General features: G+C 45.8%; 1 protein-coding gene and 1 long non-coding RNA gene across 4 annotated transcripts; one reads left to right on the top strand and one right to left on the bottom strand.

The window, feature by feature from the left end:
- The first annotated feature begins 40,077 nt into the window (after positions 1-40,077).
- On the top strand, positions 40,078-42,339 carry LOC139076007 (uncharacterized). Its single transcript, XR_011527182.1, has 4 exons — positions 40,078-40,189; positions 40,890-41,062; positions 41,139-41,242; positions 42,090-42,339. It is a non-coding gene; the product is annotated as an uncharacterized lncRNA (long non-coding RNA).
- Positions 42,340-42,971: 632 nt separating this feature from the next.
- Positions 42,972-71,147, bottom strand: IL20RB (interleukin 20 receptor subunit beta). 3 transcript variants are annotated; one of them, XM_008506525.2, is made up of 7 exons: positions 70,862-71,147; positions 60,321-60,447; positions 58,543-58,733; positions 54,818-54,942; positions 52,619-52,769; positions 49,432-49,574; positions 42,972-44,161 (listed from the first exon to the last, which is right to left on the bottom strand). In XM_008506525.2, exons 1-7 carry the CDS (start codon positions 70,971-70,973, stop codon positions 44,054-44,056), a joined length of 957 nt encoding a protein of 318 aa, XP_008504747.2. In that variant the 5' UTR covers positions 70,974-71,147; the 3' UTR covers positions 42,972-44,053. The 3 variants fall into 3 exon arrangements, with proteins under 3 accessions (XP_008504747.2, XP_008504749.2, XP_008504748.2); XM_008506526.2 differs by lacking the exon at positions 42,972-44,161 and adding an exon at positions 46,739-48,573 and having other exon boundaries at positions 70,862-71,145; XM_008506527.2 differs by lacking the exon at positions 49,432-49,574 and having other exon boundaries at positions 70,862-71,120.
- Between the last annotated feature and the right edge of the window lie 592 nt (positions 71,148-71,739).

The raw sequence follows: 71,739 nt of genomic DNA, 5'->3' as shown, positions 1-71,739 counted from the left end.
AACGTTGTCTTCCAACTCATTTATTGAATATATCACTTTTACCATATTTTATATTCCCAGGGCACTTCTGTGTTAGATCACCTCTTATCTCTCTAAGGACACCTCATATAAAATTACCTCTTATGTCTCTGCAGATATTTAATTATAAAAAAGGTTTTTTTTAAGCTTTCTCCTCCCTTTCTCATGTGTGTTTCTTCACAGTGCTTTTTCCTGCTTGCTTGTTTTGGTCATTATCTTTTCTATAAGAAGCTGTTTACAGGTGTCTGATGATCTTTGGTTGTCCATCGAAAAGTAAAGTCCTAAAAAGCTGGTCGGAAGCTGCATGTGCTTGAGTGGAGCTCGTTGGTTTCCTGGCTTTACAGCAGGGGATCAGGCGGTGACCCAGCCATTCGGTGTGGGGGCTTCCAGATATCGATGTCTGGACATCTGTTCTCAATTATATTCTTTGTCCTTGGGAGTTTATATCTTTTTTATTCCTTCTCTCATGTCAGTGAGATTTGAGAAGGGAAAAAAAATAAACACATAGATTCAATCTATCACCTCGAGCTGAAAATGCTCCATTATATTTCAGACAATTAATATTCGTTTCTGGGAAACTGGGAGCTCACATGCCTCCTCTGTCTCCAATACTTTTTCTGCCTGCTGGTGAATCAGCCCTCAGTGGTCATGAATGTCTCCTTATCATTTCCTCCTTTGTCTCTGCAGCCATCTCACTGGATAGAACCCACCTGGCGGGTCTCTCTGGTGTCTCGGATTCCTTGAGTGCAGAGAACAGTGAGCATACTTGTACTTTACTCACCGCCTCTCCCTCCTTCCTGCTTTAGCTGAAGCAGCAGGGGCCCGTTTGCCAGAACCTCCCTATTGCCCATATATTTAACATGGTGCTCACAGCCCCACCTAGCAGAGCCAGTCTTCCCGTGATGACTCTTGTCTCTGTTGCACCTCAAGACCAACAACTCCAGTGCGACTCTTGGCTCCTCACGCTTTGTGGGGCCCTTCCTTGAACCCACCCAGAACCTGCCAAGGGGCATGGGCTTCCTCTGGGAGGTGGTATGATTGGCAGGGGAGGGGGAGGCTACATCTGCTTTAAGACAACTCTAGGTTTTGGCCCAGCTTGGACACCAGCTTGGTCAAATACTCAACCTCTCTGAGACTTAATTTCTTCATGTTGAAGTGGAGGTAACACTAGTGCTGGGAAATAACATTTCAAAGCATTAGTTGATATGCTGCTGTATAACTGCCGTCCCACCCATGCTCTACAGCTAAAGGGAGGGACATTCACTGATGTAGCAACCGTTACCTTGGGGAACAAATGTGCTGCATTCTTTATCTTTTAAGGTCGAAGCACAATTTCTGGGTGTGAGACAGAAAAATTTTGAAATGGGGATGCCAATAGAGAAAGCAGGTTTGTCCGCAGCAAATGGAAGAACTCAAGATGGAGGAGAAGGAAAAGAGAAGAAAGACGGAGACACCCTGTGGGAACCCAACTCCCTGCCTCTCATCCCTGGAGCAGGCCCAGGCTGGATCTGAGAGAGGGTCTGAGAGTGGAGGCAGCTGTACCCTGCCCATCCTAGCTCTCAGACAGTCAGCCAGCAGCCTTGCAGAAATGACAGTGAGAGATTATGGGCTTGGCTATAGGTGACCCAGGGTTTCCATGGGCATGGATGGAAAACAGAAGGTCGTTGAGAATGAGCACTCGTGAGCCAGCCTGGAAGTAACTGTAGCGTAAGACAAGTGGACTTCATAACTAAGGTGGGGAGGATGGCCCAGGCAGATCAGAGGAGCTCTCTGCAGCTGAGCTCAGGGTGTCAGCAGCAAGGCAAGGGCAGAGTGGGGCCACATCAACAGAGGAAGACACCCCTGCTCCCAGACTAAGCACAAACTGAGATGGGAAAAGAGACGAGGAGGAGCATCTGTAGCAGATGCCTCATCAGTGAGGCCACCACAGGCCAGACGCTCACCAACCCAATGCCCCCAGGTCCTGAAGGCTCCCATGAACAGAATGCATGAGATCGGAGCGGGGGAACCACAGACCTTGAAATGGTTAGGTTTTAAACCAGAAGTGACAAAAAAATTAATATGTTGGCTTGAAAAGTCTTGAAACCTTGCTAGATCACATTTTCTTCTAGCAGCAGGAATAGGGATTTACAAACTGGGTTCATTGTTAGAGAAATTTGAAAAGTTTCATTTCTTCCCATCAGAGTCTGAGAGGCTATTATGACTGTAAAAGTCATGGCCACTGCACTTGGTTCATACATTTCTTATTGTGATCAAATGAGGCTCTATCTATGAAGTCCCTAACACTGGGCTTGACACATACTAAGAACTCAAAAATGTTAGCAACCCCTGTCTGCCTTTGCCTACTTCGTCCAGAATTAACACCTGTGGGCCTCAAGCAGGAAAATGTGAATAACGCAGGGAGCAAATGCTCCCAGCCTGGAGCAGTGCTTAACCCTGCTCACCAGCATCTCCCAGGCAGGTGAAGCCTCCCAGACACTGGCATCCTTGTCCTTGTATGTCTTTTCTGCTGAGCAGGCCAAGCTGGGCTCTGGCTCCAGCCCCTAGGGACTAATGCTTTCCCTTTGCCAACCACCCTCTGGGTTCTTACTTTGTCCAAAACACCAACATTTAGGACCACTGAATCACGCTCTCTTTTTCCCACGTCAAGGTGAAGCCGGAGGTACACCCACTGTCACTCTGCTAAGAATGGCAGATAAATAATGCAGTCTGCTCAGATGCTTCATGTGCAATTCAGCTTGCTTTAAAGAGAGATGATGTGGAAAGGCTTCAACGAGGAGATAAAGATCTCTAGATCAACTACAGAAGGACAAATTCAAAACATCTTTGGCCAGCACGAGACAGTCCTGTCAAGAAGCTCTTTCCACCATCAGGAGGGCCCTAATTTCGTACCCATGTAATGTGCTGCTTCCCTCATTTTATAGGCTTTCAACTGGGTCTGTAAGGTGATGCATCAATTTCTTTCTCTAGGAAAAGATGAGCGACTAGACAGCAGAAGATGAGATTTTCGGGAGAAAGTTAAAGGAATTTTATATCCTGTTTGTGTCGTCCATACCACCCAATGACAGCTAGCCTCCATAAATACTTATTAAAATTAATATTGTTTGAACAAGTCAAAAGAGAAGAAAACACTTCTGCAAGTCTATGCATAACATAACTCTGCCCTGCACGGAGCCTGGGAGCACACGGGATGGCATTACACGACAGGCTGCACTGCCACTGTGATGGAAAGAATGTTGTGCAGGGAATGAATAAACGCTGTCCAAAGGGCATTTTGGAATCACTCTTCCAGAGGTGGATAGGCCTGGGTTTAGGAGTCTGACTGTGCATTCACCCCATCTCCATAAGTTACCAGAAGCTTCCACACACATAATGTTACCATCTGGTTATTGTGCCACTGATTTGGTAAAATCTCAAGTCAAATGGCGCCCTGCCCAAGACACAGTGACAAGCCTGCAGTCAGCATCTGCTATGACACATTGAACCTCCATCAAAGGTTTTGGCCCTCTCTCCAGAACTACCAAGAAACCTTGTCCAAATCGACAGTTGTCTCCAGTCAGTGAGAGGGGCCTCTTACATGCTTGTGCAATTACAACAGTAATGCACACATATACGGTACCTTATAATTTACAAAGGAATTTTTACCAACTCTGTTCCAATTGATCCTCATAGCATTCTAAGAATAGGTATCATTGTCCCTATTCTATAGGGGAGGAAACTGAGGCTCATAGAAAATCAGTGACTTGCCCAAAGTTACAAAGCTAGTAAGTGGCAGAGCCAGGACTGGCACCCAGGCCCCTGGCGGCGCATCCACACTCATTGTGGCAGAGCCCACGCATTGCAGCAGGCACAGCGATGTTATGCCCTGTGGTTTGCTTTTACCCAGGACCTTTCCACACTTTTCGGGCAGTAGTTAGGGCAGTCTGGGCATACTGCACTGGAAAGGGAGGACATAAAAAACAAAGAATGAAAAACTGAGTTTCGATCTTTTGAGTTTAAAATAGAATTTTGAAACTCTGACGGAGAAAATAACTTAAGATCTCAAAATCCTGGCTTCTGAGTACACAAAGGCAACATTCTCTAAACAGTAGAATTAAGAAGACGTGTCTGAAGAAGAGCAAGCCAGTTCCCTTGCCCAAGATTCCACAGGCCAGAAAGAGACAGAGGGGAGGGAGAGTCAGAGATTAATGCAGACGTGGGGGCCCTGCACCCCCAGGTGGGTGTTCCAGGGCCAGGAGCTAGACCCCACAGTGGACAGACTCCGAGGTGGTCCTCCATGAACTCCACCTCCTGCTACACGTGCTCTTGCATAATCCCCTCCCCTAAGTGTGTGTGGGACCTGTGACTTGCTTCCAACCAACAGAATATGGCTAAGGGGACAGGACATACATGATCATGTGTACCTGATCATTACATACAATTTCAGTGCTCATCTTGCAAGAAAATACTCTCTCATGCTGACTGTGAAAAGCCAGCTGCCCTGCTGTGAGCTTCCCTATGGAGAGGACCACGTGACAAGGAACTGAGAGCACCCTCCACCCAACAGCCAGCAAGAAACTGAGACCCTCGGTCTGCATGCCTACAGGAAACTGAATGCTGCCGACAACCCTGTGAGCCTGGAGCAGATCTTTCCCAAGGTGAGCCTCAGATGAGAACTCAGTCCTCGCGGCACCGTGATCGCAGCCTGGCAAAGGACCCAGCTAAGCTGTGGTCAGGCTCCAGACCCAAAGAAACCATGAGATAACACACGTGTCTTGTTTTATGCCTCTAAGTTTGTGGTAACATTGTTGTGCAGTAACAGAAAACGAATACAGATTAGTTCAGGGATCTGTGGGGGAAGGGATGTATGTCACTCCAAGGTAAGTCCCAGCAGGGTATGTGAGGATCTTGAGAGTTTCACAGCCCCAGTATGATACAGACACAGTGGAAGAAAACAGTGGAGGGCATGTCTGAGCAAATAGGGCCTGGCACAGCCTCCCCTGAGGCTTCCACAGCCGTGGAGAGGCATAGGAGTTCATCCAAGGGGCTCAAGGACATGGCTGAAGAGGGACGACAGATAAGGAAGGGCCTTTGTGGCCAGGACAAAGAAGACACAGACCAATGACACAGATATCTCAGCAAGTGTTGGTAGTTCAGGATGCCAAAAACCAAATCAGAGGGGTAGAGTTACATGTCCCAGATGCTGCCAGCATGGACTCTTGCCATGACCAGAGACCAGGAACTCTTCACGAAGTGGAGGCATTTCCAACTCCCTGGACTTGATGCCAGCCCAAGGAAAGGGTGAAAGCTGGGGCGAGAACCCTGAACAATTGTGTTCAACCTGGAAATGACTAAGGGTGCATGTTCTGCCATCAGTGGAGACGAGGACAAGTAAACAACCTGATTCTACAGGCTGATGAGCACTGGGGTTGTGGGAGAGAGGTCAATAAAGGCTTCCTGGAGGACGTGGCACCTGAGTTGAGTTTTAGAGGATGAATTAAAATGAGATTCTATGAATATAAGATTCTAAACTTTTATGGTTCTATGAGTTTAAGTTTTCAAGGTTCTAAGATTCTTTTTCTCTCCAGTCTGAAGATCAAAGGCCCCCTGCTGGCCCTGTTATCCACTGGGGCCCTGCTTGGGAGTGGGGGACACGTAAACTAGTATATCTGAAATATACCTGAGTCAAGACTCCTACTTCTCCTACTTTCCCACATCTCTGTCATCTCTGCCTATAGGGCTTTCCTCCTTTTTTAACTTACTCTTTTATTTTAATAAAAGTTTCACATGCACACAGTTTCGAGTCAAACTGCTTTATAAGACTTGTATGAAAAATAGCAGCTGCGCACACTGCCCCATCCCACCCCCATTTCTCACCACCCAGAAGAAACCACTTTCAACTTTTAGAAGATTGTTTTGGATTTTTTCCTCCCTATCTGTAAGTAACATGCCGATATTACTACTTCCTGATTTTTCCGTTGCGCTATCCACTGGCTTCCCAGGATGGAAGGTGAGACTATTTTGCCACTCTCTCCAACCTCACCACACACATCTACTTCCTACCCTCATTCTCCCAATGGAATTGATTTATCATTTTAGTTAAATCCAATACATTCAGTGTTTACATTATTATGATCGTGTAATGCTATTCACAACTGAGTCATGAGGCTTATGAAATATGATTACTTTACTTTCTAATACATTTTGTTTTCCCTGGAGTTTATGATTGTCTTGGTCTTTCATTTGCTAAGTTTTCTGTATTCTTATCATTAATTCAGCTGTGAACTCTTCCTCTTATATGTAAATTTCTTCTCAATATGTTCAAACTCATTAGGCATTTTATCATTTTTATGTTCTTGAATATTTCTCTCCCAGTCTTCTCATCCACTCCAGCAATCTAAACTGTTTGCATGACTGTCATCTAGGGATTTTCCTTTACCGTCATCCTGGGGATTCCTTTGTTTCTCTCCTGTGTTGGGTTCACTGTTTTTTGTGTACACACACACACACACACACACACTTCCTGGTTTCAGCGTGCTTTTGCTTCCAACAGCAGCACCTGCGGCTCTTCTTGGGAGGACTGTCCTTGGGCTACTGGAGGTGCTTTGCCTAAAGCCAGAGACCCAAGTGCCACAGAATTTTCATCCCCTACCTCCTACCCCCCAGGACCGCTCTTAACTATTGATGGACTAGTGTGGGTGTATGAAAGCCAGATCCTTTGTTTCAGGTTGGGACAACTCTAACTTACACGCCTCCAGAATTCTCCTGCAGGATCAGACTGAAGTCACTTCCCCTGGAACTTGGCCTGGAACCACACTTTACTTGGCTTCCTCTATTTCCTTGTGCTGCTTCCTTCACTCCCTTACAGGTCTCCTTAAGAAACCACTTGCACAAGAATCCACATCTCCAAGTCTTCATGGGAGCCCAACGTGAGGCACACATCTTTTTGGCTTGGTTTAACTGGATTGTTGGGTTACATCCTCCAGTAGCTTCCTGAGAGAGTGTGTGTGGTATATAAACATTTTGAGATTGAGGAAGAGGCAACCAGCTGGAAGAAACTTGAGAAGAGAAGGGAAAAAATTACAGTACATGTCCAAAACATGATTTAAAAAAAGAAAAAATGTAAGAGGATTGAGAAAAAGGAAGGCCAGGGGAAACACGTAAATTTGGATTCTGGAGAAGAAAAATAGAACTTAACAGTAGCATTATGGGATTAAAAGGCTATAACATTAGGCTAGGTGAGTGAGGTTCCCCTTATGCTGACTGTCATTTTGGTTTTGCCCAAAACCTTCCCTTCCAGGTAACTGCTCCCACTCCCCACTCCATCCGTGTGGTTTCCTCAATTGCTGCCATTTTCCTCCATGAATCTATCTTCCCATTCCTGCCACAGTTGACTGAGCTAGGGGTAGGCATCCAACACAGTCCGGGCCAATCAGAGCCCTTCTTCAGAACTCTTCTGATTAGTGTAGACTTAAAGGAACAAAACACAGGCACTCTCAGAAGCTGTTTCTCGCCATGTGGAGAAAGCCCATCTGCAGAGGAGCACTGGGCATGTCCAAGACCATGGCTCAAAGTGTTGCTGCAACCCTCTGCACCCCCTCCCTCTTCACAGTACAACAGTTCAACCTTAATTGAAGTCCATGAGCCACTAAATTCCTCCTTTTGCTTAGTCTACTCAAGATAAGTTCCTGTCACTTGCAACCAAACTGGTCCTAGTTAACATGACACACGTAAAGAAAGGCTGCAACAAAAGAATGCATGGTTCACGCACCTAGAAACATTTTTATAGGCGCCAAATAGCTTTAAGCTTACTAAATCATTAGAGCAGACCTAGGAGGAAAATGTTACTTACCTGTGTTTGTTACCAGTGACTCTTGGGAAATTTAACATAGCAAAATCTTTTTTCTAAAAGTCCATAGTTTCAATCTCAGACTGCCCTTCTTTCCCATTAATTCCAACTTTGGTCTCCTGCACCAACAGCTCAAACCTTAGAGAGATATTTTTTCTTTCCTCTTCTTAGACATCATGTCCAAAATATCATCACTTCCACACTCCACAAGTTTTAAAAAGGATACATTTCCAGTTGCGGTCAAGATCAAGTAAGCACACTCCAGCATCTCTCTCCCACTGCGTAATCGTGGACAGAACGCTTGGAGCAGCTAGTTGAAGACTGAACAGTAAACAGGGAGAGGTAGATTAGGGAAGAAAACCAGAACTCAAAAACCACAAAAAAATAATGAGTTTCCACGTTTTATCCTTCCATAACTCTGAGCCTAGATTCAAAAGTAGTCTGAAACCTGGAACTGTGCACCAGGTGAGGACAAATCCTCACCCATCCAAGCCTGTGCTCACTCTATATTGTTTCAGGTCCATTCTTGGAACCCTCGGATGGAGCATTACTTAAATCTTCCTCAAGGTTCAAAGGACGTATTAACTTCAAGGAAAAGTAAGAAGACCATATGTGGAACAGGGAGGGAAGGGGCACTCCCCCTCTTCCAGGCCATCCACAGATATTTGCAGCATCCTTATAACGGCTTCCCAGGCAGGCAGCAGGCCCTACCACAGGTGATAATCCAACCACAGTAATAGCAACAGTACAGAAACAGGGAGGTCAACTCTCCAAGGGAAGCTAGAAACACCCTACGTGTTAGAAAAGAATTTACTACATGGATTACACTATAATGAAGTTTTAACTACCATTTCACTGTTCTGTTAAATAGTAGATTTTTGACAAATGTTCAAATAAATAGTTTTATAGGAAAAATATCCCATGAATTTAAACCCCCAGCTATTGACATCTACCTACATTTTTTCCAGACTTATCAGAGCACAGACACCATTTACATGATGTTGTCAGAGCATTGTAAGAGTTGTATTCTGGTCTGCAGTCTGCTTTGCTTGCACTTAGCATTGTGATGTACGCACATTTTCACATATGAACCCAGTTCAGAGGCTTTTCAGCATTAGTGGTCACAGAGAATTCTGATACACCACCATTCTCTTAACCATTCCCACTCACTGTGCATTTTGGTCACTCTTCATCTTTCTCTGTTATGAACATGCTGCTATAAATATCTTTGTATAAATGGCTTTTTTTTATCTGAATTATTACCTTAGAGTATATTCCCAAAAGCTGGATTACCAAGGCAAAGGTATAAATGCTTTTGTATGTCTTACTACAACTCGCCAGCATGCATTTCAGAAAAATAGGAACAAATTACAGAGTGGCCAGCAATGTGTGTGGAGTTTCTATGCAGAATCTAATGTAATAGGTTTTATCATCTTTTTTATTTTTATTAATTTAATGTTGGCACTCCACAAAGCAATCTTGATAAAGAATAACAAAGCTGGAAGTACCATACTCCCCCATTTCAAACTATATTACAAAGCTATCGTAATCAAAACAGTATGGTACTGGCACAAAAACAAACACACAGATCAATGGAACAGAATAGAGAGCTCACAAATAAACCCACACTTATATGGTGAATTAATCTACAACAAAGAGGGCAAGAATATACAATGGGGAGCGTTTTCTTCAAGAAACGCTGTGGGGAAACCAGACAGCTACATGCAAAAGAATGAATCTGGACCACTTGCTGACATCATGTACAAAAATCAACTCAAAATGGATTAAAGACTAAATGTAAGACCTGAAACCATAATACTCCTAGAAGAAAACATAGTAAACTCTCTGACATGGGTCTTCGCAGTATATTTTTGGATATGCCTCCTCAGGCAAGGGGAACAAAAGCGAAAATAAATAAGTGGGACTACATCAAACGAAAAAGCTTTTGCACAACTAAAGTAACCACCAACAAAATAAAAAGGCAACCTACTGAATGGGAGAAGATATTTGCAAATGATACAGCTGATAAAGGGTTAATATCCAAAAGATATAAAGAACTCATACAACTCAATATCAAAAAAATTTTTGATTAAAAAATAGAAGATCGGAATAGACATTTTTCCAGAAAAGACATACAGGTAGGCAACAGACACGTGCAAAAGTGCTCAACATCACTAATCATCAGGGAAACGCAAATCAAACCACCTCACACCTGTCAGAGTGGCTACTATCAAAAAGACAACAAATAAGTGTCGGCAAGAATGTAGAGAAAAGGGAAGCTTCACGCACTGTTGGTGGGAATGTAAATTAGTGAAACCACTATGGAAAACAGTATGGAGTTTCCGCAAAAATTTAAAATAGAACTGCTGTAGGACTCAGCAATACCATTGCTGTGTATTCATCTGAAGAAAATGAAAATCTTAATTCAAAAAGATATATGCACCCCTATGTTCACTGCAGCATTTACAATAGCCAAGACATGGAAAAAGCCTAAGTGTCCATTGGTAGATGAATGGATAAAGAAGATGTGGTGTATATACACAATGGAATATTACTCAGCCACAAAAATGAATGATATCCTCCCCTTTGTGACAAGCTGGATGGATCTAGAGGGGATTACACTAAATGAAATAATCCAGACAAAAAAGAATACTACATGATTTCATTTATATGTGCAATCTAAAAAAAAACAAAACAAATGAACAAACAAAACAAAACAGAAACAGACTCATAGATACAGAGAACAAATTGGTGGCTGTCAGAGGGGAGGGGGTCGGGGAATGGGTGTAGTAGGTGAACAGGATAAGAGGTGCAAATTTCTAGTCATAGATAAGCCATGGGGATGTAAGGTACAGCACAGAGAATATAGTCAACAATTTGTAATAACTTTGTATGATGACAGGTGGTAATTAGTCTTATCAGGGTGATCATTTTGTGATGTAAATAAATGTTGAATCACGTGCTGTACACCTAAAACTAATACAATATTGTATGTCAGCTATACCTCAACATAAATAAATAAATAAAAATGATTTTTAATGTAATGTTGGCACGCCATAGCTATTTGAATCTGTATTTCCTTAATTATTATTCAGCTGAACATTTTTTCACGTTAGTTTACTATTTGTAAAAAAACAAAAACAAAAGCATTTTGAGAGAGCAACTCTATTCACCATGACGATATGGCAACATCAAATTGTAAAGGCAATGCTAATGAAAGATGTTACCGTCATTCTTCATATGTAAACATCTTCATATCTTCTGATAAATTGTCAAGCAGAGTCCAAGTCTTAACCATAAATTTGCATAATTCTGTATCTATTTTGGAACTTAAGCCTTATTCATAATAATTAAAATAATTTTCTAATTTTTTCACTTAGTATTTTCTTTTGCTACCAAAAGTTAAAATTCTTTTATAATTGATTTGATTCACTTTGTTTCTGATGATATCTTCTATTGCTTTAAATATCACAAATATATTTCTCCTCTATTGTAGAAATAAATATGTTATTTCATCCTCTTTTGATTGTTTTATGGCTTGTTTCATGGTCATTTGTAGGGTGCAAACCTGAGGTAAATTTCATTACCGCCTGGACTTCTTTCATACGTGGCCAAATTCTTCCCTTATAACATTAACTGAGGATAAGAACACACAGCCATTTAGCTCTGTGTGTGGTGGGTTGGTACAGAACAACACAGAGCTCAGGATGCTACAGTACCATATGCGCCACTGCCCTGCATGATTCCTTACTAACCAGAAGGACCAAGTAGAAGAGTGTTCATAAGCATCATGAGATGAAGAAAACGCATGCACTCACACACACAAATTTTAGTGCATGTCTTTCTGTATTATTTCCTGCAACTGCATGTGAATCTACAAATATCTCAAAACAAAAGTTTAATCAGAAGAACTTTTAAAATGCATGGAAATTTAGTATGATATTTTCTTTTAAATATGTAAATTTCCAAATTCACATCCTGACTCTCAACAAAGTCCAGAAGCTTGGAGCATGGCTATTCCTTATCATCAATTCCAGTACTCAGGGCAAGAGCCACCAGGTGGTGAAGTCTTTTATCCTTAACCTCCCATTATTTGAGGAATCAGCTTTCAAATACTGCCATGTTAAGGCCAAACACAGGTTTAGAAGTTGGTTTTTAACCAAATTGCCAAATATTTACTAAGGGCCACAAGCAATCTCACTTGAAAGCAGGGCACCAACTGTCAAGTAAACAACTTGTAGCAGAGAAAATTAATATTTTAAACCTGCCAACAGCTTCTCCCCATTGCTACAGGTAAGGTTTAATCTTTGAAGCTGGGGAACTGTTATTTTGGTAACCAAGTAGATTTTGCATCCTAGAGTTTAAACCAGAATTTGTCCTTGGGCTGGTCTTCCTTTTCTTCTGGAAGGGCCTCCGTGGTGACCTTTTTAGTCATGCAGACAGAGAGAAAGCAATTTTTTACCCCTTTTTCTGCAGACAGCCCGGAACCAGTCAGGGCTTAGATATTAAATATTCTATTCACTAATGAAAATTTGGTTTATATTTTACCACGACTGTGCCCTTGCAAATAAATTATTTTAAAATGTGAATTTAAACTGTCCAGTCCCTGAAAATGATTGCTTGTTCATGAGAGATATTTCCTTTTTATCTCTCTCCAGGGTTTATTCCCAGTAGATTGTCAGACCAGCCCATGCTAGGAGACACTCTGGGCCTGACATCTCCTCACAGTGAGGAAAGAGGACCTCAGCTGGGCTTGGCGGGTACTCCCTGGTCTGGCCAGTTGGGACCCTGCACAGGGCGCTCTGCCTCTGCTGCCATTGCTGCCTCTATCCCAGCAGCCCCCAGGCCCTGAAACAATCCAGCCATTAGGAGCACAGGTGTGAGTTTGAACCCCAATTCTATCACTGTATCCCTGAGTGACCTTGGACAACTCATTTTACCTCTCCTGACTAGTTTCCTCACTTTCAAAACAGGGAAAGGAATACCTGCGAGAGGGGTGCTAACAAAATGCTAGTCTCCTCTCCCTGCCCTTGCCCTGGGTTGGAGGGCTTTGCCACCCTGTACCTACAAAATGACCTCCAGTCTGCCAAAGGGGCTAATGAACAATAGAGACAATCCCACCCACCTCCTCGCCCCCCACTGGCTACACCAGCAGAACCGGTTCTTTGCAGCAGCCATCCAGAAGCTACTAAGTATGGGGAGGGCCTGGGACTATGCTGTAGGATACGCAGTGTGCCTGGAACCTCAGCTTAACTGCTGTCCCGCAGATGACAGAGGAGATCTTCCCTGGGATCAGCCTCTCTCCCAGGGGCAGAGTTGCAGCTGGTGCCAAAGCTGACCTTGGTCTTCCTCACATCTTGGCCAAAGAAGCATGAAGACCCCTGGAGGGCAAACAGTCTCTGCCCAATGGGCCACCCTCACAGAGCCACCTGTTCCAGCCCTGCTCTGTTGGCCTTCTTGGCCCAGGACCAACACCCACAGGCTCTGCTCCTCCCCACATGCCTGCATCATCCTTCTTGAAAGAAGTTCCTTGAAAGAAATCTCCCCACACCCAGAGCCCCCAGCACTCTCCTCACACACACACTCACACACACCCACATACACACACACACACTGTACCCTACCCAGAGCCCCTCGGATCCTTTGCCAGCGCTGGGTGCCAGTCCCCAGATTCCTTCTCCAAGCGCTTTATTTCTAAGGGCTGTCACTCTGCAGTCTCCAGAGGATGACCCCTGGGCTGCTGGAGATTTCACTGAGGCACAGTGATAGACAGAAGTGCCTGGGCGTTTATGCTCCTGGGCTTCCCGCAGCCAATGCGTGATGGTGCAGGAGTATGAAAGCCAGCCTCCTTGCCTTGAGGAGAGATAGATGAGGGGCAATTTGTGCTCCCAGAGCACCCGAAAGGATCAGGCTGAGGCTGCAAGTTCACCTAAAATCACATTCTTGTCTGGCTTCTTCCTCTTCCCTCTCCTGCTTGTCCTACCCCCTTACAGGTGTCCCCCCGCAGCACTTCCTTAATAAATCACTCACACACTCTCTCTCATCCCAGGGTCTGCTTCTGGGCACCCTGACCTCAGGTACAACCCTAGCTCATCACACACTCTGATGGGACACAGGGCCACTGGTCTGAGCCCACTTAACTATGTGTGTGTTCTCAGGTGTGTGTGTATGCACGCACACATGCACATTCACGTGGAAGGGGATGTGAAAACAGGCATGTTGGTGTGTAAGTATGTAAGTGTACAGGTGTGTCGCTTGAAAATGAGTATATGCATATTCTGGAAGACAAGTGTGTTTGCCTGTATTTGTACATGTGTCCAGATGCGTGTGTGTGTGTTTCTGTTTGCAAATGTGGGCGTAGGTGAGGAAAGTGTGTGTACTCATATTGTGCATGCAAGAAGTGGTAAGTGAGTGTATACGCATGCACACACTTGTGTCTAGCCCTCCTACCTGGGGTTAAAGGCAGAAGTAACCTGAAGCCTCTGAACATCTCCACATCTCCACAGCCAGGAGAGCCCACATCCTCTTTCAGGCCAGCCAACAGCTGGGTCCTGGGCCACCCTGACACGTGCATAGGCCGAGCCCCATTTCTCAGTTAGGCAAACATCAGGTCCACCTCCACACAAAGCCTACTGACACTTCAGTGAAAGATGTGGGGAAGAGGGAAATCCAGTGGTAAATGCAACCTGGGGCCCCAGGACTGCAGACACCCACTCCATTTGATGACTTTCAGCACCTTTGGGTGCCTGGGAAGCTAGAGCCACTCCCACCCAAAGGGCTTAGCATATGATCTTCCACTTAGTTTTGTTAACTTGGGCAAGCTGCTCATCTTCTCTGTGCCTCAGCTCCCTCATCTGAAAACGACGATAATGACATCGTCATTAAGTAACAATAGTATACTTACTGGATTAGTTCGCTGGGGCTACCAGAACAACATCCCACGAACTGGGCGCTTCAACAATAGAAACTTATTGTATCACAGTTCTGGAGGGTGGAAGTCTGAAGTCACCGTGTTGGCAGGGTTGGTTCCTCTGAGGCCTCTCTCCTTGGCTTGTAGATAGTTGTCTTCTCCCTATGATCTTTGCATCATCTTCCCTGTATGCAAATGTGTGTGTCCAAATTTTCCCCTTTTATCAGGAAACCAGTCACACTGGATTAGGGTCACCCTAATGACCTCACTTTAACCTGATTACTTCTGCAAAGATCCTTTCTCCAAATAAGGTCACATTCTGAGGTACTGGCAGTAGGACTGGGGACACAATCCAACCCCTAATACTTCCCTTACAGGGTTGTTATGAGGATTAACTTTAGTTCGTTTTTGTGAAGTGCATAGATCAGTGCCCGGCATGTAGGAAGCCCTCTATACATTTTGCTATATTGCTGAGGAGGAAGAGGACGATGGTAATTAATTATATCAACTTCAGACCTTTAGTGCCCTGCGATAATAAGATGTAAAAGCGGTTGCAAAATGCTTGTAAGACAAAATATAAAAAGCTTTATAACACGTGAAAGGTGAAAGAAAAGACAAAATCCATCCAAAAGTGTTTACTATCTGGTTGCCATGAGAGCAGTGTCCACCATTTTATGAATATTTGAGCCTAGTTTGTGTGCCGCAAAACTGAGCGTGCCAGGTGGCAAAACAAACCGACTGTTAAGCAGCTCCTATAACAAATGCTCATACCATCGCATCTACAAGGTACGCTTTCCCACTGCTGCTCATGATAAACAAGCAAAACTAAGTCCAGGCTGAAAATCCTCAGTAAAGAGACAGAAAATGGGGCCTTGCCTCAAGGAATCTCTTTTTTCATTAACTCCCAGCCCTGAGATCACAGAACCCAAGAGAAAGGAGAGGATTTTTTTAGTGCATTGTAGAGTTTCAGGCTCAGGGAAGCTTCCAGGATAAATACTATAATTGTGTGTTTACACTGTGTGGGCCAATAAGGAAGCCCTGTGTCCACTACCAGTCAAAAGGAAATGGAAATTACTTCCTCCAGGACCCCCAGCAGGAACACGGAGCTGGGCTTGCTGAATGAGCCACACAATGGCGGTGACAAGTGGAAGAGCCTGGAACTGAATTCCAGTGTGCTTCATCCCAGCTCCGCTTCTGATGACTAACCAGCACCTCCAATTTGCCCCTGTGAGCCAGGGAAGGCATCTGCACCCCATGGAAGTCACTGTGGCCTCAGCCAGCCAGCTATTGCTTCAAAGGGTGGGTGAACATAAATGCAGTTACGTAATCTAACGCAGTTATTAATGTAAATGAGTTACTTAGGATTTGGATAAATATTGCATCAGATGTATTCAGCCACAAGTAACAGAAAATCTAACTGACAGATTCAAACAAATGCAGGCATTTATTATTTGCTAACAGGAAAATGGAAGATACGTAATCCTTGAGTTGGTTTGGCAGCCTAATGATGCCATTGATGAACCAAGAGTCTCTATCTCTCCGGGATCCCACCTTTGTCTTATTGTCTTCTGCCCTTCATGCTTGCAGCCCCACAGCTGCAAGATGGCTGTCCCTAGTAACTCCACCTCTCCTCCTTGTCTCTCCAACCTAGGGTGGGAGCGGCTTCCTGCTGTTGCGAATCTCTGGGTTGTTTCACCCATCCACTGTTTGTCTTCTCAGCAACTCTATTACTCTATTACCTGTTTGAAAAACTTCCTGCATTAAATGACTTCTGTTGCAATAACCAAAATGATTTTGTTTTCTCAGTTAAAACCTGTCTGGCCACTTGGCTAACACAGTAACAAACTCCTATCCTTAGCGGCAATGCTTTAAAAGCACATACTCAGAACACAAAGATAATTTTTGGTAGAAGTTAACAAAACTCTAAGTAGGCAATAAGAAAATGATATTGGGAATGAGACGTGATCACATGATGATCCTGACAAGTGAGAAAGTAGAAGGTGGAAGAGGCCAGCACCCCTTCTAGTTTGTGCTGTACAGGGGTCTGGACAAGGGGGGTGAGTGGGACTCAGATTCAGCCTGTGCTTCACTCTCGGCTCTATGCGCCTCTGGGGCACGTTTTGATAACTTACATAAAGTTTGCACAAAGGTTTCTCTAATTCCCATTGGCTAGCTTCGGCCCTGTCTAGAGTTGCCAAACTTCATGGCAGGCAAGAGAATGACTAGGAACACAAACAAATATCAACAGAGCATAAAATGAGGCCCACTTGGACCCTGAAAAGCTTTGTTTAAGGTTTTTCATGTTCCAAGAACACAAGGGTAAGGGATTTTCAAGAAGCAGGCCCCCTGTCCTGAGACAAGGCTGGGTATAAGCCAGGGGGAGCCCATCCTCTGGAGGAGCAGAGAGAGGCAGCGCCGGCAGCAGCCCTGCCAGAGACGCCTCCTTAGAAGGGGACCCACACTTTCGACCCACACTATGGCTGCTCCCCAGATCTGCAGCCTTCTCTTCTTCTCCTCTCGCTATAATTTGGGAGGGTGGCCCAAATTAGAAACTTAGAACTCAGAAAGTCAACTTTGACCTCTGATGGCTTAATAATCCCCCCCGTACAAAACAGCAGGACTCCAGAGCCCCAGGCAGACCTAAAGTACAGCCAGTTATTTCTGGGGGTCCTCAAAGCATAGCCTGCATGTACTCATAAGCTGGTCTATGCAGTTGCCACCAAGCATCAGCTCTCCCCTCCTCTGGACCCCATATCTCATTTGTCTGTATCCCTGCCCACAAAGCCACTGCAGGAGCCTCACTTCTGCCAGCCCATGGGGAAACTCTTCCATCCATGCCATGGGCCTTCAGACAGGTGTTCCTTAAGCCATCATTCTCAGGCACCCTCATGGTAATGGGCCCCATGCAGAAGTGGGGAAGTGGTCTCATCCCCAGCTCTGAGCCTCACCACATCGCCTGGGTCCCAAAGCAGCTCTGCCAGCAGGAGTCTCACCAAGTGCTCCCATCAATTCCTAGAACACCCCACCCCACCCCTGGGCCTGGACAACCTGGAGAAACCTGGGCACTGGTAGGAATGCCTGTGTCCTCCACGGTCCCCCAGCCCCAGCCCAGAGGGCCTCACACCCAGTCCACTGAGTTGAACCTTGAGCACACACCATACCACCCACCCAATCGCCTCCTCTTTTTTTTCACCCTCTTCTGACACCGAAAAATCCTCTATGCTCTTCCAGTTGCAAAGCAAAAACTCCCAGATACTTGCTGTGTCTCAGGGAGAGAAACAGAGAGTGCTGCCTACCTCAGCAGCCAACAAAGGACCCTCTGGGATACTTGGCAGAAGGGAGAGCGGTCTCTTCTCACCAGCAGAGGGCATTAAGCAGGGGCTGTGCAGAGTTAAAAGAACTAGTGGTGGAGACATTCACTGCCTCCTGTTTGACCTCCAGGCCTGTAGGTGGCGCAGCAGCAATGTCTTGGAACAGAGGGAACTCCCTGGCAGGTCCTGGAGAGGCAGACAGCCTCTGACGTGAGAATGGGTCTTGGCAGGTGGTCATTCAACAACCTCCCCTCCCTGCCCACCCTTTCTCCATTCCTTTCTCTCATTTTCACCTCCATCTCCCTCCTGCTCCTTAGCTTCCAATCATTGTTCTTACTCTACCTCCCTCCTCATTCCCCTTTCTCTCCAGTACCACTTGTGGACAGAGCACTTTTCTACATGCTGCTGGAGGAGAAAAAAGAAATGGGAGACACTGGCCCCATCTGTAGGTGTTAGTGTGATAAAAAATATTTGCTTGCAGAGCCAAGCAAAAGGGTAGGGCTGAGCCAAAGATGGCTTTGACCCTCTGAGATGTTTCTTCTGCAGTCACCCGTTGAGGCAGCCTTGGGGGAAGACATGTCCGGAAGAGAGAACCCCATGGGACTCTTCTGGATCAGCTCAGAAGACAAAGGGAGGGTTTCAGAACCCTTGCTGATGGCTGCTCAGTGACGCAACTGAATTTATCTAATGAAAAATAGGAAAGTGAAGAATATTCTCTAAGGGACTCATCTATTTCTTTTTAAAACTATTATAATATTCTGCTTGAATAAGTTTTTAAAGAAAAGTCTTTTTAAAAGCCTCACACGCTTTATTGTGAAAAGTTCTATCAGACACAAGGCCAGAAAACTGTAAGAAGGACCACAAATACTGGAAATAGGAGTTTAAAAATTCATCCAACAAATGCGGTAAACTCAAGTTTTGTATTCAGACAGAAGGGAGCTAGACAGGAGAAAATTACTCCTTCTTAATTGGGAAAGGTCCATCCTAAAGCTTTCTGAGGTCAGCATACAGGACTGCTTCTTTTTGTACCAGGACAGAAAGACCCAGGCCTACGGAGCACAGAGTCATCTTCTCCCTGATACAAAGAGGCAGGGAATAGGGCTCATAGGGAAAGCTAACCGCTGCCTGAGAGTGTGGAACTTCCCAAGCTGTCTAAATGCTGTTGAGACCAGTGTTCTGGCACATCCAAGACTAGGCAAGCAAAAGTGAATATCATCTGTTCCAGTCTGGGAGGAGGAACCAGGAAGAAGAAAGCAGAAGCTAGTTGGTTCTTCTTCGTTTGCGTGTTTCTTTAAATCTTATCCTAAACACAGTAGTCTATCTAGCATACATATATTGTATTGATAAGAGTTAACTCTGTAGTGTTTTAGGTTTTAATAGAACTTTGGAAAAGGAAGCTAAATTCTCTTTCAGCTTCCCCCGGCTATGAGAAGCCTAGCTGTGGACCCCTGGGACCCCTCACGGGTACCTTAACTGGAAGCACCCTGCTTGGGAGGAAGCCTAGAGTCACCTAGCTAACCCAAGAGGTAACAGCAAATAGCACAACTCCTATCGAATCAAGGCATGGGGTGGGAGTCAGGAAAACAGCCACCAATTCGGACCAATGACCTAGACAAAGCAAAGAGGAAATGGAGAACAGCGCACATTTTCCTGTTGATATCCCATAGCTGATTCCACCACGCCTTTGGATTACGAATGATGGACAGGAGGACTACCTCCTGCCAATTAATTCCAGAGTATAATTTGTAGCCTGGGCCCATCCTGGAAGATCCTGAGTTGCTAACAAACCATGACACTGCTTTAATTTCTCCTTTGCCCCCACACTTTATTAAAACCTGGAGTGGGTTCCATCAAATATCCCTTCAAGGGAAAAACAGAGAGAGGCAGAGAAATGGAGCAACATTTGTCTCAACGCAATATGAAAGATTAGAGTTTGCTGGATAAAGAGGGAAAAGGGAGGGGGGTAGGAATTCTAGTGAAACACGCACACACACAGGGACACACACACACAATTTTTCTTTTGCAATGACCTCCTTATGCCCCATCCATCAGCCTGGGGTTGGCTTATTCTAACTAGCAGATTCCTTTATTCTGTATAACAGGCCCATCAGACACAATCTGCATGCCAATTACTGGCACAGACCCCTTGATACCAAAAAATGGAAATTAGCTGTCAAGGAAAGGCTTCAACCAGCCAGGTCTCTTTCTCGCTCTCTATTTCCAGCTCATATACACACTCACTCTGCTCAGCGCCTGGCTCTCACCAGGGAGTCCCCAGTGGAAAAAGTCATCTAAAAAATACAAACATATTTTATTGTTATTAGTATTAGTTGCTGACTTTCTCAGTACAATGTGAAATTCACCAGTGGGCAAAAGCTGCTTAGGGCAGAAATGGGTGAGAGGTTGATTTCTGATAATTGCATTTCTCTGGGAGCAGATCAAGGCATCCCATGAAAGGACATTCAAAGAAATGTGAGGATAAGGGCAAAAGAAAACAGACAAGGAATGGGATTCTGTAACCAAGATAACAATCAGAACTTTCACACTTAGGAACGGGCCTAGGCAGAGTTGAGGGGACAGGGGTGGACAAGCTTCTCAAACAAGCCTGTGTTACTGCTTTGCATCCTAATCAGCTCTCACAAAGCCAGGCTGCGGCCAACCTGGAGAGCTTCCTATGGACACAGAGACACTCCAGTGTGTTTTCAACCCAACCTAAGCATGCTACTCAAAAGGTTTCTGTCCTGCTGCTTCCAGAATCTCCAAAAGAGCACATTGGACTATATAATTCTTCTCCTCTTTTTTCCAAAATGAGTCACAGAGGGAGGGAGTTTATTTTCCACTGTCAAAGGTCCAGGGCCCATGTTGAATTTCATTTGGTGGGACAAAGGAATCCATGTGGATCACTGTGACTTCAGAGTGGTGCCCTGGAAAATTCAGGACACCCCCTTCATTCAGGGACACATCCAACCCAATATCAGGGAGGCCCTTATCCTTAAAATGTTTAGTGATGGATATCTCTGTATTAACTATTTTAGCTGGACGGATCCATGCAACAACAAATTTTTTTCATGAAATATTTTCATTATCACACAATTCAATACTTGCTCAAAATCTGGATTCCTTCATTGGCCAGTGGAAAACATCTTTATTTCTAAACAAACTGTCTCTTCTTCCCATATACATTCTGTGAGCTAAAATTGTCAGCCAGGCAAATCTGGAGTTTTTTTAGATGCGCAATTTTCCAGAACATGATGTAAAAATTGCTTAATTCATCCAACTGAATGCTTACCATGTACCTGGCCCCTAAATGTGCGACAAAGATTTGTGGAAAGAATGAATGAACATCAGGAGGTAAGCTAGCTACTGCAATTAGGTTTGTGACTAAGACACATGCCTTGACCTTGAGGAGCTCAAGGTCAGGTCTAGCTGAAATCCCTCATCACTCATTTTTTGTCCCCGTATGTATTTTGTGGCTGGACTAATAAACAAGTCTCTTTGGCTTCCACTGGAGGATCACTACGTGTTTCCTCACTCAGATGCTCCTCCTCAAGCTCCCAGTTTTGAATCACTGGATTTCCAAAAAGATATTTACTTTCTCATCACCCAGAACTGCTCCTGACATCAAAACAAGAGCAACTTGGTTTTGGATCTGATGACGTTTAATGCTTCTAACCACTCCCTTCTTCCCTTCACTAGGATGCATTCCTAGTTTTCCTCCTACTTCTGACTGCTCCGTCTCACCCTCCTTTGAAGATTCCTCCTTTCCTTAAATATTGGTATTCCTCAGGGTCTGTCCCAGGGTATCCATTCTTGTGTATCCAGGCTCCAGGACAACAGAGAAGGCAAGAAGAGTCAAAGCTGACCCCCAGCTTTCTGCAATTGGACAGGCTTAAGCAATTGGACAAATACAGATCATTCGAGTTAGGCAGCTTTGGTTGCAAGAAACAGAAATCTACTCAAACTAGTTCAAGTAAAAAAGGAGTTTTGTGAAGACACAAAGTGTCTCAAAGAAATGCAGAAAACTCCTAGACCTAGGGAAAAGTGAAACCAAGGCCACTCCAAGACACAGGTGCTCTCATCTCCTCCCCCTGGTTGCTCCTCAGCTTCTCTATCTCCACTCCCTTCCCACCCTCCAATCAGCCACCTCTGAGTTTCCCTTCTTCCCACACTTCATCTAGGCCTCTATTGCCATCCCAGACACAGCTCGACCCCAGTCTTTCCACTCCAGGGCCTACCATGAACTGAAACTTGTATCAGTTAGACAGATTCCCCAGAATGAGCATCTGACCAGCCCAATGCACCTTTTTTTTTTTTCTGCTTTGTCTTCCCAAACCCCCCATACATAGTTGTATATCTTAGTTGCAGGTCCCTCTAGTTGTGGGATGTGGGCCGCTGCCTCAACGTGGCCTGACGAGTGGTGCCATGTCCGCGCCCAGGATCTGAACCCTGGGCCGCCACAGTGGAGCACGTGAACTTAACCCCTCGGCCACGGAGCCAGCCCCCCAATTTACCTTTTCTGTACCAGGCCGGCTTATCAACGAGCTCCCCTTAGATGAGCGACACATCCCCGCACTGATCAGCTATGACTGGAGCGCAGTCAGGTGGCCTGCTATCTACAAAGCTGGGGCTCTTTGTGGAGGGAGATTCTCGTAGATGGGAGTGTGGGTGAGGCAGGTATCCTAGAATGTGCCAAATATAGTGGTATTATTAAAGAGACAGACTAATTCTACAAATATTCATGGTGAAAATGCTAAATGCATGGCAAGAGAAGAGGGTTGAGGCTTAAAGCTCTCCCAGTTTGGAGGAAACAGATTGAAAAGGACCAGCAGAAGAAGCGGAAGTTTCCATCACTTTAGATGAGACGATCTAGGGAAAAGAGGGTTTTAAGAAGTGCATTAGTTTCCTGTTGCTGCTTTAACAAATTACCACAAACTTAGTGGCTTAAAGCAATGCCAACTCATTCTCTCACAGTCGGAGAAGTCAGAAGTCTGAAATGGGTCTTATAGGGCTAAAATTAAGGTGTTGACAGAGCTGTGTTCGTTTTGAAGGCTCTACAGGAAAATCCATTCCTTGCCTTTTCTAGCTTCTAGAGGCTGCCAGCATTCCTTGGCTATGGCCCAGCATCACTCTGACCTATGCGTCTGTCATCCCAGCTCCTTCCCTGAATTGGACTCTCCTGTCTTCCTCTTTTCCTTATAAGGATCTTTGTGATTACATTGGGCTCATCCAGATTATCCAGGATAATCTCCCCATCTCAAGATCCTTAACTTAATCTCATCTGCAAAGTGGTCTTTCCCATGTAAGGTAACATATTCACAGGTTCCAGGGACTAAGACATGAATATCTTTGAAGGGTCATTATTCTGTCTATCACAAGAAGGATATGATGGTCACACAGGACAAACCCTGCCACCAGTCTGAGGAAAAGCCACAGAGTCTAGCTACAGCCTCATCTGTGTCCTTCAAAGACATCATTTTCAGGGGCAGCCCAATGGCTTAGTGGTTAAGTTCACATACTCCGCTTCAGTGGTCTGGGGTTCACAGGTTCAAATCCGAGGCATGGACCTACACACTGCTCCTCAAGCCATGGTGTGGCAGCATCCCACATACAAAATAGAGGAAAAATTGGCATGGATGTTAGCTTAGGAAGAATCTTCCTCCCACAAAAACAGGAAGATTGGCAACAGATGTTAACTCAGGGCCAATCTTCCTCACCAAAAAAAACCCACAAAAAAAGCATTTTCAGAGCCAGGCCTGATGGCCTAGTGGTTAAAGTTTGCCATGCTCTGCTTCAGCAGCCTGGGTTTGGTTCCCGGGCACGGAACCACACCACTCATCTGTCCATAGCCATGCCGTAGTGGCAGCTCACACAGAGGGACTTACAACTATACACAACTATGTACTGGGGCTTTGGGGGAGAAAAAAGGAAGAAAATGGAGGAAGATTAGCAACAGATGTTAGGTTAGAGCTAATCTTCCCCTGAAAAAAAAGAAAGGAAAAAAAACCATTTTCACAAAATAGAAAAAGTGGAAATTAAATCTCAAGTGATTAGAGGTGTGCAGGTGGTAAAGAAAAGGAGGCAGAAGTGTTGACCACTCCTTAGAAAAGCCCAGCAATGGAACATGAGGAGAGTAATGCAGTCTGAGAGGGAATCAGGCCAAAGGAGGATTACGATGCCAGAGTCATCGAAATGTGAAAGATGGAGGGGAAGAACGCCCTGAGTCCTGGGGAGGCAGAAAGAGACGAAGCCTTGAGGTGTCCAGGCTTGAAGGCACCTCTGTGGAAACGCCACAGAGGAGCCCCAAGAGGAAGAGAAGTTCAACATGATTTATGGCATGTCTAGCTGAGGTTAGATGTTGCCTCAACCTCCATGACTTTCCTGAGCAGGCCTCGAGGCCTGGAGAAGGAGCAAGATGGCAAGCGGTGGAGATGGTTGGGTTGGAGGCTTGGCAGGATGGTTTCATGGAGGCTCTGAGAAGTGAGCAATGCTGGGCTGCCAGAGAGAACAAGGACAGAAAAGCCGAGCAGGCAGAGAAGCCCGGGAAGGCTGGGGAGTGGAGAACTGAAGAGGGCGGGGGAGACAGACAGCAGCAAGGAAAGGGGGTCATCAACACTCATTGGGCGATGGCATGCACGGAAGAATGAACAGCCAATCCACAGTCACAATGCTGCCAGTCTGCTGAGTGTGACGCAGGACAGGAGGCTGAAGAGGAGGCGGCTGTGATGAGATGGGGCGGCTAGAGATGAACGGTGTCACGCCACCAACCATGCCACACCCCGAGGGCTCAGAGTTGCACAGATGCAAGCCACCAGCATTCTTGGATGATCCATTTGTTCACCACAGTCTAATGAGCCCCTGGCCACCAGGAAGGAAAGACTCAAAGTTATCACGCCAGCTTCGACCGAGTTTTCTATCATTATTTAGCCCTGTATCTTTTTTTGTTGGGGTAGGGGGTGGTTTATAAAAGACTGCTTGAATGGGTAAACTCACACCTTCAATATGCTGCCTCCACTTGCCATGTAAATGTTTTCCCAGGCTTGTCAGATGGACACTGGCAGAAAGCACATTGCTCCCCCAGAGAAAAGGAAGATGTCACTGAAATTATCTTGGGTTCCATAGGTGACATTAGTACAGCCAGACTGCGGAGCATCAAGTGCCAATTTACATATTAGCTTCTGTTGTGCTAAATGGAAATCTTACCTTTGTTGTGTCAATTATGTAGGTGAGAAACCTCCCCTGCCACCGGCCCAGCACTGGGCTGCGCGTGGGCCCCGGGGCCACTTATCTGCTTGTGTAGGTGGCTTCTTTGCTGCTTGGCTCTAGAGGAAAATGCATCATACATAAGGTGCTGCTCCATAGATAAGTCTGTTGTTAATATGCCTCAGACTGCCTTTGCCATGGCTATTATCACGGATACATGCGACGTACATCTTTTTTATCGGTGTGCATTGTACTTGCGGTAAGAAAAAATAAAAAAGGAAAAGAGACCACAGGATGTCATTTGTTATTTTTTAAAAAAGAAAAAAATTTTGCTACAGATTCAACCCATACCACATATTATCCCCGATGAATAAAACTGGAACATCAAACACGCATTAGTCAAATTTGTGGGTTTTTCAGAATAGACTTGCCCATAGTTCAGTGTGATTCCGCAGTACTCGCAGGGCATTAAGCCTGTGCTGAATGAGCTTGTTAAATGCTGCCTGTTGCGATTCTGCCCTATCGTTTCTATTTTAAACTGCATGGAGTATTTCCCCCCCAACCAAAAAAGGAGATTTCATAACGAACCCTTTTAGCTGAGAGAATGGAGGAGGAGAAGTGGGGGCCCACCGTGAATCTGAGCCATTTCTTCTTCAATATTCAGGAACTGATCAGTCTAGGGAAACTGAGGCAGCTTAACCTGACATTTGTTCCAATCAAAGCCAACTATGCAGCAGAGTGAGCCCCAGCTGCATTGTCGGGGGAACTCCTGTCCCTCCTTTGAAGCCCCTCACCTGCCCAGGACGTTCAGAGCTGTGGGAAGCTGTTTGGGGGTGTTCAGGCAGTGCCAAGACAGTAATATACTTCCCCATTTTCCTGGACCCAAGACGGCAGAAACCTGAATGATGACCAGAGATGAAACCACCCAGGGCAGCCAGGGCCAGGCCCAGGAGCCCACGGGGCTGAAGAAGCTGGTGGATTGAAAGCATCCATGTCTCTGGGCCTCTGTGTCCCCATCTGTGAGAAAAGCCCAGATCTCAGACTAGAGTTGGTACTGAGAGGAAGGAATTCTCTGTGAGGCATAGAAACCCCAGGAAGATGGGTCTGAGCACATGGATGGAGACTGGAGAGTCGGGCCTCCAAAAGGAATGTGAATCCTCCGTCAAGGCTGGCCAAGAGTTTTGCTTATCAACGGCCCCAGGAGGGAGCACACTGACAGCTCCAAATTCAAACAACATGCGCAAAGGCTGAGGTAGGACACAGGGACAGGCCACCCTCCTGTGCTCCGCCCAGATCCTCTTGGCTCTCTTTCACTATCTCTGTGCACCCCTCTCCTGGCTTCACCATGTTTCTACCCTAATGGCCATCATTCCACTTCTAGAATCAGACCCATCAAACAGAGGTCAGTTTACGAGTCCTGGACAGGACTAAACACTAAGAAAGAGTCTTAGATATTTTCTGGAGCTGGACCCAGATGGCCAGAATTCTCTCCAGCCTATAACTTATGTATTCCCAGGGTTCCCTCATCTCATCTGTTTGCTGATCCCCTGCCCCAAATGACTGTCTGCCAGTCAGTGAACTACATTTATGTTGCCTTCTACGTGACACTGAGCATAAAATGGTTAAATCAGGAATCCTAGCACTCCCCTCCCCCGACACACGCCCCTTTCCTTACCCTTTTGTGCTAGAGCCTGGGGGTATTGATAGTGTCACACAGAAAGTTCCAGGATTTCTGTTTCATCCCAGACCCAAGAAGAAGACTCTTCTACTCAACATAGTTTAAAATGCCCCTCCCATTGAAGATTGTGGCAGCAAAGAACACTGAGCAGGGCAGGAAATCCAACAGCCAGACCACAGAAACAGGCTGCAGGCTCAGGTTTAGAGAGGAGAGGCCAAGGAATGAGAGACTTCAAGAGAGGGAGAGGAGAAAGAGAGTGAGCACAGCACACACAGCCCTCCATCCACCTGTCCCATCAAGCTGGCCACCAGTCACTCCGTAGAGTCCTGGAGCAAGAACCTGCATTCACTCATCCAAAAAAAGAGAGGAATTGTCTACGTGCCCATCATTAGAAATCAGTGAATAAAGAGTTAGTATTTACAGATTCACTTTGAGCATCTGCAGAAACAAAGATGAAGAATTTTCTGTCAACAATAAAAGTAACTGGATCCAAAGTGAGTCCAAAATTGAATTACACTGGCTGCCTCTTATCCCTTGGGTAGAGATAGCAAGTCACCCCGGAGTCATTGAGGACCCAAATATATATATATAATACAAATATATTTATTTGAGGAGAGGATGCTGAGGCCCCGTGGGGATGTAAGGTATATAATACGTTATTGCTGATGGCTGGGAGGGGTATAACAAGATCGTGTGGTGCCGTGAAGCATGCTCCAGCCTCTGACCCCCAGATCTGCAGAGCTCAGAAGTAAGGTGGACAGTCTCCAGTAGGAGTCAGGATCTTCTGGGAATAAAGGGTCTAAGATCCAGGCTCGAGACTACAAAAGCTGTCAGGGGAGACATGGCTGTGGGAAGGGAAGCGTAATCTGGGGTGGAGACTCAGGTTCTGACCAAAGGGCTTGTGAGAGGGGATCAGAGCTGGCAGGTACTGTGCTGGGGACTGCGCTGGGCTCGGAGGGTAACCGCTGAGGTGAGCAAAAACTGAGTAAACAACTCTGATGCCAGGGTGCGAATTCACTCTGCAGAGGTCACACATCCACCTACCTGGGACCTGACGTCGGCAGGGATGCCCCAAGGCAGTGACCGTCCTTTGGTGGCCAGGGGTAAACCATCCCTGGTGCCCGGAACAGCACGGGATGGGATAGGAAGGCTTTAGTGATTCTCATCCCCCTTAGTAAGAACTGTGAGGACTCGCCAGAGCAGACAGAAACACTAAAGCAAGAGGATAGAATTTTCACTTCAAGCTGGTGACGGGGCTCCAACATAAGAAGTTTAAAACAAAAGAAAAAATTCCAGTCTAAATAGAATAGTCTGCGGAAGAGGCTTGGCACAAGCTGGAAGAAGAGAAGAAAAACTATTTTACTGGCAACCCCGGGGTTCTCCCTAGGGAAGCCCTGAGGGAACCCCGTACCAGCCCCGCCCCCATTGTCCTTAGAGGTCAACCCCTGAGGAGTACTGAGACCTCCTTCCAGAGTGCCAGCCCACTCTTCCGTTTATTCTTGCCAGCTTCATAAAGTCCTGGATTGAAGAGCTCCTCTACATAAGTTTAACTCTGATTCGGTCAAGATTCTGGAGTCGAGAGTAGCAACCACTTGGCAGCCCCTTCTGCTCCCTCCCCAAGGCGCTGACTGCAGGGGTGCGCTCTGCCTTCCACCAAGAGCCTGGGGAGAAATGCTCCTCCGGGTCTGGCCTCTCCTTTCACCCAGGGCAAGAGGCCCAATCCGCTGCTGCTGAGAACACACTGCGGGGAGTGCCTGGCCCTCCATGGCAGTCCCGGGTCCCTGGGGTCCGCACTGCACCCCTCTCCCCCGCACCGTCTCCTCCGCGCTGTGAAGTGACCATCTCTGCTGCGCCGGGCTGCACAATTCACACAGGAATCCACATGCACAGCCTACCGTGCAGCATCTCCCGGCCTGCATTACCTCTCCATAATAATGTCATATATCAAAGCTGGGAGGGACCCCAGCTCTGCCTGTGAGCGACTCTGTTAGACGTTGAATATCATTATCAGAAGCCCGTCGCTCCCTAGGCTTCGTATGCAAACTCCTGAGCTCCCTGGAGTCTTTCCCGAAGAAAGTGCCCTGCACGACGGACATTTGTTATTTTGCGGGAGAGGACGCCGGGGCTCCACGGGGACCCCACCGACCTAACAGCGGCCGCGAGTTGGTGCCAACCAAGACCTACATTGACATCTAGTGGCATCTCTGGGAACTACAGGTGGCTCCGGCGAGTTCCTCCGGAAGGCACTCTCCGCAAAGCGAAACAATGGCACTGATCCAGATATTTACGAATATCCAGGAAGAGGACAGAGTGGGAAACAAATATTCACTTTTCATCATCTCTTTGGTGATAGACAAACCCACACCTCATGTTTAAATGTCTTGTTTGGCAAGAAGAGGGAGAAATTGAAGCCATAACTCTTTCATCCCATCTGAGGATAAAGCCAGGATGTGGAGAAACGGAAATGGAGGAATAGACTCAGAAGGTTTAGCGAATCCAAGTTTCCAGGGACATCCCGCCTGCATATACTCACACAGTGTGCAAAGACAGTCACTGCAGCAGTATTTGGAACAGGAGAGAAATGGAAACAACCTAATAAGTTTATATATATGCATAACTCAGGCGTACATGATATGACTTTTGTTAGTGTCACATAATTCGTTTTTACCTTTATTTGGCGTCTTCATTCCTCCTGGTGGCAGAAAATGTAATCACGGTCAATCCTAGATAAATTCACACGTTCTGTATTTCAACTTAGTCAATTCTGAAGTTGTCTTTTCTTACCTTGGCCCTTGGGGTAGGGGTCTACCTGGCATCACATTTTAAGGGGGAAGTGTCTGCCCCCCAAATCTCCCAGTGGAAGTCTATCACTGACCCCTCTGCTCCTGACTCCACAAACATTACCTAGAGAGTCTGTAACACTCTCCTGTTATATCCAACCCCAGGGAGGGTGCAGGGGGCCTCCCTTTGGGAGACCCTGTCTGTTTTTCCATTACTTATTCCCATCCTCTCTCTTCCTCCTCCTCAGCTTGATCTAGCCTGCGGTTGGGAAGAGGGACAAAAACTGCCAATACATCCTCTGCTCAATCTTTTCTATTTTATATCTGAGATGAGAACTTTTTAGCCTTTAACCCAACAACTTGGCATATTTCATCTCTGATTCCACTGTGGCAGCTTCCTTAAAGCAATGAGTATCTCCCATCTACCTTCCAAAATCAGGAGGGGAGGAGGGACCCAGAGGAAAGGGAATGTGGGATGGGAGGACTGTAACTGGTGATACTGCACATATTGTCCCATCTCAGAGAGAGAGAAGGATCTAGAAGGAGACTTGCCAAATATTAACAGAGCTCACGCCCAGGGTGAAGGAGAAAAGGAAAGAAGGGAGGAGCTTTTTGTTTTATGTCCTGCCATATTGCTCGAACTTTTTACAAGGAGCATGTATTCCTTTTGGAGATAAATTTAAGTAGTCTGAAGATTAAAAGTCGAGAGACTAGTCAGATCTTAAATTACTTCCCTTCCTCTTCTTTACATTCTCTGAAAACATTGCCTGTGAAAGCTACGCAACAGAACAGCAATTAGAACGCGTCACAGGAGACAAGGCACTGCTGTTCCCACACTTGCCAACCCTGTCCCCACCATGCCTCCTCCAGAAGACCGGACTCAGCCGGGCCCCAACCGCAGAGCCAAGTTTCAACACTGAGAAAAATCTCCTGGAGTATGCTCCTACTGTGTGCTGCACCATGTGACTGAGCCCAAAATAACTAGTGCCTCGAGCTCATCACAAGCTACGTGGGGACCAGAAGCAGCAGAAAGCCTTTTTTGTTTTAATGGGAAAAAAGGTCTGTCCCATCAGTTTATGGAGAAAGAAGGAAGTCATAGAAAGTCGTGGAGACTCCAGTCACGTGTGGCCTCTCCTCCCCTGGGCCGAGCAAGGCAGGAGACACTCTAGACCCAGGGGTTTCCTGTGACAGGAATGCGATCAGTGTGACACTGGCTCACAGCTTCACTGGTGCTGGATCCCCTTTTTCTGTTCCCAGTGGACCGTGGCCACATTCAGAGGGACTGTTTGAGCTTTTATCACTGTACCCTCGTCACAGTCAGTGCACTTTTCTGAACAGGAATTCTATTTCAGTTATGGAAATTTTTCCGCCATTTCCTCTCCTGTGTCCTCACTAGTCTTCTCATTCAGCAACTCCTCTTGGATGTGTGTTGGAATTTCTCAATCTATCATCCATGACTCTCAACTTCTTGTTCATATTTTTCATTTCTTCACCTTTCGGCACTATATTATATGTATTTCTTTCTATCTTTTGATTCATTCATCCATTATCAAGTATTCTAGTCTGTTGTTTATCCTACTTATTCTAGTCTTTTTATTTCCAATACCAATATTTTTCAGAACTACCTGTTCATGTTTCATAATCTCCTGGTCTCATTGCCAAGATGCTGTTCCCTCCTCACCTCTTAAATATGCAACATGATGTTAAACTTAAAAGTAATATCCATGGGGCTGGCTCCGTGGCCCAGTGGTTAAGTTCACACGCTCCACTGTGGCGGCCCAGGGTTCAGGTCCTGGGCACAGACATGGCACCGCTCGTCAGGCCACGTTGAGGTGGCATCCCACATGCCACAACTAGAAGGACCTGCAACTAAGATATACAAGTATGTACAGGGGGGTTTGAGGAGATAAAGCAGAAAAAAAAAGAAAAAGAAGATTGGCAACAGTTGTTAGCTCAGGTGCCAATCTTTAAAAAAAAAGTAATCTCGAAATATTGCACCTGTTACCCATTGAGAGGCTATAAAAAGAGTTGAGTTGTTGGACATTTCAAAGGCTTTGTGAAGTGGATTCCTTGGGGAGAGTGGTTGGAATGCTCTGAGTTTCACCGCCCCAGCGAGAGCGTGGAATGGGGGCAGTTTATCTCTAAACCCCAACCGTAGGGTCCCCTGCAGAGAGTCTGACATGTGTTCCCTGATGTTGAGGAACAAAGAGGGCGGGTGCTTGGCTCACTTTGAGAAGGTCAAAGGGCTGGTGAATGAAAAGTAGACGGCAGTATCTGGGGAACCCTAAGAGGCTAAGGAGGGAAGTTGCAGCTGTGTACTGTCTGGGTTCTGCAGAGAAATAGAACCAATTATATACGCATATGTCAAGAGACAGAAATTATAAGGAATTGGTTCACATGATTATGGAGACAAAGTCTCAAGATCTGCAGATGGCAAACTGGAGACCCAGGAGAGCAATGGCACAAGTTCCAGTCGAAGCCCAGACTGGAGGCAGGAGAGACTGACATCCCAGCCTGAGGACAGGCCTTCAGCGGATTGGATGAGGCCCCCACACATTGGGCAGGGCAGTCTGCTTTACTCAGTCTACGGGTCCCAATGCTAATCTCCTCCAGAAACACCCTCACAGACACACCCAGAAGAATGTTTATCCAAATATCTGGGCGCCCCTTTGGCCCAGTTAAGTTGACACATAAAAGTAACCATCACAAGCTGGAAAAATAAAATTCATTGCCTACATCATGGGAGTCACAGTCTGAGGGTTTCAGCAGGAAAGCTTACAAAGAACTCAAAAAAGTGCCCAGAGGAGAAAAAAAATCAGCTTTAAACCTCAGCCAGTCCCAGGGAGCCCGAAACCAGCTTTCAACTGTTCAACCGTTTCAACTGTTCCAGTCAAGTTAGACCCTTTCCCCTCTTTCCTGCTTAAACTCCAAACTCAGATGGGTCCTCAGTGGCAGCAGGTGAAGGAAGGGGAGGTAAAAAGAGAGACTGAGTCAGCGGAGTCCTCCCACGCGGAGTCATCCCGTGAGTCATCCCGTGAGTCAGCAGAAACCCCTCCCCCTCCTGTCCGTCCTGCCCCGTAGAAGCTGACACACCCTTCCTTGAAGTAAGGAAGCCCACCTGGGAAAGACAACAGAAGCTTTGTCTCTCATGAGAGTTTAAAGTTTTTGTTACTATCTGGGAACAGACCGTTTTAAATATGAATTAAAACTCTGAGGTAAAGTGACAGGAGAGCTTTCTATTACACAGGAGTAACCAAAAAAGCCATCAGTTGGCAGGAAAAAACACTTCCTCACTAGGTTCATTTTAAGGGAGGGTAGGCGACATCCCGAGTGTCAGCAGATTTTCAAATTTTCCATTGTGTCCATCTCTTCTGTTATGAATTCTGTTTGTGGAGTCTGTGAACTATGCCTCATGATGAATTTCGTTGAGTCCTCTGTCATCTTTCTTTGACAGCTCATTCTGCACGGAAGTGTTTTCCACCAACCAGCCCTTCCCTGGTAGGTGCTTTCGCGGCTGCCTTAGCCCCGTCCTTCCTGGTCTGCACACCTTGGACCAGGTCTTGCGTGACAGAGTTTCAGGTGTTTGCTCTCAGCCAACAAAACTCCTGGTGCTGCACCCTGTGCAGGATCCGCCCAGTTCCCATTTTTAACAAAGACGCCCCTTTTGCCTCCTGCACCATGGGCAGGCAGCACATTTCTGGAGTGTTTTCAGCCCCCACTCACCAAAGATACAAGACAACCAGCCCCCATCCCCAGCTTCACGCAGTGAGCATGGGTCCACCTTCCTGCCAAGCATGGGGTATGCTCATCCATCTCATTCCACATGAGCTTCAAAGCCCAACCTACATGTACCCAGTTCCTTCTACCGTTGGGTTACACTTCAGCTTAGTCTATAGGGTTCTTCTTCATTATTGGTCCACAAAGATTGTGTGTGTGTGTGGTGGGGGGCGGTGTTCCATCTATCATTCCTCTGTGTTTGGAGGAGGTTTCAGAGAGGCTTTGATGTGTGCTCATTCCACCATCTTGATCAGATGCCCTCCAGTCGTGTCTCAGACACTATCGATCTAGACAAGTGAGATGTACGCCCCAGCGCAGTCAGCTCAGTCTTCAGTCTTCCAACAGGGCAGACAAGCCCGTTTCCAAAGTGGCAACACTTTCCCTCAGTGATGGGAAGAATTTGCTTATTAGGGGCGTCAGCAGAAATCCCTCTCGCTCCTGTCCTGCCCTGCCCGGAAGAGTGGACGCTCTCCATGGGAGCTGATGTAAGGCAGACAGTTCAATGGCCTGGAAAGCCACAGTGTCAGGTGTCCCCAAACCCTCCCTCTGAGAAGGGACTCAGGACTTTGAGGTAAAATCAAAGGTACGGACACTGATGTCACCTAGGTCAGCCTGCTACTCCATCAGGCTCAGAAGTGCTCCAACGTGCTGCTCCTGGACTCCTGTGCTCTCCTGGGGCTGCACCATCAGCCCAGCCGGACCTTGGCTGATCAGCCCAAGACTTGAAGCTCCATCACCAATTAGGGGAAGAGGGACAAGAAGAGGGGCTTGAGCACTGCCCACTGGGGCAGCAGGGGTGTCCAGACCCAGAGAGGCAACGGGGATGCCTCAGGGACCGCATTTGCTTAGCACAGAAGCAGCCCATAGAGCCACACCCCATGAGCCTCAGCACCCACATGTCATCCTCTCTGACAGCAGAGTGACTGGCCAATCAGCAAGAAGTCCAGCCAACTGGAATCACTGAGTATTGACCATGTACCAGCCACTGCACTTTACATACACTATCTCATTTAATCCGCTACCCATCCTGACATGAAAAGTACTGTTATTAGTTCCATTTTCCATATGAGGAATTAAAGCTCAGAGAGGTTAAGTAATTTGCCCAAGGTCACACAGCTATTAAGGGACAGAGTCATAACTCTAATACACGGAGTCCGAAGCTAGAAGCAGTGCTCTTGGTCCATCTGCTTCACTGCCTCCAGCAATGGAGCTCTCCAGGATGCTGAGCTTGTCCACGCAACATTGGCTCCTACAAAGAGGTATCCACTCTTCTGGGCGGACAAGAAGAGCCTGGGCTTCATCTGGGCCACAGACTAGGTGGTGGGGAGGGGAGGAAGGCTGTAGCATGGAAGGGCAAAGAAATCCCCCAACCCTGCAGAGAGTCAGAGCAGGAGGACCCTCAAGGACCCTCTGGCCCAAGCTCTTCTGTTTGTTGGGGCAGAAACCGAGTGTGAGAGACGGGGCAATGACATGTCCAAGGTCATACAGCAAGGAACCAACTACACGAGAACCAAAAACGCTTCTCTAAACAGGAGCAGCCTCCAGCTCAGTGTTTCTGAACCCTAGCCACCTCCTGAATAAGCCGGAGTTTTATTTTCCTTTTTTTTATTTTGTTTTATTTCATTTTTTGTTTTTTGAACGGCAGATTGCAAAATCCACCCCAGGAGATCCTGAGGCCCAGGCATCTGTCCTTTATAACATTCCCCAAGCAACTCTGGCATGCTGGCGTCCACTACTCCAGTGCTCTTGACTCTCTCCTTGATTCCTTCTCCTGCACCCAGGCTTTCGGAAGGAGTAGGCTGCCCCCTTCCACTCCTCATAATCCAGCCCCCAGAGCTCCCTGCAGTGGGACCCTCTGCCCCAATACTGGCACAGCCCTCCTGCCAAACCCAGCGGCCTCCTCCCTACACAGCACAGGATGCTGACAATCCCCCCTCTCCTTGCAGTTCAGCTCCCTCAAGTTCTATGAAACTCTAAGGATGTAGAGAGAACAAACTCTGATGGACCTCAGTTCTCTGCTCACCCTCTCTTCCTCCCTCCACGCAGTCAGCCACTCCTGGATGGGCCCTGTGTGCTAGGACTGCTGCTCCCACTGCCTTCTGGACATCCAGCACCCCAAACCCAACACATCCCCAAGCAACCTCGTCATCCTTGCCCCATGCACAGGCCACTCCACCTTCCCCGTCTGTCATTCTCCTGGTTCCTTGGACCCTGGACTCAGGAGTAAATTCTTAACTCCCCCATCTCCTTCACTGGCTGTGCGACTATGCAGACTGACAACGAGCAGGGTCAACTACATAGTTTGTGGGGACCTTTGTGCATGAAGCAGAAAAAGTGTCATTAAAGGTACATAGAAAGCTTTTCCTTTCTTCTGTGACCTCTTTCTAGGCTTGTCATGGTGTTTTTTATTTGCTTTATTTGCATTGTGTTTTATTTACTTGTTTAATGGTGTTCTAAGTAAAGAAAGATAAAATGTTTATATTAGTACAAATTTTACTGATCATCTTTGTATTGTGCAATAACATTTGTTTTGTTTTGTTTTGCAGGAGAAGAGTCACCCTGAGCTAACATCTGTTACCAATCTTCCTCTTTTTTTTTCCCTCCCCAAAGCCCACCACATAGCTGTATATCCTAGTTGTAGGTCGTTCCAGTTCTCCTATGTCAGCCACCACCACAGCATAGCTACTGACAGGGGCGGTGTGGTTCCGTGGCCAGGAAGTGAACCCAGGTTGCTGACGCGGTGAGCACCGAACTTTACACACTAGGCCATCAGGGCTGGCTCTGTGCAATACCAATTTTAAATGCAAATATCAGAGCATTTATTTAGCTGTTGCAGAAAATTACCAAAATTACACAATTCATATTTCCTGGCTTGTCCCCAGAGGGTACCACGAGCTGGCTGGAAGAGACAAACACAAGCCAGACTCGGGAAGTTCTGGAAGCCAGGACCCACCACACCTCAGCTCCACAGCATCGATTTTATGGGTCCTCTTAATACAAGAGTATAATCAGGGGCTGGCCCCGTGGCCGAGCGGTTAAGTTCGCGCGCTCCGCTGCAGGCGGCCCAGTGTTTCGTTGGTTCGAATCCTGGGCGCAGACATGACACTGCTCATCAAGCCACGCTGAGGCAGCGTCCCACATGCCACAACTAAAAAAAAAAGGACACACAACGAAGAATATACAACTATGTACCGGGGGGCTTTGGGGAGAAAAAGGAAAAAATAAAAAAAAATCTTTAAAAAAAAAATAGGAGTTTTAAAAAAAAAGTATAATCAAAGACACTCCAGTGGAATTTTGGTGTTTTATGTGGCCTTGTCTGACTCAAGGTTACCACTCACAGGGTCATTCCACGTATGTTCCTCTTGAGTCTTAAAAATTCCTCCTGACTGATGTATTCGCGTTTACTACTTTCTTCTTCATCTATACAACAGACAAGACAGTAGTACCAACATGATTCAATTAACAGCTCACCAAAACACACGTTTTTTTCACCTTCTCCCAGACTACCTGATGTAGACTTCTCCTCTTGTGTACCATTTTGGACTCATGACTTGTCACGTTTACTGTAAGCCAACTCATCTCAGCCGATACTTTATTTCTGATGCTCAAGTTGCCAGCAGGAGCCCCTTTCAGACTGGCTTCCATGGCCTTTTGAACCTACTAATTTATATAAAATTCCCTGATTACTGACCTTGTTGTTCAGTCGTTCAGGTTCACCTTGAACTTTCAGCTCAAATTATGGAATCTGCGTTTTGTCCCAAGGTGCTTCCCATGGGGAAAGAGTGTTAGAGACCACATTGTGGGAGCCGAGGTCCATTGTAGGGTGACACGGCTCCCTGGCCACTTCACTGCACAGAAAGACAAAGCGTATGTATTTTTAATTTGCTATTTTTTCTTTTAAAAGCATGACTTCACATTTATTTTTCCAGTCCAGTTCTAACAATATAGGGTTCCTACTCAAATTCTTGATTCAACAATTGTACTTCCTTTTCTCTTATGCTAAAAAAATCTAGATTCCTAACAAAATAAATATAATTACTTGTTTTCTTTGTCTGAAGAGAAAATAGCTCTAAAATAGCTTTACATTAATGCAAATTATCCAATTATCTAATGAAGTTCGATTTTTCTAACACTCATTGTTTTTAGACTGCTTTCCACTAAAGATTTGCAAAAAATCTCTTTGCTCTGGAGTCACTTATAATCTCTCACTCTATTTAGCTGTGTAAGTCCTTATCTGGTGTAGAATTGTCCTCATTTTCAATTTGAAGGTCCTAGTGTTAGAGCAGCTCACAAACCAAAGCTTGACTCAGGAGGTGGAGACTGGCAGACCTTAGGAGAGAGAGGGAGGTGATGGAGAAACCTCCACGGTGCAGTGGCCAAAATTCTGCACGGCGGTTGCATTTTGCCATCATCTGGGCCATCCACAATGGCTTGGTCCACAGATATAATACCAAGATTGGCACACATGACTTCTAGCTCAATGAACCAGTTCTGCCTCCTGTTGTCTAACCTATCAATCTATATTACTTTCACATGTTCAGGGTTTTTTTTCTTTTAAAGTCTCATTCTAATCTTCCAAGCTTTTCAATTTGTCTTGCTCATTTAATAAGCTGTAAGCTCTTCTGATGTCCAGCATCCCCTTACCAACCTTGTATATCATGTTAGGTATTGCTCCGCAAAGGTTTGCAGTCAAGAGTCAAAACGGTGGTCTCAATTAGCAGTATCTTAAAGCCCAGAAGTCATCAGAGCTTTTAATTTTCTCACAGGAGGATCAAATTCTTTACGATTATCCAAGAAGAGTATCTGGAAATGCAGCATCTTCAGATTTTGTCTGAAATCTCTCTTTTCTTTTTTAGATTGGCACCTGAGCTAACATCTGTTGCCAACCTTCTTTTTTTCTTCTTCTTCTTCTTCCTCTCCCCAAAGCCCCCCAGTACATAGTTGTATGTTCTAGCTGTGAGTGCCTCTGGTTGTGGTATGTGGGACGCCGCCTCAGCGTGGCCTCATGAGCAATGCCATGTCTGCGCCCAGGATCCGAACCGGTGAAATCCTGGGCCGCCACAGCTGAGCACGCAAATTTAACCACTCAGCCACGGGGCCTGCCCCCTGAAATTTCTTTTGACTTATGGGTCAAAATTCAGACTTTGCTTCATATATATGTTGCTTATTTTAATTACACATCAACAGAGTGTAGAAGTCCAAATTCTTAGAAGTCTTTGGAAAACACAATTAACAATTACCTTAATTCTACACAAAATTCAAATTTCCCAAAGCCAAATAAGAATGTTGTAAAATACAACCATATATACTTCAATGAAGTTTAAATTAAAAATACATAATCAGATATATCAAATTATATCACAATAAATTTTTTCATGATCAAAAAAATGAATTAGATTATTTTACCTTTAAACCATTCTCAGAAAGTTCAAGTGGAAACTTTTTTACAAATTCATAAAATTTCCACATTATGCGAGTTCCAATAGAACCCATTCATAAAACACATCAGTGTTTATAGCCATAGCACACTGCCTCGAATTTAGGATACAGCTATTCAGTGTTAATAGAGAAATCCAAATTCTTCCCCCAAATCAAATAGGCCATGCCCCAAATTCCTGACATTGCATTCTGTAGAAGCTCCATTTACATCTTCAAGCAAATCATAAAATCACATTCCTTGAATTTAAGGTAAATTGATCCACATTACCTGGTTTCAATTATCAATATTCTTAATGCCTTTTTAAAGTTTTAAATGGCATTTAATTCAAAAACTCTAATTTTGAAATAAATGGTTTAGGGGGGAAATGATTTTTAAAATGAGTCATTAGCCAAAGAGAAGAGTGGGCCCCACCGCCTGTGCACACCCTGCCACCACCAACACCACACACGACTCCAGAACCGGAGCTTTTCGCTTTTAGGCAACATGTTTAGAACCACATCTCAGACCCAAGCTTCTTACCAGTCTTCAACTTGAGGCTTGTCTCTGCCAACCCAAACTTCTTCAGAGTTTAAAACTTTGTTTAAAAGGGAAGAAAGAGAGAGAGAAGGAAGAAAGAAGAATGAGGAGGAGGAGGGGAAGAAAGAAGGAAGGAAACAAATTCTTTTATCTGAAAAAGAAATCTCATAAACTAAAACTGAGCAGCTTACATTACATGTATTTAAATTTCAGCATCTACTTGCTGCCGTCTGCTAACTTAAAACCTTTCGTTTAAAATACAGTAATTCTTCCACCCCATCGGCCCTCATGATCCAGGCTTAATCTGAGGGCTGTTGCATTTTGATCAATTTCCAACTGCCGCACTCAAAAGTGCAGGTGAGACCGTGGAGGGTTAACTTCAGTGAAACTGGCCTCACCTGGGAGAGCCCTCCACCAGGTTAATGCAGGTGGGATGACATCAGGGGGCCTGAGTTCTGGGGTCTGATCTCCTAAGGCTAGAAACCAAGGTGTGGTTTGCAGGCTTAATCTCGTGCTGAGGCAATGCGGTAGACGGCCTGCGACACCTCCCGGAAATCTGGAGGCGTGTGGCCACTTCGTGGATGAGTGGTTTACGTACAAGAACAAAATGCAGAAGTTACTGAGGTTTGTCCAGGCACTGAGTTTTTCCAGCAGCCAAGTTTTTTAGGTAGTTTTTAAAAATTTCCCCAGTGGGGTCCGATAGAGGAAACAGGGACTGCACCTCCTCCACGGTAGGAGCGTTTGTGCTTTTGCTCTTGGGGTTTTTGCAGGCGTTCGAGAAGGCTGCTCGGTTTTTCCTCCGAGGGGGTTTTACAGCCTCTCCAGGGCTTGCAGCCTCTGACTGGGGGAAGCAGGAAGGCCTGTCTCTTCCGCGTGTGAGCCTGCTGCTCCCTCCTGTGCGTGCTCCCACCTCTGGCAAGGATGGGTTTTTCCAGGGTTTTTTGTTAGATGCTTGAGGAGCCGAGGGTCCCAGGAGCCAGCAAGAGAAAACTGTAACTTGGGTCATCTCCAGTGTGCCAGTTCCAGATTTCACAGCCTAGGCGCCGCAATGGTTTAACTGATTCCCCCTCATGAACCGTGTCCTGAGGAGCACCCCCAGAAAGTCAGTCTAGCCCAGGGATAGGCAAGAAATAAGACACAGAGGAAAAACTACCTGAAAATTCTTATTTTAAGAGGTAGGGAAGGGCAGCACAGAGGGAAGAGGATAGACAGGAGAGTGAGGCAGAGGCCAAGGACCCCGTGGGAAGGGATAGCTGGGTGGGCAGCGAAACCCCTAAGGAAATGCTGGAGACAGAGCACAAGCGGGAAAATGGTGGCCACTAACCCTAAAGCCACCAGTGACAGCGGAGGTTTGCTAGGGGCCGACCCCGTGGAAGTTTCGTAATTGAGTTCTCGTTCCGGCAAACTTGTCCGAGCTTTTTCCGTCTCTAGGAAGCCCAGGGTGTTTGCTGGGAGTGGGAACGGAAGAAGGAATTTTTCCAGCACTCAACACAAGGTGGCGCCAGACACCCGTGGACGTCATGAGGTCCCCCTCCTGGTGGGCTCCAGAAGCTGCGAAAATTCCCTGAAATTCGAGTCAGGCCGGATTCAAGAGAAACGGAGAGGTTTGCACGCACAGAAAGTTTCCCTATCAAATAGAGCACACCCAAAATAAGACAAAAACGTTTCTTTGTTTTAAAGAGATGGGAAGGAGTAACACAGTGGCCAGACAGACGGAATCTAAGAAACCTCCGAAGAGAAAAAGAAAGGAACGGGCGGCGGAATCCCCGCGGGACCGGAGACAGGTAAGTGCGGAGAGACTGGAAGCGCAGCGCCCGGGCAGGAGGCGGTTGCAGGCGCTCAGGTTGGGGGGAGAATGCCTTCGGACTGGTGTATTTACCTTTCCTGGTTCACATTTCCTAGTATTCTTCATTGACGCAGTCAATAAGCCCAACACGATTAAATAACAAGACTCAGTAGAAATGCATTCTATTCCTCTTTGAGAATGCGTTGTATTAGCTTTTGCTCTTTTTGTGTATCCTTATGGACTCCTGACATTTCAAATTTATTGTGTCAATTGATATCAGCCAGTATTCTCCTTTTGATCCTCACATTGTCCCAACTTTGGCGGGTGGAGCCCTTTTAGAGTGATGCTGGTGTAATTTTGAATGACCCGATTATTTAAAGCTTTGTTTCTAGCCCAGCAAGGTGTGGGTGTTCTGGGATTGATCGCTTCATGCCCTTCCAGCCCAGACGGAATGTGGAATCAGACATTGCTCCAAAAATCCTGGCTCCTTCTGAGAGAAAAATAGCATTAGAAACCAAAATCTGGGCATTAGGGTGCTTTATGGAGTAGCATTACTACTGGACCGTTTTGATGGAAAAAAGTCAAAAAGGAAATATGTTTTTAATTAAATGTTTTATAAAGGTATGACTTCATGTTGGGTTCAATTCAGTTCTAACAGTACACTGCTCCTACTCAAATTTTTGAGTCTATGATTGGCTTTCCCTTTCACTAAGCCTGAAATCTAGATCTCTATCAAAATAAACGTAATTATTCACTTCCTCTGACAACTGAAGAGAATAGCTCAAAAAATATATATACACTGTCAATACAAACAGTACAAATACTGACTAAAGTTTTTGTTTTAGGCTGCATACTCCTAAGGACTTGTTGCCAGATTGCTCTGTCCTAGAGCCGCTCGTGATCCCCAGCCTGTGTGGCTGTGCTGCGGCTTCCTGGCAGCCTGTGGTTCCAGTGCTTGCATTCACGTGCCTGCAGAGGAGGCTGCAACCTGCCCCACCCCCATTTTCTGCTCTGCCTTTTCATTGTCCACAGGACTTAGAAACTCCCAGTATACTAGTCAATTCACTTAATAAAATAGTTACTATTATTATTTTATTTTGTATTACTTTATTATTACTGTTTCCCCTTTTCCCCCTTCGGAATGTAAGCCTCATGGAGCAAGCATTTTTATTCATTGGACCCTGGCAGTTGTCCCCTGAATGCAGGACTAAGAAAGCTGGGCTCGATTCTGGGGTCAGGGGTACCCTCCTGGGTTGAACAATAGCAAGGACTTCAACAGATGCTCAGTCTTCCTGTTGTCCTGTTGTGCCTCTTTTCACTCATTAGAGAGTCCCGGTGTAAAGGGCCAGGTGATGGGGGTAAATGGATCCGAGGGGAGGGGAGGAGGCTTGGGGAGTCAGGATATAAGTGCCCCAGGAGAGAGGGAATAACCCGCTATGGTGGAAGCAGCCCCTCTACTGTCAGGGGCTAGCACAATGTCTCCTGCATGATTGGGCCTCAATAAATGCGTGTGGGGGACATGGGAAGACAACAGAATAATCGAGAGAAATTTCTGTGTATTTATATATGCCAGCAAGAATGGATGGGCACTGGGACTAATTGTGAGAGGGACTCAAGCAGAAGAAAGTCAGGGGTCATTTCTGGGTTCTGGGCCTGGACAGATGACAGAGGGATGGTGGCCCCCGGTGACGGCTCAGGGAAGAGAGAAGAGAGAGGGTGAGGACCAGTGTAGTAATATAGTCTTTATTTGAGGCAGATATAAAATTCTGTGTAACACATACTCTTCATGAAAGAGTCAAACAATATAGAAGTGCACAAAGGAAAAGCTCTTCAGCAAACATCCTCCTGGAAAGAGCCCACCTTCTGTCTACTTGAGCCCCCACCAGGTGGAGAGAGGGTTGTGGACCTCTATCTTGCATGGGAAACACCTGACTGAAGCAGTTAGATTGTCCCCACCTCTGGGCTGGCTGGAAGGGGCCCAGGAAGTGGGGGTGGAGACAACCGAGCCCAGAGGCTCCAGAGCTGGGAGGGGTTGGGGCATAAGGAGGGAAGCACAGGCCTTGCCCATCAATCCCTTGACCCCTCAAGAAACTGTCTCCCTCCGTCCCATCTCCGAATGACTCTTTTCCTGACTCTCTTCCTCACCTGGTGGGGGAGGGGGGCAGGAGAGGCTTCTAGAGGTGGGCCCTGTGTGAATTCCTGAGGGGGCTGTTTCAGTGGGGCTGCGGCCTCCCTCCAGGCCAGTCTTGTGGAGCCGGCTGAGCCATTCGCCTCTGCGCAGGCATTTGGCTTGAAGTGAAATCAACAGCACTGTAACCATCCTTCCCTCCTCCTCAAGGTTTCCGCTGGGAAAGTGGGTTCTCCAAGCCAATCAGTGTATAGAGTCATTGATCATTCCTGTCACACACTCTTCAGAAAGCTGGACCAATCACGCCATCACTAATTTCCCTACAGCTCTGCAGGTGCTAGAGAGATATGTATGGAGATATATATCTATATGTGGTTTAACAGCTGTATGATTAATCTCCCCATTTTCTCAGATGAGAAAACTGAGGACGAGAGAAACTAAGTCACTTTCCCCAGGGTCATTCAGCTAGTGAATGGCACATAGATCCAGTTCTAGAGGTCACATCTCCTGACCCCCACTCAGTGCTGTCTGCCTCTGAGAGTTCTAGACCTGGACACAACGGGGTCTTCTTACGTCTCTTGTGCCTTGTCCAGGGAGGAAAACAGACACACGGCCTTTCCCCTCAAGGCTCTGTGTCGCGCAGACCAGGTTTCTCAGCTTCCCGGGGCCCTTCCCGGCCTGCTAGCTCCAGGCCCTGAAAAGTTCCTCAGGAGACAGCATGGCTGTGGCACAGGCCTCCACCTCTTCCCTTCGGCAGCTGATTAACTTCTGGGGTGAATTGGTTATTTTCTGAAAAATAATTTTCATAAATATTCATTAGATGCAGTAGTAATTGAACAGAACATCACAAAAATCCCAACTATCTGATTAACTAACTTTTGAACAGCAAAAAAGCCCAAAGGCAATTCTAACCCCTAGATCAGGGTTTCCAAGATTTAGTGAGATCATCTCCCAGTGCGCTGACCAGCAGATCTCTTGGGCCCTGCTTCCTCGGCACTCCTCTCTCTGGTCCCCTACCCCACAAAAGCCCAGACTGTCTGGTCAAAAGCATCCGAGCTTCTTCCACCAGAGAGCTCTGAAAATAAGGACCTGGTCTGAGGTGCTCCACAGACAGCACCTGGCAGGTGCCCAGTCCAGAGATGGCACTCCATAAATGAGAGTTCCTTCCCACTCATATTTCATGTTCCTACCAGCAACCCCAATACCTGATCATAGCTGGCTGTAAAAATGCAGACATCAGCTTTTCAGAGGGACTCTCCCAACTGTCACTAGCCAGATCACCTCCACCGAATTCACTAGGTTCTTTGGCAATTCATCTCCCACAGCCCTTCCTGTCATTACTCCAAAGGGTGGGACATGGGCGCAGACATCAACAGGCACAATGGTTCCTCCACCTCAGTGCCCAGGACACATCAGCTTCATTGAGTCAGTTCCCCCTTGCTCCTTGTTTGTAAAGAGGCGTGGCAGGGGTTTACTCTCAGGGTCCACGGCAAATACTGGGAAAGAACAAAGGGCAAGCAGGGCTCACGGAGTGTGGGTGTCAGTGTGGAGCCCGCCACCGATCCACTGCTGCTGGTCCCTTCAGGTTCTCAGGACCCTGGCTACCTAAATCTGCAGTCGTGATACCTGACTATCTTTTAGATTCTAGGGGATCCCTGTCTAAGGGAAATATAATGTGAGCTACATATGCAATTTAAAATTCTCTAGTAGCACATTTTTAAAAGAAACAGGTGAAATTAATTTTAATAATATATTTTATCAAAAAATAAATATTTCAACAGATAATCAATATAAAAACATTTAAATATTTTATATTCTCTTATTGTACTGAGTCTTCAGAATCCATTGTGTATTTTATATTTACAGCACCTCTCAGTTTCGACTAGCCACATTTCAAGTGCCCAATAGCCACATATGGCTAGTGGCTGCTGTATTGGATGGCGTCGTTCTAGAACATTAGAGTAAAACAGCATAATCTCAGAACTTCAGAAGGGGCAAAACTGTTGTCCCATGGGTTAGAACAAACTTTCAAGCAAGGCTCAGCTGACATTTTTTTTATTTGAGTTAGTTTTCAACATTTAAAAATCAGGAGATTTCTCGTAAAAGTATGGATTTCTGGTTTCTCATTTAAAACTTGGAGATCTGGTTGCGCTGGCTCACGTTCCCTCTTGGCAGTAACTGCTGGAGCTGAGAAGCAGCCCATCATCTCTACCCGTGGAATTACGTTCATTGCACTGCACATTCTTTTTTCTCTTCTTTTTTTTTTTCGTTTGTACCTATCAGGGCCCCAGCAGCATCTGAGCTCACAAACTCTACTTTCTATGAAGCACCAAAGTCATACTTGGGATGGTCCATTGAAGAATGACTAACGTAGGGTCATCGTCATGCTTGCTACCCACAGTGGAACATGACAGCAAGAAGAGAAAGAATACAGTGAGTCACAGAAAGGAAAGAAAGACTGTTAGCACCTAAGCCTCCATCCCCATGAAGCAATTATGGATGAAAGACAAGGAAAAGAAATTATATTTTAAAGGAGGGTCTATACACTGAGCAGTCTTAATATAATTTTCTTTGCATGTATATTTCTGCTTTAGACTGTTACTTGGTGATATAAACTTGAATGAAAAGGCTTTCTTAGTGTTATATTGCAGAGTGCAACCATCACCAACTGTAAAATTATAGATGTAGACATGAAATGTTTAATCCAAATATATAAATTAAACACTTACAAACTCAATAGGGCTTTTTGAAGAGTTGTCAAGGATTTCCACTTGGTAATTTTTCATGGTTTAATTGGATTTTGCAAGGATGGCTGGAAGTTGCTTTTTAATAGTTTGGAGGATTATCTATAACTACACGAATATTGAAGTGCGGCGAGGCTGTGCTGGAGTCAAGGCTGAGAGGGGGAGACGGCAGTTATGATGTACAGCTCCAGAATTGGTTTGGGATTTAATGGACACTAGTGATCTATTTCTCACACAGCCCTGTGAGAAATGCATATACTCAGAGAAATGGGCCACCCTAAAAATCTAGGGAGGAACAGAATAAAAATTAAAAGCATTATGGAAAGGAGTGAATGCAGGAGCTGATCCTGGAACAATGTGGGAAGGATGGTAAAGGAGAAGAGAGAAGCAAAAGGTAGTCACAGGTAGTGGCATCTACCATCCATGGATGAAACTGGTCACACTCTCATAGAATCTGCTTGTCTCTGGTCTCATCTAAGTTGTTTGGTTTTCTCCAAAGGTATTTTTAGGGTGTGGCCCATAATGCATTAGGATTCCCAGGAGTTCGTGCCATTTGAGGGCTCTTCTTGTGCACCTGAAATGCTACAAGGAATTGACCCTTTACGTGGTCTTTTCTTGGCCCTTTATTTATTTATTTTTTTAAGATTTGCCCTGAGCTAACATCTGTTGCCGATCTTTTTTTTTCCTTTCTCTTCCCAAAGCCCCCCAGTGCATAGCTGTATGTTCTAGTTGTAGGTTCTTCTAGTTGAGCTATGTGGGACCCCACCTCAGCATGGCCTGATGAGTGGTGCCAGGTCCGCACCCAGGATCTGAACCAGTGAAACCCCAGCCACTGAAGCGGAGCACACAAACTTAACCATTCAGCCACAGGGCTGGCCCCCTTCCTGGCTCTTTACTCTGTTGCTCACTCACAAGGCACTGGGTCTTAGAAGGATCCTAGGGCCCCTGATCCTGAGGTGGAGAGGAAACTCTGCTGGGCTGCTGAATGCAGGACCAGAAGAGGGAAAAACGGGGAGGGTGTTAGGAATGAAATGGCCTGTGTGTAGAGGGTAAGCATGGGTGACAGTTGAGAGGAAAACCACAAAGGATGACAACTTGATGGAGTCCAGCTGAGGAAGGCTGAGATCATCACCATGTGTAGAAGAGAAGAGCCAGTGACCTGCCCAAACCGGGAATGCTCCCCCACCATTGTCATCATTTTGGCTTGGCTCAGGCACACCTCTTTGATTGCAGAGTTCCACTTCTACTTATAGCAGAGGGGCACCAGTCAGACCAATCCTCCTGCAGGTGACAACTTCAAAAACTGACCAAAATGTGAAACCCATTTCCTTGAGTCACTGGAGAGCAACCAAAAGTTGACACCTGGCCGAAGAGAATGTCACTGGGTGAGCTTCCCAGTTTTTACAGTTCTTGTCTGAGGGCAGGTCTCTCTTGATGCCACGAACAGTGACAGTCTTACTGGCTTGAAGAACCAGAAAGCAGAAAGGGGCGCAAACACAGAAGTTAGAAAGTGGGAGGACAAGAGATAAGTGTTAATGGACTAAACATTCCAATTAAATGGTAAAAATGGTTGGAGTGGATTTATACCAAAACAAAAACAAAAAAAAAGACCAACTATATGTTGCTACAAGAGACACACTTTAAATATGAGGACTCAGGTAAGTTTAAAATAAAAATATGCAAAGAAGCTACACCATACAAACAGTAAACAAAAAAGGGCTATATTGATATCAGGGTAAGGAATATTGCCAGGGATAAAAAGGGACATTTCATGACGATAAAAGACTCAATTACTCAGGAAGACATACCAGTCATAAGTATATGTGCGCCTAAAACAGGGCGTCAAAACACAGGAAAGAAAAATTGACATCAAAGAAGAAACAGACAGATCCACGCTCATAGTTGGAGATTTTGTCTCACTCTCAATAACTAATAGAACTATACAAAAAAGTCTGAACAATATTATCAAACATTTTGACCCAACTGATATTTATAATATGCTACCCCAACAACTACAGAATACACCTCCTTTTATGCTTCAGGGAAATTTGAGCCCCTCAAATTCTTGCTGAAGGAGAATGAGGCCATTCTGTCCCCCATGTTTGAGACACCACATCGCCTCTATGTTTGGTGGTAACCATGTGGTCATTCAGGGTGGGCTGGAGGGGGGACTTGATGAAAGTACATGGGTAAGCATTATGAAGAAGGGAAATGAAATGGGTCCATATATGTAAAGCCTTAGAACGATGCCTGGTGCCTAACTCTGTCCCAGTGTCAGCTCAAGTTATGACCACCTGGAAGTACTGGAAGAGGAGAGCTGACTGGATAGCAGGGTGGAGGGGTGTCCTGATGCCCGGGTTCCAGGGAGGAGTATTCCTCCTGTGTAGGGAGAGTGTGGCCCGTGTCTCAGGGCCATGAAGACGTCACAAGACTGACTCCTTCCAGAGTGACTCCAGGCTGTTAAGGAATGACAGGAATGGATAGGTTGCAGGTTCTCGTTGCTTCTGAGAAGGGGACTGCTAACGCCTCCTCCCAGGAGAGAACTGTGGGAATCCCTGAGGTGACGGCGATGGGTTTGTTTTTGTTTGTGGTTGTTTTGTTTTGTTTGCGCTGCTTTGTGTTGAGGTCTAGGGTAGGGTGGGAGCACATAGGTGGTAGCCAGATGGACATGCGATAGCTGCTGGAGGCCTGCTTTTGATTTTCCTCCACCCTGACATGGGCACACAGGGCCTATCCCTACTCTAGAGACTCAGATCTGTGGTCTAGTGTCCTCGGGAGACTGGGCTTGTGAGGAGCTGAGACAGCAACTGCAGACCCCTAATCTTAAGTAGTCACTGGGCAGGTCCAGAATGCCTCCCTGCCCCTGGGCAAAGGCAAAGTACAGTCTGTGCCTCCCACATGCACAAACCTGCACTTCACCTGAGAACCAAGGAGGCTCTTGGCATATGAGGTGAATATGTTGTGTTGGAACATGTTACTGGATGTAGCTGCTGTTATACCTATGAGAAGGGGCCAAGAATGCTCAGAAGGCCCGTGGGGAAGGCTAAGACTGTGCATGACTCCTGAGATGTCCAGCTTCCTGGGCTGTGCACACCTGCTCTCTTGGCTGTGCCAGGTCCTGGAGGCAAGCAACACTGGTCTGATGGGAGGCTGAGGAAGGTCACCACTCCCTGGCGAAGGGAGGTCTCTCCCAGCCCTTCTGATCCCCTCTTTGTGCAAATGCTCATAGACCCACAAAATATGTGCCCATGCCCAACCAAGGCCCAAACTGCATTTGGTCAGTGTTGTGCTGAAAGGAAAAAAGAACATAACTACCAAGGTGTCAGGGATCACCACCACGGGGCAACAGGAGTACTGGAGCAGCCGGCCCATCTTCCAGATGGAGAACGGCACAACCACAAGGATCAGCACAAAGCCAACAAATGCAAACAGGGCCAGCGCCAGGGAGAGGGCTTCTCCTGGAAATGAAAAGATAAGGACAGGCTTAGGAGACCGCAGTGAAGATGAAGTCTCCAGTCCTGGGCCTCCCTCACTTTCCTGGAGTTGGCTCTGCACATTGGCCAAGATGGCAGATGCCAATATCCTGAGATTTGATGTATGTCCTAGGATTAAAATTACCACCATTAAAACCATTTTTCTAGACTCCAGATGAAGGCTTGGTTTCCAGAAAGCCCTGGGGAAGATTAGGATCTTTTTCTCAGGAAGGGAAGGGAGGAGCATCACCTATTAAGCCACTAGCTGTGTTCTCACATACCTTGGCACCGCTGCCAGGGGGGCAGAGTGCCAGGCCCCAGGCAGGATGAGGGGGAGGTGCTGAAAGAGAACAGCACAGAAGGGAGCTGGGCGGTAACTGAAAACAAAGTGTGTTTCACAATTTGCTCTTGGCCTCGATTCATATTATGGGGGAAAATCCTGAGTTCAGAAAGCCATCACAAAATAACTATGATATATCTAAGCCCCTACTGTGGTTGAGTGACATACCGCCAGGTCACTCAGATAGGGCTAGCTCCAAAGCCCACCAACATTCTACTAAGTAAATGTATCAGAAAGTGCCAGGTCTGAGCGTCTGGAGATGTGGAAGGGGGATGGGTTATCTTCCCCTCTCTCTGTTCTATGTAACCTCGAACAACTCATCAGCCCCTCTGGGCTGGGCCACTCACCGCAAAGTTCAGGGAGGCACAGCCAATGAGACTGCAGAGAAGCTGCTGGTCTCACATATGTGGCCCCCAGCCACATATGTGCTTTTCCTTATGTTTCTTTCATATGTTTCTTTCAGTGCTTTTGGAAAATCTTTTGGAAGTACACATCAAGAGATAAACAAAGGTTCATATCCTTTCATCCACTCCTATGATTGGATTCCAAAAAATAATTCCAAGGAAGGAAACAATTACATGCATAAAGCAGTTCATAGCAACATCTGGACTAGAGCAACAGCCTTGTAACCAATCTACCTCTCTGCACCCCCACCACCTCCAGGCATGCTCTGGAATATGTTCTTCATAGCACATGCCACCAAGGGAATTATCTCCTTCGTTTACTTGTTTGTAGCCTATCTCCCCAACTAGAGGGTAAGTTCCATGACAGCAGGACTTCCCTGAGTGTGTCCCAGTGATGTGGCCACACTTGGCACCTAGTTAATGCTCAATAAGTATTCCTTGAATGAATGAATCAATCAATCAATGAGCACCATCTTCAAAAGCAAATGGAAATGATCTAAAACAGGGAAATGATCTAAATATCACCAAGTAGGAGATGATTTAATATATCATGGGACATCAGCGTGATCAGTTAGGAATTTAGACATTAAAATGAGAATTAGGATACCTACAAGCTTGTTCACTACAGCATGGTTTGTAGTGGTAAGAGCCTGGAAAGCACAGAATATACCTTTTCCTAGGGGGATGGTTTCATATATTTTGGCACATCTATGTATTAGCTTATTATGCAGCTTCTTTAAAAATGAGGTAGATCCATACGTACCGACATGAAAAGGTGTTCACAATATACTAGTAAGTGGAGACAGGCAAGCGACAGAATAGGGAGCACAATATAGTCCCATTTGTGCCTGTGAGTACTGGTACCACACCCCGGCTGGAAGATTCAATGCCAAACATCCTGAACCTCTTGAGTGGTGTGGGGACAATGGAGAATATGTACCTCTTATTTTATATACTTCTGTGTTGTATGAATTCTTTAATAAGCTGGATTTACGTTGTTTTAAAAAGTAGTATAAAATGGTAATCAGAGAATCTACATAGAAAATATTATGGATATGATATTTGTGAAAAAGCAGGTATACAGTGTATGTGCACTCCGCTTACAACATGTGTCTCCCTGTGGGCAGTGATGGAAGGATAACACTCCTTTGGAGGGCAATTGGGGAACAGCAGTCAAAATTCAAATGTGTATGCCTCTGACCAAGCAAGTCAACCTCCAGGAATTTATCCTTCAGATATACACACGCCAGCAAAATGATCTGTGTACACAGTAATTAATTAAAGCATTGGCTCTAATAGTGAAATATTGGGGGAAAACTACATGCCCATCAATAGGGGACAAGTTAAATTACTTGTATAAAGACACAATGGAATGCTATGTAGCCATAAAGAAGGATGAAGAAGTTCTTTATAGATATGGAAAAATCTACAAGACATATAAAGTGAAAAAGGCAGGACCCAGAACAGTGTCTACAGTATGGTACCATTTGTTTTAAAAAGAAGGGAAATATATATAAATATATTCTCATTTATTTGTATGTGCATTTAAAAGTCTTTAGAAGAATATACAAGAAGCTAATACCTATGGAGGAGGAATGGAAATTATAAGGATTGGAAAGAGAATTAGAAAGTTTCATGTGTATTTTATCATATTTTTGAACCAGGGGAAAGCACTAAATATTTAAAATAATAATTTCTTTAAAGACTAAAAAGTTATACACAGAAATGTCCCTAGTGGTGTTTGAGTGGCAGAATCATGGGATGTGTGGGTTTTATACTGTTTCTTTTCAAAGGGTTTTTAAACATTGTAGGTTTTTAGACCACAAAAAAAATTCAAGGGAAAAAATTAAGTCAAACAAGAGGATTCTACAGACTTTCATGAGGTCCCTTCCAGCTGAAAGCAGCTGCGACGTACAGTGGGGTGCCTGCTCACAAGGAATGACTCGCATCCCCTGGCTGCCTCTCTGGCAACCCCCCTGTGATTCTCAGGCAGTTGCCATCTGGTAAAGGAGCCTTGCAGCCCCTGGTCTCAGGCCTAGGGAGCTTTCAGAGGGAAAGTGTTCCAGACAGCTGCTCAAGTGAGCCCCGCCCCGGCCCAGGGTGGACTCTCACCTCCAGAGGAGTTAGAGTGAAGCACACCTTCCACAGGCACCCACCCAGCCTGGGGGGCAGGTCAGTGAAACCAACAGGAGACTCAGAACCAAAGGAACCCGACAGGCAGCTGAGCATCCATCGGGAAGGGCTGTCATCTGTGCGGGGCTCCAGGGAACACAGGCCATCCTTACCCTGCAGCTTTACACACTCTGCCTGGCTGAAGGCGCTGTGCCTCCCGATGGCCTTCACGAACGTCTGGGCCTTCACACAGTAGGCAGCTCCTGGCTCTGCAGTTTCCAGGAGCACTGGAACACCCCCGTTCCTCACCATTTTGATGTGCTCCTTGAGGAGACCAGAAAACAGTTACATCCCAAGGGACACAGGACAGGAAAGGGCAAGAAGAGCCAGGGAAGGAAAGCTGAAGATATTTCCTTTCCGGGATGCATGTAAAATGTTCCCTCTCACTCATTCACTTATTTTTATTTATTAAGCACCTACTATGTGCCAGGTTCTGTTGTAGGCACTGAGACATAGCATTGAACAAAACAGACAGTGCCTGCTCTCATGGAGCTCACATGGGGAGACAGATATGTACATGATACATGGCAGGTGGTGGTAAGGGCTGTGAAGAAAGAGGAGGCAGGGCAAGGAGGCAGAGTGATGGGGAGGCACTAACCAGCATGGTTAGGGAAGGCCTCTCTGATAAGGTCACATTTGGGCAGAGACCTGAAGGTCAGAAATCTGACTGAGCCAGGGCCTTGGCATGGCCAATGCTCCCAGGGGGGATCAGTGCACAGGAGCAATGGAGCAGGTGGGCTGTGCTTCCCCAAGCATCCATCCGTCCACCCGTCTGTGCATCCATCTGTACACTCCTCCACCCCCACCCACCTGCTGAGGCCCATGCTCCACATCTGAACCTGTGGAGGCTTGTCTGGGCCAAGCCCAGATGACTCAGGGTACAGGCTCCTCTTTCAGCACCGGCCCCACCAATTACCAAACGTGGGGAGTGGGCTTGCTCCCAAAGAATCTGAGCGAGCTATATGCTCCCCCCTGCCCATCGCCTGATCTGTCCCTCACATCACTCCATCTGCATGGCTGGCAATGCCTTGTCCTACCATTGAGCCTTGACCCAGCAGGAGTAAATACTGGAAACTATTATTATTGCCTGCCCCACCTTCCAGGGGAAGCTACCCAACCCACAGCCCCTGATGAGTAGGTGGTAGGGCATGTCCCTGTTTCCCTAATACTGCTCTGAGGTCAAGGATATCCTTTGTCTGAAAGGCCCACCAGAGGCCGGCCAGCAGCCTGCAGTGACCCCTAAGCTTAGCCTGATAAAATGAGCAGGACCAACCAGAACAACTCTCCTAGGAATTTGGTCTTGGGACACTGAGTACCTGGAGCTAGAAGCAGGGACAAAGGGGAGAAAACATGTGAGGGGGAGTTAGGCCTGAGAGGCCTAGAGGGACTGGGGAGTCACAGCCATAGGCATGGGTAGAAAGGAGCAACGAGGGATCAAGGCCTGGAGTAAGCTGGGGACAGGACCCACCAGAAGGAAGCAAGGCTCACAGGCAAGGGTCCCTGGGTGAGTGAGGCTGTGCTGCAGCCTGGCTCTGATCCAGCTCTGTCCATAGATTCTGTGAGATCCCCTTCTTGTACCATATTAATCCTTAGGATAAAGCCTATTTTTCCTTGTGCTGACTGGGGTGGGCCTTGCCACCATATCACCTTGGACTGGGCCTCCATGGGTCTAACTGCCCCTAGTTCCTGCTCAAGCTCCACCCCTTCTGCTGCTGCTGCTTGTTTGGCCATTCCCTCTGGGAGAGCTGGCCTCCCGCCCATCCCAGCCTAGGGCAACCTCACAGGGAGGGGTGGCACCCCATCGAGGCATTCTGGGTGGCCCATTGGCTCATAATTAGATTAGTTTATTTGTAAGTCACCTCCTGGCTCTCCACCCCAACTTCTGCACCCTGCCCAGAAACACCCTCAAGAGGCTTGTGCCAGCTTCATACACTTTTGAAATCATCCAGTTGATCTTGAGCACCCTGGTTTGCTGCCCCTAAACATGCCAGGGAGAATGGCTGAGAAGACAGGCTGATGAAGGAGAAGAAATGCATTGAAAAAGTATTGGGATCCAACCATGTTAGAGTTTAGGGAAGGAGGCAGCCCCCATACTTCAGCAAATCTGGCCTGAGAAGGCTCCCAGCCAAGGCCTGGGTTGGACCAAGGCCATTCTTTGAAGAGGAGGATTGTCAGCCTACTGCCCTCTCTCCTTTCTCACCCTTCACCCAGGCCGCCCCCAGACGGTGAGCACTGCAGGGCCCACTTCCCTCACCCACCCCTCGGGCTCATTTCCTGAAGCCTGACTCAAAGGCCAAGGCCGGAAGTCTCACCTTGGCACCAGGCTCCCTCCTCCAGTAGGCCACAAGGAACTCAAACTGCGGCCCCAGGTCTTCCAGCTTAATAACCAGGTGGAAGCCATCGTTGCTGACCTCCAGCCCAGGTGGGGTGAGGATGGCTGTTGGCAAGACAAGGGGAGAATCAAAGCCAGGCCCAGACAGGACTGATTTCTGTCCTGGGAGTTTGTGACCAACTCCTCAGTGGAAACATGTCAGGCTCATTGGGCAAGGCTGGGGAGGTGGGGGGTTGGTTGTAGCTTCACAGCATGCAGAAGCATGTACACCAATAGTCTCTTGTATTCAGCAGGTGCTCAGTAAATGCTTTTTGAATGATGAGCAAATGAAACAAATGACAAGGACTTACCACAATTCCCTTTTTTCGCTCCTCTCATTAACTATAAGTCCTCTGCTCCTTCTTCAGGAGGCACATATACTCAAGAAAGGTGACTAAATACTCAGGTAAATATGATCTCTTTCTGTTTTGAAATTTTATAATGTGTGCCCCTCTTTACTTTTTTGGCAGAAGTTGCTCCTCACCTTGGCTCATTTAAGTGAGCAGATGCTGTTTCTTAATGCTCCCAATGAACAGGATGCACAGACACCGTTTAAATCAGACTCTCTGGGGATGGGCCCCAGACAGAAGTGGTTCTAAAGCTCCCCTGTGACTTGAATGTGCCCTTGAGATTAAGAACCTCTGCTCTCAACAAGGCTTCCCTTTAAGAGTAGGAGATCCTTCTCAGGAGAGCCTTCAAACAAGTTTTGCACCTGCCTGGGGAGAAGCCAGGGTAGCCTTTTTCAAAGGCAGAACAGATTTATTAACGCCCTTAGGAATCACGATTCCATCCTAGCTCCGTAGCTACCTCCACCTGCACAGGGGTCATGCAGGACCGCATCTCCTGCCTTCTGTGCAGATACAGAGACCCCTGTTCCTCAGCTCCTCCTGCAGCAAGATCTTTCCCTGTTTGTATTGGCCTTCCCAAGCACAAGTTGTCACTGCACACTGCTGCCCACATAGTTTTGTAGGCATAGTTTTCTTATCTCCATCGGACCTGTGCCTTCCTTTCCAACAACAGCTGCTGCCTCCCAGCAGTGGTCTTGGCTGGAGCTCTGTGCTCCCAGGACCCAGAGGAAAGTGGTGCTGGGGCTGCCTGGGCACTGCAGCAGGGGCAGAACTGCGCCACCCTCCAGCACCCCTTAGCCTTCCCCAGGGCCTGGTACTGGGATCTCAGTGCCTCCATCATATCCTTCCAGTGCCTGGGGAAAGAGGCCTGGGCAGAGGAGCCCACATTCTGCACCAAAATTCTTATTGGTATCCCGTTCCGATGGTCCCATTCCTGCCCCCACCTCTTCCCTCCTCTGCTCACTGGCTGTCAACTCTGGGCATCCTTGGGCAACAACAATGAGAATACTCACCAGTAGCTGAGTGCTGTGACAGGACAGCACTGCACTGAGCATTTACACATTTCATCTCCTATAGTCCCTCAACTCCCCAGTGAGGCAAACTGTTGCCCTTTTTACAGATGAGGAGGCAGGGACCCAGCTCTCAGGCGGCCAAGCTGGGATTTGAACCACATCTGTCTGACCCTAGAGGGCCAACTTCCCCTTCAAATCTATCTTCACCTTCCTCAGCCCCTTCCGGCTTGGGCTCTCCCACCTCCTAAATCTTCCTGATTTCTATCAATCTCATACACTCCTCAGTAACCTTGGACTCATCCTGTTGTTGTAGCTGCCGCCCCAAAACCTCCTTTGTCCTCACTCACAGCCGAGGATCTTCTGCCACAGCAAGAAAACAGAAGTCACCAAAGGCCTTTCCTGCGTCTGCATACTGGTCACATTATCGCCCACGCCTGTCTCCGAGGAGGAGCTGCCTTGCTTCTTCCCACCTCAGTCAGTTCTCCATCCAGTAGCCTGAACACCATCCCCACTGTTCCTCCACCTGCCCAGCCATGTACTGGGGCCCTTCCCTCCATCTGCTTTGTTTTTTCTTTTTTTTTTTTTTGCTGAGGAAAATTCACCCTGAGCTAACATCTGTCGCCAATCTTCCTCTTTTTGCTTGAAGAAGATTTGCCCTGAGCTAACATCTGCACCAATCTTCCTCTATTTTGTATGTGGGTTGCCACCACAGCATGGCCACTGATGAGTGGTGTAGGTCCATGCCAGGGAACTGAACCTGGGCTGCCTAAGCGGAGCGTGCCAAACAACCACTAGGCCATGGGGCCAGTCCCTCCATCCACTGTTTTTTTTTTTTAAGATTTTATTTTTCCTTTTTCTCCCCAAAGCCCCCGGTACCTAGTTGTGTATTTTCAGTTGTGGGTCCTTCTAGTTGTGGTATGTGGGATGCCCCCTCAGTGTGGCCTGATGAGCAGTGCCATGTCCGCACCCAGGATTTGAACCAGCAAAACCCTGGGCCACCAAAGCAGAGCGCACGAACTTAACCACTTGGCCACAGGGCTGGCCCCTCCATCCACTTTTTAAACCCAGAGGTTTCCCAGGATCTTGTTCTGGGTTCTCTTCATCCTCATATCTTGTCCCTGGACAATCTCATCTGCTCCCAAGCCTTTAGCTATTAATTTTGTGTTGTGTGTCAGACCTTGACCTGTCTGAGGCCCAGGACCTGATTTCCAACTGTCAATCAGACATCTGTGCCATGATGTCTTGTAGGAATCTCAGTCTTAAAGATCCTAATGCCAGGAGTGTGTCCTATTCCTCAAGACCAGTTGCCCCTCTCGGGTTCCCTACCTTGGATGACTTTCTCACCAACCCCAACTGGAAGCAGGACACCATCATTGTCTCTCCCCACTCCATCTCCCAATAACTGATCCCCAAGCTCTGTCCTTTTTAATTCAGCCATGTCTCTGGAATTTATCCTCTCTTTCCCATCCCCTCCCCCACTCCTGGGATCAGGACCCACTTGGCTCAGCTGGACTTTTACAACCCCCTCCTCCCTCTTCCCCTGCCCTGCAGGCTTGTCCTACTCCACTTTACTTTCCACAAGGCAGCCAGTGATCATTCTGTAAGACCTGGCCTAGACTCTCTCTTCCTCCATGACCCCCCTCTACTGATTTCATCAAGCTTCATGTCACAGCCCTTCCCCATGTGACCAGCTGCTTCCTCACCCCCTGGCCATCCAGCCCTTGCTCTTGCAGTTCCCCAGACACACACACCCTTTTACACCCTGGCCATTGCTTGTGCTCTGCCATATCTGGCCACCTATCTGGATTCTTCCCTTGGTTTTTTCTCAATCATTTTCCAAGTACTTTTGCTACAGAGACGTTATTTATTTCCACATGACTGTTTCTGGTGGCTCTGAGAAACATATAGAGGCTATTGCACAAAGAAAGTGCTCACACAGGCAACAAATATGGGGTTGATGAGGCACCAGAGGGGAGGCAGTATAAGAGTTATGGAGGCACTATCGGGGCAGAAAACAGCAGTCCTCACCCCATCTCCCCACTGGGAGCAGCTTTCCTCCCAGGTTCCCCCCCACTAGCAGACTCTGACAGAGGCCACTAGGAATGACTTCCAGTCTCCTTCAAAACAAGAGAGAGGGCATGTGGGAAGCAGTTGGCAATTTTTTAAAAGAGTTGTTTGTATTCACAGTACTCTAGCTTTGCGAGATTAATTTGATGCTAAAAAGAATCCTGAAAGTCTCAGTGAATCATATTCACTCACCAAGGGAGGCTGGTGAGGGTGGGAGAGTAAAGAGAGAAGTGCCTTACTTGAGTTTCGATTAAAGGGGTGTTTCAGGGTGCTCCAGGCTGAAGTCTGTGAGCCCAGAGTGGCCCTGACACGAAGGTTGTACAGCACAGTGGCAGTGATGTCATCAGTGATGTCACACTCAGGATTTTCAGTGGGTGAGCACCAGCTGCTGGGGATCCAGATGTGGCTCATGTATAGGCTCTCATACTCTCTGGCCAAGGAGAGGAGGGCACAGCGTCACAACAGCCCCTTCCACCCAGGCTCAGTGATGGTTGCAAGTAACTGTCTCATTCACCTACTTTTTATGGGTCAGGAAAATAAACATTTGGTCCACACTCCAGTTCCTCCACTCTCCCCCCTCACCAACCAGCCATTCTTCTTACTCTTTTTATCACTAGACAAGGGAAACCTAGCCATAAACCCCAATCTATCCTGGTCTCTCCATTCACAGTCACCACCCCAATCTCAGCCACTGTCATCACTTGCCTTGCTGTGGTCTCCTGACTAAGCTTCCAGCTTCCATTCCTGTCATTCTTCAAACCTTTCATCACCGAGCAGATCATGACATTTCTCTCCTTAACAGCTTCCAAAGCACTTAGAATGGAATCCAAACTCTTCCCTACGGCCAACAGGACTCTCTGGCCTCTCTCACTCTGCCCCTAATCACGATGTTCCCTCCATGCTGGCCCCCTCGCCATTCCTCCAACATGCTGAACTCTTTTTACCTTAGGACCTTTGACTAGCTGCTCACTGTGTCTCAAATGCTCTGCCCCTGCTGTTCACGTTGGCTGGCTCCTCCTGTCCTTCAGATATCAGCTTAATTATCCCATCCTCAGACAGACTTCCCCTGACCAACTCATAAAAAGGAGGAGTGGAGTCAATTCTCCATTGCGTCATCCTTTTAGCTTCCTCCCAGCACTGATTACTACCTGAAATTGCCTAGAGCAGTGCTGCCCAATAGAACTTTCCGTGATGATGGCAATGTTCTATGTAAGTGGCCTTCAATATGGTAGTCACTAGCCACATGTGGCTAAGAACTTGAAATTTGACTAACATGACTGGGAAACAGATATTTTAATTTAACTTAATTAATTTAATTTTAAATAGCTAAAGGTGTCTAGTGGCTACCACATTGGACAGTGAAGACCTAGTGTATTTCTTTACCTTTTCATTATCTGTTCCTCCTCTAAATGTAAACTCCTTATATCCAGAAACCTTGTCAACTGTACTCCTGAGCCTAGAAGAATGTCTACACATGGAGGTGCTCAATTTGTATTAATTGCATACAATACATTGAGCATTTTCTGTGTCCTGTCACTCCCCAACAGCTCAGAGAGTCTGGACACATGGAGAAGAGTGGAGCCTGTTTGGCCCTGGGGCCAGCTGACCTTTAGGGTCACAATTTGTTTTGGCTCCCAGGGGCAAGCTCTTAGTCGGGAAAACTAAGGTCTCCCCCATCCCCAAAGGATGTGAGTCTCCAATGACTTATCCACCTCAAGTCAGAGTCAAACTGATTTCTTAAGATTTTCTTCAGCATCGGACAATTGAGTCACTGTTGAAAAGAAGCTCCACCAAAATGTATTTACACAAATTTGTGTTCCCAGAGAGTTTACTGTCAAATCCACAGGACAATTCCCTTGCTTCTTCAACCCTCCCAATGCCCATACAGACAAAGGAGGCAGACCATGGGAAATAATCCATCCCTGGGCTCGCAAAGCCTCCTCGAGCTCTGAAATGAGGGCTGTGCCTCCAGGAATCAACTGCCATCTAAGGGAGAAAAACTAAGAAAAAGACTCACCCCTGGTACTCGACAGAATAGTCTATTATTTCTCCAGGCACGACCACTGGGCTCCACGTCAAGAGATGCTTCATGTTGGTTGATTGCACAGAGAGGTTCTGAGGGGCAGGCAGAACGGCCACTCCATCTGGGATCGAGGTAGATAGACAGGCTGACAGGTTGGCTCACACAGGGGGAATGCCACCGCTTCAAATTAGTTTCTAACGAAAGACCCCACACGTTTATGAACCAGAAACAACTCTAATTTCATCATACTTGTGTTAATGCTAAACTTTTGTTATCATCATTATAATTCTGCCTTTGGTGATAAAATGGCATATTAATAGTAATAATAATAATAGCTAATATTATTGAGCCCTGACCGTGTTCTGTCTGGGCCATGTGCTAGATTGTTACACCATTATCTCATTTAATTCTCATGACCATACTGGGAGGTAAGGATCATTAGTTTCTCCATTGTACAAATGAGAAAACTGAAGCACATTATATTTACAACTCTTATGTCAGATCCACCTAGAGGCAGGCTTATCTCTGCCACTAACTGACTATGTGACCTTAAGCAAGTTGCATAATCTGAGCTTCTCACCCCTACATGGCAAACCCATGAAGGCTCCTGCCAGCTTCTCATCACCTCCCTCTCCTGCTACTGCCATCCTTGGTACCAAAGCACATCCTTTCACGTCACCTAACAAGGCCAAATGGGGCATCAGCTGCCAGCTGGGAAGTGCAGGCTCAGGTCTGCTGTGGAAAGAGTCCAATCCAGAAGGGCACCAAGCCAGCTCAGAGACTCCACCCCAGGCAGACTGCAGGTCCCTGAGCCACCTGGGACACAAGCGTCTGCTCACACAGGTGTGTGCGATGTGCCCAGAGTGTGCACACAGTGGGTCTATGGTTTGCACACAGATTCAAGGAAGCCTGTGAAGCTGAACCTGCACTCATAAGGACTTTGGGCAGCCCCGGGCTCATCCTTGCATATAACCCAAGGTGCAGTCTGGATCTTCTGCTATGGTCCTTCTCCCCCCACTTTCACATGCTCCTCTTCGAATACCCAACACCTGCCTCCCTTTGCTGTTACAGTGGCCGTGATAACATCTTATCCACAGCACAGCATATAGGGGGCTGGGGCCCTTGCCCTGGACTTTTCATCTCTTTGCCGTCTCCAGATTGGCACCTGCTGTTCGTTATCAAGCCCTGTGACCACGAGAGGATGGGGAGTTGATGGGGACACCCCTCCTGGTGCCCTTACTTCTTCTTCTCTAATGTAGAACTCTGGCAATGCACCTTCACCTCATGCTCAGCATCCCCTGCCTGCCCTGTGAGGAAACAGCTGGGGTGGGGAGGGCAGGAAGCTTCCTGCCCTCCCCACCCTTAACCTTGCAGTTACCCAAGGGATGAAAAGGAAAGGGCCAGCTGCAGTGCACAGGAGGGCGGGGCATGGTCCTCTCTGACATCCTTCCTCTGGTAAAGTATACAAAACCTTTCTCTAGTCAGATATGTGGGGAATATAAGCCTATGTTAAATATAAAGGTATAATTCATGATTTTAAAACTCTCAAAAATGAAATCTCCAGGCTCAGATGGTGTCACTAAAGAATGCTACCAAATATTAAAGAAAAATTAACACCAATTTATGCACTCTTTTCCGAAAAATACAAGAGTAAAGAATACCTTTCAACTTATTTTATGAGGCCAGTATTACCCTGATACCAAAATCAGACAAAGATGGTATATATTTTAAAAATCAAAAACAAAAAACCTACAGACCAATGTCTCACACACTTAGATGCAAAAATCTTCAACAACATAATTAGCTATCCAAATTCAATAATGGATTAAAAGGATTATACCTCATGACCAAGTGGGATTTATTCCAGGTATGCAAGGTTGGTTCAACATTTGAAAAACAGTTAATGTAATCCACTATGTCAACAAGTTAAAGAAGAAAATTTGTACAATCATTATCAATTGACACAGAAAAAACATCCAACACCTATTTGTGATAAAAAAAAGAAAGAAAGAAAGAAAGAAAGAAAAATTCTCTTCAAGTTAAGAACAGCAGAGAGTTTTCTCAATTTGATAAAGACCGTCTACAAAAAACTTACAGCTAACATCTTACTTAATGGTGAAAGACTGAATGCTTTCCCCCTAAAATCGGGAACGAGGCAAGGATGTCTGCTCTTACAGCTTTTATTCAACATGGTACTGGAAGGCTAGCAACTGCAATAAGGAAAACAAAAGAAGTAAAAGGCTTTACAGATTGGAAAGGAAAAAGTAAAACTCCCCCGTTTGCAGGTGACATGATAGGCTATGTAGAAAATCCCACAGAATCTATAAAAAGAAACTTTCTAAAACTAATAAGGGAGTTCAGCAAGTCCATAGGGTACAAAATAAACATAAAAATTAATTGTATGGGCCAGCCAAGTGGCATAGTGGTTAAGTTCGCGTGCTCTGCTTCAGCGGCCTGGGGTTTGCAGGTTCAGATCCTGGGCGCAGACCTACACACTGTCCCTCAAGTTGTGCTGTGGCAGTGTCCCACATACAAAAATAGAGGAAGATTGGCACAGATGTTAGTTCAGCAACAATCTTCCTCAATCAAAAAGAGGAAGATTGGTAACAGGTGTTAGCTCAGGGCCAATCGTCCTCACACACACACAAAAAGTTAATTGTACTTCTATATACTAGCAATGAACACTTATACACCAAAATTAAAAATACTATTTCAAATCACTCCCCAAAAGTTAAATACTTAGGCATAAATCTAGTAAAACGTTATGTAGGATTTCTGTGGGAAAAACTCCACAATGCTGGTGAAAGCTTTACAAATAAAATCTAAATAAATGGAGAGACATACTGTGCATGGATTGGACAATTCAACATAGTTAAAATGGTAATTCTTCCCAAATTGATATACAGGTTGAACACAATCTTTATCAAAAGCCCAGCAGGTTTTTTACAGATATAGACAAGCTTTTTCTAAAATGCATAAGAAAAGGTAAAGGAACTAGAGTAACTAAGACAATTTTGAAAAAGAATACAGGGGAGGAATCAATCTACCCAATTTCAAGACTCACAGTAATTAAGAATGTGTGGTGTTGGCAAAGGAATAGACACATAGCTCGATAGAACAGAATAGAGAGTCCAGAAATAGACCCACACAAATATGCTCAAGTGATTTTTGGCAAAGGCACAAAAGCTATTAAATGGAGGAAGTACAGCCTTTTTAACAAATAATACTAGAGCAATCGGACATCTGCAGGCAAAAAAAAAAATGAACCTCAACATAAACCTCACATCTTATCCAAAACTTAACTCAAAATGGATCATAGACTTAATGTAACATGTAAAACTCGAAAACTTTTAGAGAAAAACATGAGAGAAGATCTTCAGGGTTAGGCAGAGAGTTCTTAGACTTGACACCAAAAGCAAGATCCATAAAAGAAAAAATGTATTACTAGATATCTCAAAATTAAAATCTTTTTTGCTGTACAAAAGACTCTTGTTAAGATGATGAGAAGATGAGCTACAGAATGGGAGAAAATATTTGCAAATTACGTATCTCACAAAGAACTCAGATCTAAGATATATAAAGAACTTTGAAAATTCAACAGTAGAAAAGCAAGCAATTCAATTAGAAAATGAGCAAAAGACATGAAGAGCCATTTCACTGAAGAGCACACACAGATGGCAAATAAGCACCTGAAAAGGTGTTTGACATCATTAGCTGTTAGGGAAATGCAAATTAAAACCACAGTGAGGTAGCACCACAGCTATCAGAATGGCTAAAATTTTTAAAAGTGACAAAACGAAATCCTGGTGAGGATGCAGAGAAAGTGGATCACTCATACATTGCTGATGGGAAGGTAAAATGGTACAGCCACTCTGGAAAATAGTTTGGCAGTTTCTTGTAAAACTAAACTTGTAATTACCACACAACCCAGCAATTGCATTCCTGGGCATTTATCCTAAAGAAATGAAAACTTATATCACACAAGATCTGCACACAAATGTCCATAGACTAACTAGAATCAGCCCAGATGTCCTAAAGGGACAGGCAAACGATCAAACAAACTGTGGTACATCCATCCATGGAATACTGTTCAGCAGTAAAAAGGAACAAAGTATTGATACACACAACAACGTGCACGAATCTCCAGGGAATTATGCTGCATGAAAAAAGCCAATCTCAAGAAGTTACATACTGTATGATTCTACTTATATAACATTTTGAAATGACAAAATTTTAGAAATGGAGAACAGATTAGTGGTTGCCAGGTGTTAGGAACGGGGGGAAGGGCAGGTAGAAGGGAGGAGAGCGTAGTTATAAAAAGGCAAGAGGAGGTATTGTTGTGATGTTGGAATTGTTCAGCATCTTCACTGTGGTGGTAAATGCACAAACCTATACACACAGTTGCACGCACACACACACACACACACACACACACACACACACACAAATGAGTACCGGTAAAACTGGGAAAATCTGAATAAGAAGGGTGGATTGTACCAACGATGTCAATATCCTGGCCGTGATATTATACTATAGTTTTGCAAAATACCATTAGGGACACTGGGCTCTCTGTATTATTTCTTACAATATGTGAATCTAGAATTACCTCAATAAAATTTGAGTTAAAAAAATACAACCATAATGTCGTCACACCTAAAAAAAATAGCCTTAATTCTACTTATCTGAATGACAGGATACAATTTAAAAGCTCATGATGGGGTAACTCAAACAGGATGAAATGCACCTGGGAAAAATGTAAAGTTCCACGATGAGGTCCAGCCAATTAAGCCAGCGAAGGAGACCCGTTTTAGGAGGGAGACCTGATGATTAGGGCACTCAAGGCTTTAAGCAACACACTCTGAGGCTGAATTCCAGGTATGTCTTTCTTCTTGAGGGGGTGCCCAGGCAGGAAGACAGCGAGGCATGTCCCAACATTTAGGTGGCTCTATTATGTTAATGCGATAATTGGCACTTGTGTGACCCTGTCCTCCTACCTGTGAAGTTCAGATCTAACTCCATTATGGGCAAAGTACTCAGTCTCATTTCTGTATTAAAATGAAAACTGCTGCTTCTTTCTGAGCCCTAAAGGCAAAATCTTCAGTGCTTATGCCATTTGTATAGTATATTCCAAATTTCATCTTTGCTTTGTCCATGTTTGTGTGGCACACACGATGGGTGTGAGATGGAAAAATGGTAATGTCCATGAACTGTGGATGTCAGGGGACGTTTAACGGGGCTGCATAGAAAGTGTCATGGCACTGCATGAGGAAGGATCATTTGACACTACACTGTGTGTACATTTAGTGACAGGACACTAAATAGGAAATGACTCTACAAGCTGGGAAATATATTTTCAGCTCAGATTCCAAGCTGAAAGTAACTCTTTCCACGTGCAAAGGGTTTAAAAATCCCCTCCAATTGTTAAAGAAGGCTGACTGTGGTCTTGAAAACACAATTAAAGGGAGAAAAAGAAAACTTAGTTACCCATACGGCCTTCTCATTAACGAGAAGTGTCATCAGTCCACCAGGAGCAATGTGTACTGAAGTCAAGTCTCCGAAGAAACCAATTAATAAGGACTCTACTTGATGTACATGTGCAAATGAAAAACAAAGAATAAAGTCACAGGGGAAGAGGAGAGTAAGCCTGAAGTGTGGACAGGAAAGACAAATTGTGAGGAGGGTGAGAAATATGGAAGAATTCTTTCCTCAGCCACCTGGGATGAGCCTTCTCACCACAGCTAGAGATACTGGAACCCTCTGTAGAATCTTCTGGTTCCTTGTGAACATTTATGTTTTCTTACTATAGAAAATTGCGTTATTCTCATTCTAGCAGTCTGACTCAGGTACCTCAGGAAGGCCCACTGGATGAGCCTCTTTGGTAGTGTTTCCAATAGAGACTTAAGCCGGGTGACCCTGATCTGACTATTAAGATTCTAGTGCTCAGCATGGGCAAAACTAGCTAAACAACATTTTTTGCATAGAGCTGCATTCCCAACACTGATCTCTCTCTCTCTCTCTCGTGGCCTATTACTGTTATATTTCTGTGGTAACAAATCGCCAGAAACTTAACATCTTAAAACCACACAGATTTATTATTTTACAGTTCTGTACGTCAGAAGTCTGACACAGGTCTCACTGGGCTAAAATCAGGGTGTTGGCAGGACTGCATTCCTTCTAGAGGCTCTAGAGAAGAATCTATTTCCTTGTTATTCCCAGCTTCTAGTGGCCACCTCCCTTCTGTGTTCATGGCCCCCTTCTTCCATCTTCAAAGACTACAATGGCTGGTTGAGATCCTCTCTTGCTTCAAATTTCTTCTGCCTCTTCCCTTCTCCCATCTCTTGCTGCACCAAGGAAGGTTCTCAGTTTTTAAGGAGTCATGTGATTAGATTGGGCCCACCCTGATAATCCAGGATAACCTCCCAATCTCAAAGTCTCACAACATTAATCACATCTCTAAAATCCCTTTTTCCATGGAAGGTAATGGTAAAGTATTTTCCATGGAAGGTTCCAGGAATTAAAGTGTGTACGTCTTTAAGGGACCCTTCTTCTGCCCACCACATGGGGCTCACACTGCAGGGAAGATTGGCACTATGAACCCAACACTATGCCCTAAAATTTCTCCCTCAAATGCAGTAGATCACTTCGAGAGTATGACCTTGTATAGGACCAGAAGAAGAAAAGAGACAGGCTGAGCCCAGGGCATGTTTGCCAAGCAGTTGCTGGCATCACTCACTGCCTAAGCAACTAGTACCTACACCCCAGCTTCAAAAAGGTACGCAGCCAAATTCCTGCCTCAGAAAAGTGATAAACTACCTCATGATCTTAAAGTCCGGTCTTTGGATCAGCAGTATCACATTTCCCGAAAGCTTATTAGAAATACAGACTCCAGGCTCCACCTCACACCCTATCGAACCAGAATCTGCATTTTTAACAAGATCCCCAGGTAATTCATACCCACATTAAGGTTGGAGAAACACTGATTGAGAGGTAGTGATGGTGGGTCTCAACCTCGGCTGCCCATTAGAATCACTGTGGAGGTGGGTGGTTGGGTTTTCTTTAAGTTTTATTTGGAAACAGTTTCAAGCTTACAAAAGAGCTGCAAAATGAGTACAGAAGCTCCCATATACCCTCACTCAGCCTCCCATGTGTGCATAGCCATCGTGCAATTGGGAAAATTAAGATATTAACATTGGCACAATATCATTAAGTTTCAGTCTTTATTTAAATTTCACCAGTTCTTTTTGTTTGTTTGCTTGTTTTTGAGGAAGATTAGCCCTGAGCTAACTACTGCCAATCCTCCTCTTTTTGCTGAGGAAGACTGAGCTAACATCCATGCCCATCTTCCTCCACTTTACATGTGGGATGCCTACCACAGCATGGCTTGCCAAGCGGTGCCATGTCCATACCCTGGATCCGAACCAGCAAACCCTGGGCCGCCGAGAAACATGCGCTCTTAACCGCTGTGCCACCGGACGGGCCCCTGAATTTCACCAGTTTTTACCCTTCTGTCCTTTTTTTTCCCCCATTGGATCTGCTGTCAACTCCCCTCATTTGGGTCCTCTTCTGCCACCTTTACCTCCAAGAGCCCTCATGGTAAATGCATCAAAAAAGGTAGCACCATCTCCTTTATTTCCTCTGCTTTGTCCCTCCTCCCTTTTTCTAGCATGCTTCGACGTCTCTGCAGCTTCTTCTGCAGAGAAGTAGAAAAAGCACAGGCTCTGGAGCCAGCCAAACTCGAGTCCAGCCCCAATTCTCCCACTCACTAGATGTGTGTACTTGGGCAAGTAACTGAGCCTCCCTGAGTCTCTGTTTCCTAGGGTGCAAAGTGGGGATAATCCACCCTGGCAGGATTGACATGAGAAACGAAGAGAGCATTTTCGCTAATCTAGAGCACAGCGTGTGCTCAGAAACGGCAGCTGTGACTGTCGTTGTTATTATTATCGGCAGTGGGGATCAGATTCCTGAATCACACGCTATTCTTTGGAGGGGGCAGGGCAAGGCAAATGAATTCTATAAAATGAATTCAATAAAAGAGAGCAAGACCTCTACCCATCTGCCCAGGGTCTAGAGTAACTGGTAGAAGTTCACTTAGAATTTTCAGAATTCATTGCAGGCACCTACATAATTCAGAGGAAATGGCCAAAATTGCATAAAGCCAACCTCAGCTAAAGCAATTATCTGCTGACACCATCTGTTTGCATAACCAACAGATAATAATAACTAACATGGGGGAGGAACACAGTGACATCTTTAGAGTGGTTTTGTTTGACTCATCTCATTTAACCCCTCTAACCTCAAGGTGGCTATTTGACCATTTTACAGATAAGGAAACCGAAGTTCTGTGATAATGTTACTGGACTAGCAAGTGATAGAGTCAAAATTCACATGCAAGTCTTCCGGGCTCTGACATCCTTGTGGTTTCCACCACGGGATTTCTTTTCTTCTGTGCAAGTTTATAGGTGTCAGAAGAGCACACTCACCTCCAGGTCTGTTTGAAACAGGAGTTTTCAGGAAAAGACTTAAGAGACTGAACTGCCTCGTTGAAGAAAATGCCAAATTAAAAAATGGGCTAAGGGGGTCAAAAGGTACAAACTAATGTACACTAAATAAGTCGTGGGGATGTAAGGTACAGCAGGTGGCTGTAGTTAATAATACTGTATGGCATATTTGGAAGTTGCTAAGAGAGTAGATCTTGAAAGTCCTCATCACAAGAAAAAAAATTTTGTAACTATGTATGGTAATAGATGTTAACTGAGCTTATTATGGTGACCATTTTGCAATATATACAAATACTGAATCATTATGTTGTACACCTGAAACTAATATAAGGTATATGTTGATTATACCTCAATAAAAAAAAACAAAACAGGAAAAACAAATGCTGGCCTTTCTGCTTCTCATTTAGCCTCCTCATCTTCTCCCTTTGGCTTAGTGGAAGAGTGATTCCCTGGCAACTTGTTTGTCAGACCAACTAATCAATCAGTCAACTAACTAAGCAATCAACTAACATGCTTAGCCTATGCTGAGGGCTGTGGGGAAACTAGGAAAGATGCCGAGGCACCCCTGCCGCAGGCCGGTGCAGGGAACAGAAGTAACCCACAAAAGCAGAGTACATGGGGTCATGGGTCAAAGGAGAGAGAAGTCTGGGAAGGGTTTGTAGGGGGAGGGACCCATCTGGAATGATGATGGGAGGATGGGCTTTGGATGGAGAAAGGAACCGGAGATGGTGCTTCTGGTGGGAAATCACAACAGTAAAAGCAGGAGGAGGAAATGAGGGTGTCATATGCCAACTGTGAAGACAGAAGCCACCCATGGTCCATATTTGTTTTCAAGGAGTAGTAAGAAATAGGATGGGGGCCTGAGTACACTGGGTCATGAAACAAACAGCAGATCTGAACATCAAGTGCTGACCAGTCGGGAGCTGTGAAGGTTTTTTTTTGAGGAAGATTAGCCCTGAGCTAACCGCTGCCAATCCTCCTCTTTTTGCTGAGGAAGGCCAGCCCTGAGCTAACATCCGTGCCCATCTTCCTCTACTTTATATGTGGGACGCCTACCACAGCATGGCTGGCCAAGCGGTGCCATGTCCGCACCGGCGAACCCCAGGCTGCCGAAGCGGAACGTGCGAACTTAACCACTGCACCACCCGGCTGGCCCCATGTGAAGGGTTTTGAACTAGGCAGGGACACCATAAATTTGACGTTTAGGCCAGTTCTAAACATTGCAAATCGCTTAGCATTGATTCGTTGCCTGATTTAAACCAATTAGAATAATGAGTTCTCATTGTTAAAAAAAAGACAGAAGTACTCAAGTCTCCCACCAACATTGCAAAATGTCTAGTACCTTGGAGTATTAAAATTAGAAATTTCTCTTAAATGTTATTTGACATAAAGAAACATCAAAGGCTAAGGAGCTGTGATTTTGGAATAATAAAGCATGTAGGTACAAGCAGCCAGGAGTAGAGCAGAGAAAATTATGTAATCTTATTGGCAGGGAAAATGCCCCAAACCAAATATTTTTTTAAATGCTATGGAGTACCTGACTGCTACCTTTTCTGCAGTGACCAGGAGAGAAATCCAATTTTTATAAGCCTTGTACCCAACATTAAGTTTTCAAATTGTCTTTTTATTCATGTGTGCTTTGTTAGAATCTTTATTTTACTTTAACCTGTCCTTACGGTTAACATCTCTGAGGCACACAGAAAGACTGAGATAACCGTATTGCACCTTTTAAAACTAGATAATGAAATAAATAACAAAAGGCATGGAGCTCTGCTAACCTTTAGACTCATGGTTTTGAGGACTTATCTTTCTAGAATTTTCTGTGGACATTAGCAGAGAGATTTCCAAACAGAATGTGGGCCTTTTTCTTTTCTTTGGGGTGTGGGGATGGAGGTTTAGGAGATGAGAAACCTTTTTTAAAACAGAAATAAGATGTTCTAAGCAAAATTGCAACCCCAAACCTTGGGAAAGTATTTTTCACCTTCTTAACCTATATTCAAGTCCCAGACTATTGGCTGTATTCTAATTCATACTTACCTATGAGCAAACATGGAATCAAGGCGTAGAAAAACCACATGATACAACTTGTCAAGACGTCTAGAACCATGGCAGGGTCTGTGTTTGGCAGACTCAGCTTGACCTGGAACATTGTTTCCTTCCAGAATGAAGCATTCTGTCCATCTCTGCCATCCTTGCTTCAGAACACAGATGTTACAAATGAGGTTTGAGCTGCTGTGAAGCCTGAATTGTTCCGGAAAGAGGAGCTGGCCCAGACAGCTCAGAAGGGGCGGGCCGTGCAGCACCCTCCTTGCCGCCCAAACGCAGGTATTGCATCAGGGGGAGTGGCCTAGGAGAGTTCCCAAGGTAAGGTAACTCTGGGGAGCTTGAGAATCGGCATGGGAGAGAACCCTGGACCGTAGGCTCTGCCCTGGGGGATCTTGGCTGTCCCTACAGGCCCCACTGGCAGTGAGCCGGCAAGATTATCTCACTCTCTCATCAAACAGCTGTCCTCTTCCAAGCCTCCATCTCCTGAGTTCCTTCAAGCTGGGTACTCATTAGCTCTTTTTGCTATACACCCACTTCAGAAAAAGCACAGAAGTTAAAAAAAAATGTAGTACCTTTAAAAAAAGTAGAGGTCAAGAAGAATATTTGCTTGCACTTGCAAAAAGAAAACCTGGAAGGAGATATAGAAACTAACAAGATTGGTTACCCTGAGCAGAGAGAGTGGGATTGGGAAGACGGAGGAGAAAAATGAGAAAGAGACTCTTTGTGGTCTTTTTGTTAGTTTGGTTTTGGGTTTAAAAAAAATTTTTATTGAGGCAAAATTCACATAACATAAAATTTACCATCTTAACCATTTTTAAGTATACAGTTCTATGAAGTTAAATACATTCAAATCCTTGTGAAACCATCAC

Source organism: Equus przewalskii, chromosome 15 (genome assembly GCF_037783145.1).
Source record: "Equus przewalskii isolate Varuska chromosome 15, EquPr2, whole genome shotgun sequence".
In the NCBI taxonomy this organism is placed as follows: Eukaryota; Metazoa; Chordata; class Mammalia; order Perissodactyla; family Equidae; genus Equus; species Equus przewalskii.
The sequence above is the reverse complement of the archived record's forward strand: the minus strand, read 5'-3'. Positions and strand labels throughout refer to the sequence as shown.

Excerpts from the sequence above, each read along its gene's own strand:
- IL20RB (XM_008506525.2), bottom strand. The coding sequence starts at position 70,973 with ATGTTCCAGGTCAAGCTGAGTCTGCCAAACACAGACCCTGCCATGGTT. Across the intron at positions 60,448-70,861 it reads GATTCCATGTTTGCTCATAG|ATGGAGTGGCCGTTCTGCCT; the intron begins GTAAGTATGAAT and ends CCTCGATCCCAG. Across the intron at positions 54,943-58,542 it reads CCCCTTTAATCGAAACTCAA|CCATCCTCACCCCACCTGGG; the intron begins GTAAGGCACTTC and ends TCTTGCCAACAG.